Source organism: Podarcis cretensis, assembly GCF_951804945.1.
Source record: "Podarcis cretensis genome assembly, chromosome: 8".
Lineage (NCBI taxonomy): Eukaryota > Metazoa > Chordata > Lepidosauria > Squamata > Lacertidae > Podarcis > Podarcis cretensis.
This window is the reverse complement of record NC_137177.1, coordinates 26,673,302-26,744,938: the sequence shown is the minus strand read 5'-3', so window position 1 is coordinate 26,744,938 and position 71,637 is coordinate 26,673,302. Positions and strand designations below refer to the sequence as shown.

At 44.1% G+C, this 71,637-nt stretch overlaps 1 protein-coding gene across 2 annotated transcripts; it reads left to right on the top strand.

The window, feature by feature from the left end:
• Positions 1-21,262: 21,262 nt before the first annotated feature.
• WASF2 (WASP family member 2) lies at positions 21,263-68,917 on the top strand. Of its 2 annotated transcripts, none has more exons than XM_079986131.1 (9): positions 21,263-21,378; positions 47,286-47,439; positions 51,822-51,956; positions 52,823-52,976; positions 55,822-55,939; positions 57,220-57,350; positions 61,208-61,357; positions 62,599-63,104; positions 63,961-68,917. In XM_079986131.1, exons 2-9 carry the CDS (start codon positions 47,310-47,312, stop codon positions 64,116-64,118), a joined length of 1,482 nt encoding a protein of 493 aa, XP_079842257.1. In that variant the 5' UTR covers positions 21,263-21,378; positions 47,286-47,309; the 3' UTR covers positions 64,119-68,917. The 2 variants fall into 2 exon arrangements, with proteins under 2 accessions (XP_079842257.1, XP_079842258.1); XM_079986132.1 differs by lacking the exon at positions 21,263-21,378 and adding an exon at positions 22,207-22,325.
• The last annotated feature ends 2,720 nt before the right edge of the window (positions 68,918-71,637 follow it).

Below are 71,637 nucleotides of genomic sequence, written 5' to 3'. Positions count from 1 at the left end.
ATAAATCACTGACCAAGGTGTTGGTTTTTTTTAAAAAAATCAACTTGTCATTGTTCCTTTATTTTCTTGAAAGGACTGCTGCTCTTTTAACAGACACATGACAGGCAGCGTACCAACAGGTGAAGCTGCCCCTCATATCCTTGCGTCTCTATGCTGTGCATAGCTGCGTTTGTTGGAATGCTGCATCTCACGTAGACGTTAAATCATTCTCTTGTGGGATTCACCCGGCTGGGAGAGCCATCTGCAGTGTGAAGTGCAAGAGAGGAGAAATTAGGACAAGCGCACTGCGGCTTCACTTGGTTCCTCATTCTGCCAGAGGCGTTTGCTCTGGACCCTCGGCTCCCCAAAATGAGTTTTGCAAGTGAGGAGCAATTACACTCTCTGGTGGTGATACCAGACCAGATCCAAGCCGGGGATCTGATCCTCCTCCTCCTCATCCATTTTGTTTTGTTTTGGGACTAGGCCACCATGAAACTGGAAATGTGGTTTCCGCCTAGGCTAAGAGTGCCACTGGGGGCCATTTTGTTTGTTTGTGCTTACGACTTCCCTCTTGCTGTGATGAATGATCTGCCGTGCCAGAGAGCTTCCAAGGCTGCAGCAGCAGAAATGTTGCTCTGTGTCAGCTAGAGGACTGCTGATCATACCGATCAGGGCCAGCAACCTCTCTTTCAGGCCCTTGCATGCTGCAGGAGCAGCAGGCTTTCATGTCGCCTGAGGGAAATCCTCCGGCCTGTGCTAGCAAAGGTCCTTCAGTAAACTGCAAATGAGGCTGCCTGTCCCTGCTCTCATTAGTCGGGGCCCTTCCCACACTGTCATTTACAGACCTTCCAAGTGTCCCTGTTTTGCAGGGACAGTCCTGGATTTACAGAAGCCATCCCGGTTTCTGATCTCATCCTGGAACGTCCCACTTTTCCTTAAGGTGTCCCTATTTTCACTGGAGAACTGTTGGAGGGTATGGAGTTCTCTGACCCCCGAGCCATCTGAAGGCAGCCCTGTATAGAAAAGTTTTTAAATGTTTAATGTTTTGTTGTGTTTTTATATATATTGGAAGCCACCCAGAGTGTCTGGGGCAACCCGGTCAGACAGGTGGGGTATAAAAAGTAAAAAAAAAATTATTGTGGAATAGGACGTCCCTATTTTCATCGGAGAAATGCTGGAGGGTATGCAGTTAGTTTGGGCAAGAAAGCTAGGACGCAAGGAGAGCCGGACTTGCAAAACTGAATCAGAGTTGCCCTCCAGATGCTGTGGCCAGTGGTCAGAGATGATGGGAGTTGTAGTATAGCAACATTTGGAGGGCATCATGTTGGTTACCCAGTCTAGACCAGTGTTCTGTTTCCAGTAGGGGACAGCGACTGTCAAATGCTTCTGTGACGCTCGCAAGTGGGGCATGAAGGCAACAACCCTTTGCTCCTGTTGACTCCCGGCATCTCCTACTCGGGAGTAGGCTGCTTCTGAACATGGAGGGTCCGCATAGCTCACAGCCCCTTGATAACAGGACGGATGCCTGTTGTATTACTATAACTTCGCCATTAAAAAAAATAAGAACAAACTGCTTAAGAAAGACCAGACACCGCACAAATTTTGTGCAAGCAAACCAGGATGAGTGCTCAATAAAGTCTGGAGGAGTCCTGGGTTATTTTTGTTTTTCCTCGGTGACCTTAGAAAACCCCAGCAAGATGTGGTCCAGCAGCCCTGGGCTATTGACAGCCAGTCTCTCGAGCGCTTACATACATCTGCACCCTGTAGGTAGGACACAGCCTGCCTTGCCAGGCTTAGCAGCCAATCACCAGCCGGAGAGCCAGACCTGGAAGGCATGAGATTGCGGCGGGGTGGAGGGGGGGGGCGGCATCACGGAGAGAGGAAATGCTAAAACACCCACATGCAACCCAACAGAGAGAGGGAGAGAGGACGACTGAACGCAAAACAGCCGAGCCCCCCCCCCCCCCCGCGCGCCAACCCGGCTTCTGTTCCTTCAACTCCCTAGTTGCCTCTTTTTTTTCTCACCTGACTTTTCCTTCCACTTGTTTGGCCAGAGCAGAAAGCTGAAGGCTTGTCAACAATGCACACACGAAAGCACTCTGCTTTGTCCCTGTGCAGCCTGGGCTCGGGGCAAGAGAAAGGAGAAGCTACCAGAGACACAGAGGCAGTTTACTGAAATAGAAAGAGGTCCTTTTAAACACCAGATTTTAATTGCGAAGCTTCCCTTCCTTGGAGAAATGTTTTTGTTTTTGTTTTGCAATTGTACTGGTGACATCACTGAAAAAACAGGTAAAGGCAGGTGTGGATTTTTGAAACAAGGAAACAATGGGACTTTGCAGCCCCAAGCGGAGTGATTTTGTCTGCTGTTTGCTGAGGAAGCTGTCTTATATCCTTGGTCTATGTAGCTCCATATTGTTTACACAGACTGTCAGCAGCATTTCAGGCAGGAGATGTTCCCAGTCATACCTGAAGATGATGGTGACTGGACCCTCTTGCCTGGGAGTGAGTCATGTTTAGCTCCATGGGACATACATTGGCGTAGATATGTCTATAGGCTCACCCTGTTAACTGAGATATACCAATGTGTATTTATTTATTTTTCTTCTAGGCTGTTTGTTTAAATACTTTGCCTATCTCGGGGCTTTATTGGGTGGGGAAATAATAATCCACAACAAACATAGCTAATAATGCCATTTAAACAAAGGAAAAGCAGGTAACACCTGATAAAAATCTGTAAAAAAACAAACAAACCCTCCCTCAGTCAGTTTGACCTTGCTCTGAAAAAGGCTATTCTAAATAGCTCAAGTCTGACACCTGGCTTGTCCATACCAGAGCAAAATGCGGATTTGCACCTGCTTGTTTCCCAATTGATGTGAGGATGTCCACATGATGTCTTCCCCATGCCAGAATTATCCCAGACCAGTTCCCCCTTTAAATATAGGTTTTTTTTCAATGCTTGGAAAGTTTGAAATGGCCAGGATTGAAAAACTCTGCATTTAAAGGGGAAAATATCTGGGAAAATGCTGTGGCGGCAAGGACGTCACATGGACATACTTTAATGGTGAGACAGGCTGGTGCAAATCTGTTTTGCTCTAGGGAAAAGCCCAGTGTTTCTGAAAAAATGCTCCTGTCTGGGGTGTTGGGGCAAGAAGGAGGAAGTAATCTCGAGTTGTTGTATTGCAGTTTGAAAGCACGTCAAAGTGCAAGTAGATAAATAGGTACCGCTCCGGCGGGAAGGTAAACAGCGTTTCCGTGCGCTGCTCTGGTTCACCAGAAGTGGCTTAGTCATGCTGGCCACATGACCTGGAAGCTGTACGCCGGTTCCCTCGGCCAATAAAGCAACATGAGCGCCACAACCCCAGAGTCGTCCGCAACTGGACCTAATGGTCAGGGGTCCCTCTCCCTTTTTACATCCCCCCCATGTGCTTTTAACATGGAGCATGGGTGCTTTCTGCTCTTGAGTTGTGATATTAGGCTGGAAGGAAGTAAATAACTTGGGTAAGGCTGGCTCTGTCTTGAGACAGATTCCACTGCCACTCCAGTTGTTGAACCCTCTGTTTGGAAGTCTCTGCCCAGAGAAGTGTGTCAGAGTTGGTACAGTTGGCCATCTGTGATGGGTCCACACTCCAGCCCAACTAGTTATTATTATAACCTTGGGATCCAGCATTTAATCTTTTATTTGTGTTAGGTTGACAGAAAACCCTAGAACTATTTGGGAACTTAACTTCCAGCTAATTGTTTTTATTTTAATCAGCAGCGGTGGTGGCTGGTGCCCTTTAGGACTGGTAGGGCAGCCAACAGAACATTGAGCCAATTGCAGGCAGAGCCAACTAATTCTTCTTTGGTCCCTGTCCTCCTCCCTGGTGAGTTCTTCAAGGCCAGCACTGAGAGTAAGGAGGAGGAAGCTCACCACCAAGGCCACCTCCCTGGACTGGTTTGTAAGTAAGAAGGCTTGTACTTTTGTCATGCGTTCAACCTGTGCTTAATGCAGGATGATGGAATGCAAGAAGCCACAAGTGCCCTCGTGCAAGGATTTACGATCGTGCAACACAGTTTCTCCTGCTTCATGCCTCCCTCAAATTTATTTATTTCATGAAATTTAAATACTATTTGATTGTTTTCTTTTTTAAAAAAACAACCGCAAAGAGGTTTACAAAATAAGGGGAAATGAAATAATAATAGCATATATCAAGCATAGGCAAACTCTGGCCCTCCAGATGTTTGGGACTACAATTCCCATCATCCCTGACCACTGGTCCTGTTAGCTAAGGATGATGGGAATTGTAGTCCCAAACATGTGGAGGGCCAGAGTTTGCCTATGCCTGGCATATATACCACCCACGGACCTTTTAATTATCTTCTTTGACTATATGAAAGAACTGGTGTTGATACAGGATAAAAAAAAAAAATAGTCCGACATTTACCAACTTCTTCTAGAATAACCGTTTGTTACAACAGGGGTGTGTGTGTGTGCAGGGAATGGGAACGCCAGCTTTGGGAAAATGGATTATTGAAGTGCGGGAAATTGTATGCTTGATCAACTTAATGAATACAGTAAGCGTCAGAGGAGGAAGACTGCCTGAGAATTTATTCATGGAAAAAAGTAGCACTTTCACATTTTGGGGGGGTATAACAAGGTACTGGATAACATTGGCCCCGTAGACACTAATAGGAACATTTTGTGACTATATGTTGGAAATCTAGTGGTTGTGTATGCTGCTGGTTTTATGTATGTAGTACGGATTCTAAATATTGGTATTTAATAAATTAAGTGACAAACTCTTCTCTTTGGACACTTTCCCAAGTGCACCCAATAAACTCTTGTTCAATCAACAACCCACCTGCACCCACTTGGTGGTGGTTCTTATCACACACCCCATGGAGACTGAAAGGAGCTGCTGGTCTCCACTGTGGTCTCCCAGACCCAGGAGTTCCAGGGTCCAGCTAGGAGTTCCAGGGTCCAGCTGGAACAGGCAAGCACTATTTTAATACTCCTGCTACTGCATGGGATCCATCTCCTCGTTAGGAGGGGATGACAAATCCCGCAGAGAGCCCCTCCCCAACCCCCATGCGTGAGAGAGGTTCCCAGGGAGAGAATGCATTCACCCACTGAAAATGGATTTATCTTGCTCCTGTTTCCCTCTTCTTCTCACTCTGCAACGACCCCCCTCCTGCCCTTTTGCAAGCTGCAAAGTTTTCTGGGCTGTCGGCCGAATAAAGATTTTTTTTTTTTGTCAACTAAACATGCTGCATTTTCAGCAACAGTTAATCCATTCATTGACTGATTCAGACAGCTAGATGGGCTTGGACCCAACAGCCGTAGGAGGAAAGAGACCACTAGATACAATTCAGGATGGAGATCCTGTCTCTTTAATAGTTGTGTAGGAGAAGGAATTTTGACAGGGCGTAGTTTATCACATCGGTGCTGCAAAGGTAAGAAAAGCTCTGCCAGAATTCCATATTCTGCATAACTAGGTGAAGCACCCATGATATATTGGTGCTTGAAGGAGAAAATCTCCCCATTGTACTAAAAATATAACAATCAACAAAACGATTGGCAATTTCCTTTTGTGGTGCCCTAGGATCTGCCGCCTAGAAACACCAGAAGGCATCACTTTCAATTCCATCTTCTCTCTATTGCCTGCAACACTGCTTGTGTTCCACTGCAGTTCAGTTTCCAACAAAAGCTACGTTACTTGTCTCACTGTTGGCTATGGCGAAATTTTACGCAATTATGTTATCATTACATTATGATTGCCTCATTCCAGTCATTTGTATGCATCATTTGCGGACTGACGAAAACAGCAAACACTGACTGCTTGCTTTCCGTTCCGAACATGGGGCCAATAAGCCAACACTGACAAATTTTGCTCCCATTTCCATTAGAATCCTCAGGTATCCCAACAGCATTGGCCTGCACTGCGGTAGAACTTGCCTTGGAAAGGGAAGCCACTTCAGGCAGGTGAGGCAACAGGCAGACCAGAGTGGGAGAAAGGGAAAGAGAACTGCAGCCCCATAAATACCTACTTAAGAGAAAAATGGAGAAGATGGATACGAAATGAAGCTGGGGTGTTCATGTGCTTCACTTTACAGAGCACAGAATTTGAAGCCCTTCTGCACGACAGTCTTCTGTTTGAACAGCTGTCTGTTTCAATATAATAGTAATAATAATAATAATAATAATAATAATAATAATAATAATTTTATTTATACCCTGCCCTCCCCGGCCAAGACCAGGCTCAGGGCGGCTAACACTGAATGTAACTACAGTAAAAACATTTTTTAAAAAACAAAACAAAAAAACCAGTTGATTAAAATATAAGTTAGACTACAGTTCAAGGCTGGTTTAAAGATTAGGAACCCTGAGTAGGGAGAGTGAGGAAGGCTTGATGTCACCCAGCAGCAGAGAGCACCTGGGCATTAGACTGAGCGAGGCACACCGTGCTCCCGGTCACAGTCTTTCTCACTATGGGGAAGATGCATTGTGTTTCTGTTTGAATTGTGGTAACTGTCTAAATTCGCCTCTCTGCATGTAAGTTAACACAACCTATTTGCCTGTCCATCTCCTTTAAGCACAGCATAAGTTGCCACCCTTGGAAAGGGCTCTGTCATCTGTTTTTTCTTTGCTTGCCCATGGACAGTGTGGGGAGAGAAGGCTTGAAAATGGGACAGGTCATCACCAAATAAGTGCACAGCTTTGGCAGACTCCCCACAAACAGATGAAAACGCAGTGCCAGTGTCTGGCATGACAGAGAGGGACCTCCTGAACAGCTACATCCAGTTCTCTTAGGAGCTGGACCACCAGAAGGTAAATCTCCTGGTCTGGGGATTGCCAGCCATGTAGACCTCTAGGCAGTGGCGGAGCCCTAAATGGCCTTGGTCCGGTATACCTGAAAGAGCATCTCCACCCCCATCGTTCTGCCCAGACACTGAGGTCCAGCGCCAAGGGCCTTCTGGTGGTTCCCTCACTGTGAGAAGCCAAGTTACAGGGAACCAGGCAGAGGGCCTACTTGGTAGTGGCACCCGCCCTGTGGAACGCCCTCCCACCAGATGTCAAAGAGAAGAACAACTACCAGACTTGTAGAAGACATCTGAAGGCAGCCCTGCTTAGGGAAGCTTTTAATATTTAATAGATGATTGTATTTTAATATTCTGTTGAAAGCCGCCCAGAGTGGCTGGGGAAACCCAGCCAGATGGGCGGGGTATAAATAATAAATTATTTTTATTATTATTCACGCTCTGGCACCAGGGGGCAGATAGCAGGCGGGGGCACAGCTGGCACGTGTCCCGGGGGCATGGCGCGCCGCCTGCAGTGGCTTGGTGCCCAGCGTGGGCGGGGGGGCAGCCACAATGGCACCCCACCGGGATCGCGCTGCGGGGGTGGTGCGCTCCCCCTGCACTCCTTTTCCTCCGCCAGTGCCTCTGGGCCACTAAATATAAGACTGTGAATCTCCTGTTGCTCAGTCGGTAGTCCATGGACCAGGCTGGAATAGAGGAACATAGGAATCTGCCTTCTCTCAAGCCAGACTATTGGTGCATCTGATTCACAATTTTTGATGCTAGCAGCAGCTCTCTAGGATTTGGGGCAGGAGGCAGGGCTGTTCTTGTGTTCTTACAGATGCTGGTAGAGAATCTGCTTGAAGGCAGATGATCCCAGGTGTAATCCTTGGTATCTCCAGGTCTGGCTGGGAAAGCTAAAGTCTCCATCTTTGCCTGGGCTCCTCCAGGTGGTGGGCTTGCTTGAGTCTTCCCTAGTATAGAAGAGTGTGTATGCAGCTTCTGCAAGCTTAAGCCCAGCAGGAGCTGACTGCAAAATAGAGTAGAGTCACTTGGGAGATGGGGGTTGCCCTCTTTCTCTCCCCTTTCCCAATTAACTTCTATCTCTAGGGTCCCCCTCCATGACATGGAGGTACTGAGGATAATATCTTCACTGATGCACAGCTGTCAGGGTTGGAGTCTGCATCCAGCCGGTCCATGACAACAGGAAACTGAGGAGGTGCTACAGAAACCTGCTAAAGGTCAGAAAACTACAAGAAGAAAGCAGTCAGAGGGAATGATTCATGGTTTTATTTGTCTCTCAATACCTGATGGTAAATGCAACCTAATAGACACTACTGAAACTTGGTGGAATAAGACTCATGACTGGAACATAGGAACTTGTGAAGAGATCTGTGACCTGGAGCATGGAAGGCAGATTGAGAGTAAATGTGTAAAAATTAAAGGATAAGGAAACAGTGATCTTCCTGTGGGTGTCTACTGTGGGGGGCTCTCTTTTGATGGAGAGTGTGTTTAGCCCCATGCTTTGGATCTAGGGATCCAGCCATTCTTTTATTAATTACCACGCAGGTGTTCTATATCTATTATTACTACCCACCCCACAAAATGGTTCTCATTCAGATTTGGGATAAAAAGCAAGGTTGGCTTGTGTCTGTGTCTTTCTTTCAACCCAGATGCTCAAACGCAGAGCCCTGCTGCAGAAGATAATCAAAGCTCTTTCAGCTTGTGCCCTTTCCAGGCGGCCAGAGCTGTCTTCCAAAGTCTTTTATTTACACTTTTATGGCTCTTGTTTTTGCAGTGGCAGCCTCTGCTGGAGCCCTGAGCAAATCCTTCAGATCTTGGCTGGTGGCAGAGATCCACCTAATCATAGTCATTATCTGGTAGCAGGTAATGGGCATCTTTCCCCGTATTAATTTTGAGAGAGAAGACAAGGGAAAGCAAGGCACTTCTGGGAAAGGGAGGTGCTTTTAACCCTCCCTGGGATTGAAATTCTTTACCTTCTACTCCTTTATCTCCTCTTTTACCACCCCCCTGGAAGTTATGATAAGAAAACATTTCTACTTGATAAGACCAGAACCATTATGAATAAGATTTGGATTCTTTCCCTTCCCAACAGCATATTTGCTTGGAGTTCCTCAAATTTTATTTTGGCTCAGGCTCCTTAGGCTACGTACACAAAATACATTTAAAGCAAACTACATTCCCCTCTACCCTAGAATCCTAGGAACTGTAGTTTAAGTGCTGGAACTGAAGAGTAAACTGCAGTTCCCAGGATTGTTTGGGGGACAGCATGTGGTTTAAATGTGCTTTAAATATACAGTGTTAATATGAACAAAAGTCTCTTCATGCACACCATCTATTTAAAGCACACTATTTCACCCAAAGAATCCTGGGAACTCATGCTTGCTAAGCATTCTGGTCACTCTGTGAAGGGAAAACTACAGTTCCCAGGATTCTTTGGAGGAAACCATGTGCTTTATGGTGTGGATGTGAACAAAAACATCTTAGAGCTCATCCTACCCTTAGGCAGAGGGAGGGGGTTGCGCCAGTCAGGTGATTTTGGGTATCATGAAAGGGCAGCAGATCGTTATTTATCCAATGCATCATTACGGTGTTTTGTTTCATTTTTACTGCTAGGGAGAGGTGCCAAAATAACATGCATAGCCTTAGGTGCTGTGCATCTCCTCCTCATCCAGCAAAATGTAATGGTCTGGCCCTGCAGTCCTAGGCATTCAGTGGAATATATTTCCAAGTAAACTTGTGGAGGGTGAGTCTTTTTGGGAGGAGAGAAGGCACAGAATCCTTGTCAACCGCTGTGTTTGCATAACAGGGGTCTGTGGCTTAGGGCAGCTTTATAAAACCCACCAAGGTTACCTGACTGCAAAGATGACAAGCCTGCTAGGGGCTAGCAGAGGAAAGAGAACTCTGCCTCTCATCCAGCAGACTGCTAAATTTCTCCCATGGAGGGTGAGAAGGGGGCTTCCTTCCCCTGCGAGAACTAGATGGGCCACAGGCCTGAACCAGCAGCCTCATTTTATGGCTTGAGCTTTCAGTTACCGATTCAAGAAAAGGCTCCCATTTCTATGGCTCACCTGGCTTTATAAGCTAGCAAAAGCGTTGATTATTTTTTTTAATAGAGTGAACTGAGTCTAAATGAGTAGGAGATTTTGAACCAGCGTGATGTAGTTTAAGAACGCCTAGCTTCTTCCCTGTGCAATTCTGTTCCTTTAAGATAAAACAAACGTGCCAACAGTGACGCCTCTTTCCAGAAGAATAAAGGTTCATTTAAAGCCCAAAAGAAAACAAAGAATCATGGGAACTGTAGTTTACCTCCACAGTGCTACAATTTTCAATGCCTTGAACAAACTATACAGGGTTCTTTTTTACTGAAAGGGACTGTGCTTTAAAAGTATACTGCGTATGCAGCCAGAAGTGGTTCTTGTCCCCCGCTCCTTCTATTGGGCAAAGTGCCCCTGGTCCACCTGGCTCTAATGGGAAGGAAGGAGAGAGCAGGTTTTGTTTTTCGGTGGTGTTTTTTTGTGTGTGTGTGCTTTTGGAGGTACCATTAGCTTGTGAGCAAAGGTTGCTGTGTGTCTCCATGGAGACAAGACAGCAAGCCAGACAGTGCATGTGTAGATCTAAGGTTAAAGCTGATTAGCAAATGTCAGCAGGATCATGGCAGCAGCGGCGTTCCTAGAACTGCCCTCCATCAGCGTTGGCGTGGGTCCCTATCGGAAAGGGAAACGCAGCAGGGTAGAGCAGGCTGAAAGGCAAGGAGCAGGGGGGAGAACAGAGCGTGGGGGGGGGGCTTCTCCTCCTCCTTCCCAAGCTAAGCATTACAGAATTAAAACAGCACAAAGCCTTTCTGCAGTGGTGAGACGTGCCGCCCTCATTGCTCTTCCGTGACCACCAGCAGCATCAACGCCATATTATTTGGGGCTGTTGGCTGATGGTACCATCAAGTTGGTTGGTGTTTATTTTCAACTGACATATCAGTTCAACTCCGTAGCTTTGCATCTTGCCGTGCCCTCAAACTGAGCTTCCTCTTTGAAAAAAAGTAGGGGATAACTTAATATTTACTATACCAAGGATTGCTGTTCTTGTTGATTTCTATCCCACCTTTCCTAGAAGTCGAGCAGGGCAGTTTACAGGGTTCCCACCCACTGTATCCTCAACCAACCCTCGGTGGTAGGGCAGGTGTGGGGGACATTTGTCCATCCAGACATTGCTGAACTATGATTTCCATCATGCCTCACTATTGGCCGTGTTTTGTGGGGCTGCTGGGAGTTTAGTTCAGCAACAGCTGGAGAGCTAAAGGTTCCCCACACCTGAGGTAGGTTTAGGTTGAGTTGAGAGTGCCTGGCCCAAGGTTGCCACATGAGCTTTGTAGCAGAGTGGGGATTTGAACTGTCTCGACAGTGCTGACCATCTAACCAAGACTTCCTCAACTTGGTGCCTGCCGGGAGCAGGTCAGCAATAACTCACACGGTGTCAGTGAAGTTAACTCTTTATTCAAAGAAACAAAACAGTTCAGGATGCCACGCCTGGTGAGCACAGCAACTCTTCTCAGTAGATCTTGCTCCAATGAGGCAGTTGTAGGGACTAAGGGTTCCTGCCTCCCCACAGTTCCCTAAATCTCCTCTTCCCCCAGGTGCTTACCCCAGGCAAACTGAGACTTCATTGGCTCGTCTGTCATTGCTCCGCCCTCTTCATACCTCTTCTGGTTCTGGGAGACCAAGGAGGAGGGGAGCTACAGTGGTACCTTGGGTTAAGAACTTAATTCGTTCTGGAGGTCTGTTCTTAACCTGAAACTGTTCTTAACCTGAAGCACCACTTTAGCTAATGGGGCCTCCCGCTGCCGCCGCATGATTTCTGTTCTTATCCTGAAGCAAAGTTCTTAACCCGAGGTATTATTTCTGGGTTAGCGGAGTCTGTAACCTGAAACGTCTGTAACCCGAGGTACCACTGTAGTTGCAGCAGGAGGGGGAAACCCACTGGCTTCTTCAGCAGCCTGCCTCATCTCTGCCTCTTCGCCCCCCCCTCCTCTCCAGCCTCCGCTTCTGCCTCTGGTTGTGGACTGCTGTCTGCCACAGAGTCTTCCTGCTCACTAAACCCTGTTACCTTTTCAGCTTCTGACACTTTTCCCAGTCTGCTCCCTCTTCTCCCTCTGACCATTCATCATCACCCCATCACCAATTCCCTGGCTCAGAGCCTTCTTCCCTTGGGGGTTTCACAGCTGGTGCCTCCCTCTGCATCCAGACAGTCCATAACAGTGGCCGCCAGATGTTTTGGACTACAGCTCCCATCCGCCCCAGTCAGCATGATGGGAATTGTCATCCAGGATGTCTGGAGGGAACCAGGGTGAAGAAGGCTGAATCTAACCCATAATTCAGAACCCAGGTGTTGTTAAGACTCCAACTCCCATCAACCCCAGTCAACATGGTCAATGGTCAGGTATGACGGGAGCTATCTAGCAACATTTGGAGAGGCACAGGTTCTCCGCCCCAGCACTAAATAAACAAAACTTGATATTCATTATTAGGTAGAAGGGCCATCTTTAATTGTTTATGATACATTCCTGATTGTAGTAAGATCCTTTTGCTGAAAGACAGGCTAAAAACCTTTTAAATTAAATGTGCAGTAAATTAAATAAATCATTACAGGAATGTGTATTTTATAGTGTACATGGGTACCTAGATCAAAATTGCCCTACGGGTGTTCATTTAATTCAGAGCCCAATTAAAATGTGCCGATCCCAATTATCGCTGTGCAATGCGATCCTATGCATGTTTATTTGGAGGCAAATCCCATATAGTTCAATGGGACTTTGCTCCAGGTAAGTGGATATGATTGCCTTTTTTAGCTGATGGGTAATCTACCAATATAAACCAATCTAAGCTTGCTGTCCTGCTGATTTATTTAGATGTATGGCTCTGCTAAGGATCATGGGAGGCAAAGATCAGAGTCGCTACATAAACGCTGTTGTGTGTGTTGAAGCAGCAAAAGCTAAATCGTTATTTGGTGACCTTTCCATGACTTTAGTTTCTCCACCACTACTTCTGCTGTGAAATTAACGGGGGAAGCGGGGTGGGGGGTGGGGGGAGAATGCGCTTTAACAAAACAATTGCTGTTGGCATAATACCCAAGAGGTATTATATCGTCCCAAAAGGATGATAAAGGTGGAGCAAGATGGGGTGCAAAATGCTGGTTTTCTGCCAAAAATGGAAACCCATATCCAGTTACTCCGCTTCTCCCTAAGTATTTGGTTCTTGAATCTTTTAGGATGCCACACTGTCACATCACTGCGGAGGAACAGACAACTTAATGGTGTCCACATTATAGTGTTATAGGTTTGTGGGGGCCAGACCACTGTTGTTGTTGTTGTTTAGTCATTTAGTCGTGTCCGACTCTTCGTGACCCCGTGGACCAGACCACACCAGGCACTTCTGTCTTCCACTGCCTCCCGCAGTTTGCTCAGACTCATGCTGGTAGCTTCAAGAACACTGTCCAACCATCTCGTCCTCTGTCGTCCCCTTCTCCTTCTGCCCTCAATCTTTCCCAGCATCAGGGTCTTTTCCAGGGAGTCTTCTCTTCTCATGAGGTGGCCAAAGTACTGGAGCCTCAGTTTCAGGATCTGTCCTTCCAGTGAGCACTCAGGGCTGATTTCCTTAAGAATGGATAGATTTGATCTTCTACCATCCCCAAATTCAGAAATCCCTGACCTTAGTGGCTGGGGCTGATGGGAGCTGGGGGCCAATAACGTTTTGCCTTTTTAGTTTAGAGAAAAGGTGAGTAAGAGAGGACACAAGAGAGGTGTATAATACTAGACTTGGCCTGGAGAAAGTGCATAGAGATTTTTATTCTTATTCTTCTCCCCCCATAGCACGATAACTAGTGGACATTCAATGAAGCTGAATGTTGGAAGATTCGGGGCAGATAAAAGAAAGGACCTCTTCACACATAATTAAGCGATGGAAGTCGTTCCGCAGGATGCAGTAATGCCCACCAAATTGCATGGCTTTCAAAGAGGATTAGACAAATTCATGGAGGATAAGCCTATTGATGGCTACTAGCCTTGATGGCTATGCCCTGCCTGCCCAGTCGGAGGCAGTAATGCTTGTGAATACCAGTTGCTGAAAACCACAGGAGGGGAAAGAGGAGGTCTTGTGCTTGGCTCCTGCTTGCATCTGGTTGAACAGAATGGGGCACTGGGGCACTGAGAGAACTAGATGGTGCATTGGCCTGATCCCACTGGCTCTTCTTATGTCTCTCAACATCGGGAGAGGCACAGGTTTCCCAGCGCTGCTCTAAAAAGTAAACTGCAGGCCCAGGAGTGGAGGAGCCCAGCCTATCCTAGGCACCCGCAGCCAAGGAAGGTGCACGTCTGAAAGTTAATTCTTTATTGACAAAAGCATGCTCCTATGGTGCTCCAGATACACACACGTACACACTTCTAAAGGTAAAGGGACCCCTGACCGTTAAGTCCAGTCGCGAACGACTCTGGGGTTGCACGCTCATCTCACTCTATAGGCCGAGGGAGCCGGCGTTTGTCTGCAGACAGCTTCTGGGTCACGGGGCCAGCATGACTAAGCCACTTCTGGCGAACTTGAGCAGCGCATGGAAACGCTTTTTACCTTCCTGCCGGAGCAGTACCTATTTATCTACTGGCACTTTGACGTGCTTTTGAACTGCTAGGTTGGCAGGAGCAGGGACCGAGCAAAGGGAGCTCACCCCATCACAGGGATTTGAACCGCCAACCTTCTGATCGGCAAGTCCTAGGCTCTGTGGTTTAGGCCACACACTTCTAACCATGTGCTTTAAATGCATGGTGTCTACTAGCCTCTCACCCCCTTCAGGTAAATAAGAGGTAGTATCCCAGGTAGTATCACATTTGAATTTTTGACTCCCTGCTTGTGGAATGATTGCCTAGTAAGGTTTGCCTGCCACCATTGTTACGTATCTTTAGCTGCCTTTTTCATCTGGCCTTTGACTTTTACCTATCTGTGGTCTTCACATGTGTGGGATGTTTATATATATATATATATATATATATATATATATATATATATATATAGTGTGTGTGTGTGTGTATATATATGGATATATATATGGAATTGTCTTTTAGAATTTTTTTTAATGCTGGTTTAAATGTATGCCTGTGTGTGTTTGCTTTTGCTAAGAATATTTTAAGTTTGCTTTGAGCTGCTGTGACAAAAGCAATTTAATAAATAATGGTAATCCGTGCATAAGAGGGAGGAATTAACAGGCTTGGGGGAAGTCTCAAGGTTTGCAAACCTGCAAAGCAAAATTAGCACAAATGAACCCTAAAGAGAGCAGGGCAACCGTGAAGGAGCCATACATGGAATGAGCGTGGTCAGTGGCCGTGGGTGAAGGGCTGATGGTTGAGGCTGGGGGAGTGACTTCTTCAGTCCAAGGGCCACATTCTCTCAGGCAGCCTTTCAGGGCACTTGCCAGTGGTGGTGGGTAGATAGGGAAATGTGGGTGGAGCAAGGAATGTAAATGTTACCTTTGTAGAGAAGACTAGTTTCTCCAAACACCCCTCTCTATCCTCCCTGCAGTCAAGTACAATGAGTTGACAAAATCCAGCATGAGCTCTGCGAGTGTGGTTTTCTCTCGATAGAAGTGCAGAGTGTTTGAAGACCGGGACATTCACAGGGAAACCAAAATGCTTGTTTACAAAGCTATTGTACTACCAACCTTACTATATGTTTGTGAAACATGGACCACTTATAAACGCCATCTCAAACTCCTCAAAAGATTCCATCAACAGTGTCTCCGAAAAATTTTACACATCACTTGGGAAGACAGGCGAACTAATATCAGTGTACTGGAAGAGGCAAAGATACCAGTTTTGAAGCAATGATTCTTCAACATGAACTCTGTTGGACTGGTCATGTTGTGCGGTAGCCTGATGATCGTCTTCCAAAGCAACTACTCTATTCCAAACTTAAAAATGGAAAGCGTAATGCTGGTGGTCAACAAAAGAGGTTTAAAGACTGTCTCAAGGCAAATCTTAAAAAATGTAAATGTAGTATAAACACTGACAACTGGGAAACACTGGCCTGCAAGCACTCCAGTTGGAGAACAGTCTTTACCAAAGGTGCCATGGGCTTTGAAGACACTCAAACTCAGGACGAAAGGGAGAAATGTGCTAAGAGGAAGGCACGCTTGGCAAATCCACACCGTGATCAACTCCCACCTGGAAACCAATGTCCCCACTGTGGAAGGATGTGTGGATCCAGAATTGGCCTCCACAGTCACTTACGGACTCATTGTTGAAACCGTGTTTATGGAAGACAATCTTACTCGGCTATGAGTGATCGCCAAAGAAGAAAGAGAAGCAGCAGCAACGTCGACTATTGGCTACTAGGGGTGGGCAGATCTGTCCATTCTGATTTTCTCAAGTTTCTGACTTTTCCCATCTTAAATTCACTTCTGAAATACTTTGCTTTTTTTCTTTTTTTAAAAATACTCTCATGAAAATTCATCAGCATCTTAGTATGCCTTTCTCCTAATAAACACATTTTTTAAAATGCAGTTTTGACCACGGCACACATTTTTGCAAGCAATTGCCCCTAATATAAAGCATTTGTGTGTGCTATTTTCAATGTTGTTTGCATTTTTATGCATACTTTCATTTTCACCAAGGTCGTTTGCCTGAAGAACTGCTTTGCAAAATTCAGAGACGCTTACTATAAGTTTTGAAAATCACTGTGTTTCAGTTCTCACATTGTTTTGGAAAGCGCAAATTAGCCAGCTTCACCTTTAAATGAGGACCAGTTGAATTTCTTCCCTCATCTTTAGCTACAGTAGAATATTTATTTCAAGGCTACCGTTTGTGGTGTGTGTGTGTGGATGTGACAGGGGAGGGGATCCTGTGGGCTCTAGGGAGAGCCTCTGTGGGCTCCCTTAGTGGTCCTGCCTCTTTCAACTGCAACATGTATTACTCCATGTGCTTCAAAATATAGTGATGAAGCTGCTGTGTTTGGGGCCCTCCCATCCATTCTGCAGCCTGGGTTCCTGGGCTCTTGCCCCCAAGTCGTACCCTGGTGGCACCGAGTGGGGAGGCAACTTTGGAAAGGGAAGACTTGCTAAAAATCATTTAGGGATCTGAGTCTTTTATGCTGAAATTAGCAGCAATTGGTGCCCAAATCAGTGAGAAATGTACAAAAATAGAAATGATGTCATCAAAGTGTGCATATTTGTAGAGAGGGGGTCAATTGTGTGAGTAGCAGGTGATTGGAAACCTTCGAGATTGCTAAGGTGCAGAGTATTACATGTGGCTTTTTAATCTTTCCCAAAGTTGATTCAAGCATCTACACCTGCAGTTTGTCTCTTGAAAACACCTGTGTTCCAGCTCTTTAGCGACCCACGTCTCCTAATCTCAGATCAGATCCTTGGTGAGGCTGACATACTAAATGCAGCATAAAGACTCCTTCTCTCAGCTGCAGACTTGAGCAAACTTATTTGCTGAGGAAAACAACTGTGTGCTGGGGGAGAGGGCAGCCCTGATTACGTGAGGGCTGTTTGTTCCCCATGCTTTTGTGAATGTGGGATTGTGTGTGACACCTGCTCATGTGTCTCCAAGATGCTCTGGTTTTTTTTTTTTTTTTTGAAAAGTCAGCAAGCTTCTGGTCTTCATGAAGCTGAAGGTTTGTTTGAAAATATGCAGGGGTGTGTACACACACACACACACACACACACACACCTTTATTCCTAGGCATTGTCACCTCTATGGCCTGCAGAACTAGCACTCCTTTTTCCTTCCTGACCTCTACTACCACTTTCTTGTTTACTGTAAGAAATTCAAAACCCTTTGAAAATTCAGACCCAATTGACCCAACTAATTATGTTTGACAGATACAGGCGAGGACCATTTCTTGTTGGGGTACCCTTCCTGCCCCCCCCCCAGTGGAAGAACTTGCATAAACGCACCCCATCCTGTCATGCCCCACCCACAATGCCCACTTCCGGTTCCAAAAGGACCTGCATGCTGGCAATCACATGCCAATTGGACGCACACAAAATGGTTGCCAGCTGTACAACTTTATGGGTTTTAGCCATACTTGCAAGTTTTAACACATACAGATGAGACATATCAAAGCAAGTGATATAATAATGGTATGAGTTTGTGCAGGGGAGGGGGGAGGGAGGCTGCATGTCCAGACCCTTCTAACCCCTGGATCCAGAAAGTGTGAAATAGTAAGTCAGGCTAGATCCCTGGTGATGTGATCGCCTGGGCGATGGGCCATTAAAGCAACAAAGGAAAAGAGCTCTGTGTGAGACAGCAAACTTGTGGATGGCTAGAAGGACAAAGCCAGAACTGACATCAGAGTGATGTGAGTTAGAAGAAAGGCAGCAAATTGGAGAGTCCATTTGAATAAAAGGATGCAGCTATGGGGGAAGAAAGACCCTTTTGGGGTGCTGTGAACCCCTCCGTAGTAAATAAGCCATATATCATAAAGACACCCATAGTCTCCACTGTGCCTCATTCCAGAAGGAAACATGAATCCTGGGTAAGTGCCTGGAATCTCACACCACTCAGAGACTGGGGTGGTGTGCAACAATAATGATGTCACCTGTATCATGAGGCACTGGTGAGGCATATGTGCCATTTCCCCAGTTAATAACATTTGGAGGAATCCAAGGGGAATCTCAGGCTTGGGGAGACCAAATGCAATCCTCCAAGTCTCTTTAACTAGACCTCAAGGCTCTTCCAAGTCTGCACCCCCCTCAGGCCCTGCTTGGCATCTTCCTTGAGTGTTTTGGGCTGGCTGCAATGTGTCCTTGAATTCTGATAATGCCTCTTGCTTGCTGGGATGGAGAACGGAGAGTGGGGTGTGGGTGTGCACAGAAGCTAGCCTACTAGACAAAGGCAAAACTCGCATTCATTGCTGCACCTGCTTTGCTTCTGGCCCTGGCCATCACTGACATGTGGCCCCCAGAAAATTGCACAAAAGGGAATGTTGCCTCCTGGCAGAAAAGGCACTCTGGCTTAAATGTAGCGTGCACACACAAACACAGTTAAAACAATGCAATAATCATCCAACCAATAGAAAATAATAAAGTTGAGTAGAACATTAAGAAAGAAATGTAAATGAGAAAGGATGGGTTTTAATAATTTATTTAAGCAGGATAAAGAGGCCTGGTGAACCTGGAACTTTTTCATCCCTCTCTTTTACCATATTTTTTCATCTATAAGACGCCCCCATGTATAAGACGCCCCCTATTTTTGGGGACTCTGATTTGGGGACTCCCCAATCTGCACTATTTGTGTATAAGACGGGCCCAGATTTTGAATATAATTTTAGACTAAAAAAAAATAGTCTTATACATGGAAAAGTACGGTAATTTTTAAAAAACTATTCAGTTGTTATGCTTTTTAATTGGCTTGTTTTATTGTATCTTCCTATACTGTACAGTGTATGCATTAAAACACAGTGTTGCAATGCTCTGCAGTTTACACGGCCACCCACAGAGGTTTATCATGGTGGCCAGGGTGGGGGCAGAGAGGCCCTTCATGCAGTTTTAGCAAGCTGTGTGAAGTGTCTCGCCCCTCCTTTAAAGGGTTGTGGGGCTTGGGTTGAGCTTTGGGGGGATAGGTGAGGTGTAAAGGGAAGGAGGGGCTGGTCAAGTGTGGGGAAAGAGGAATGAGGTACGTGGAATTGATGCCTGGGCAGTAGCCACTAGTATTTTAAATATGTGTGTTTTAATGTTTTAATGGAATTGTTTGTGTTTTAATTCTGCATATATTTTTATTATTGATCTATATTGATCTATATATTTAGTAAAAGTTAAACACCGCTTGATTGTAGAAACCTCAGAGGTTTACAAAAAGACAAAATAGTAAAAATCAAGAAAAATGCACAGCCCTATTTTAAAAGATAAGGTAAAGGTAAAGGTACCCCTGCCCGTACGGGCCAGTCTTGACAGACTCTGGGGTTGTGCGCCCATCTCACTTAAGAGGCCAGGGGCCAGCGCTGTCCGGAGACACTTCCGGGTCACGTGGCCAGCGTGACATCGCTGCTCTGGCGAGCCAGAGCCGCACACGGAAACGCCGTTTACCTTCCCGCTGGTAAGCGGTCCCTATTTATCTACTTGCACCCGGAGGTGCTTTCGAACTGTTAGGTTGGCAGGCGCTGGGACCGAGCAGTGGGAGCGCACCCCGCCGCAGGGATTCGAACCGCCGACCTTTCAATCGGCAAGTCCTAGGCGCTGAGGCTTTAACCCACAGCGCCACCTGCGTCCCATTTTAAAAGATACAAAATACTAAAAAAAGAAAAAAGAAAAAAAAATTGAAATTAACTCGACTTTCTAAGCATCTGGGTAGGCTTGCCCAAACAGGAACGTCTTTAACAGGCGCTGAAGAGAGTACAGGGTAGTCACCTCCTGCTTGATCTCCAAAGGCAGGGAGTTCCAAAGTGCAGGCTCTGCCACGCTAGACGATGGAGTCCTTACAAAGGCAGCGGACTGATTTTTATGCTTGGAAACAAAACCAATCAATCAACATCTGGAGACAGGTATTTCAGCACAAGGAGCCATCAGAGAGAGAGACAGACCACAACTGGGTCTGAAGAGGAGGGTGGAGAGAGAAAGAGCAAAAGGAAGCAGGGTTTTTTTTAAAGAAAAAAAATATGTGGTTAGTGTTGAGAGTAGCCAGATGCAAACCAGGGTTGGGCTCCTGTACCACCTCAAACAGCTCTTTGGCATTCTACACAACTTTTAAAGCTCCAGGAGCCTTGCCCCCCTTTTGCACCTGGCCACCCTACTTTGTGCTTCGTGAATGGAGACGCCGCCGGCAGAGACGTCTGAAAGTACGTGGGTCATATGCAGGTAAGATCCTCCCTCAGAAGGACTGCATTGACCGCAGGTTCCACTGAAAGAGAAGTCCCGAGAGAGCGCCACCCCGGCTCTCGCCGCTCCCTTCCGTCTCCGGAGTCTCAAAAAGCAACCCCGCCCCTTTCCCCTTCTTGCAGTAATACCCCTAACGCGCTAGGGGGCGCCCTCCTTTTAAGTCCGAAGAGCAGAGCACTGATCGGCCCCGCCCGGACGAACGAACGAGAGGCCGGGCGAAACCACGAGGAGGTCCGTTCCCTGCTGAAAACTCTGACGCGAATTTATCAACAAAGAAATAACTTCTATTTAAAAGCAAAACAGCAACCGATAACAACCTGTAACTTTCCCTTCTCAATCCATTGGCATTCGCTCCTAAATGTGCTTCACCTCCCCGACCTACCACTTTAACGCTCCCCCTACCCACCTCGGCATTATGGTACGCCCCGCGTTGTTCCCTTATAAAAAAAAATCAAAGAGGAGGCTCGGTTTGGGTGTGGTCATTTAAGAAATCTGGGTGGGTACGCAAATCGCGGAAGGTTATCAAGTGACTGACAGCACGGCCCGGCCAATGGCGCTGGGCCGGGAAGACACCGGCCGGCCAATGGGAGCGCGGACCGGCGGCGGAGCAGGCGGGGCCACCTTCAGTCAGCGCAGGCTGGGGCGGGGCGGGGGAGAGGAAAAGCTGTGGAATGGCGGCCGGCTGGGACAGGCCGCTTCGGTGCTGAGGAGTTCGGAGGGAGGCGCGGAGAAGGCGGCCGTGGGCGGGTAAGTCTCGCTCCGTGGCGGCGGGAGGGCGAGGCGCTGCCCTTTTCCGGGTGTCCGCTGGAGGGCATGGGCAGGAGCGCTTATTATGGGATGGGGCAGTTTTTTTGCCTTCGCCGTGTGGGGAGGCTGACACGGGAGAGACCGAGGAGCGGCGGAGGGTCGTGGCGCGGGCGGGGCCTTCGGGCTTTCTGAACAGGAAGGTGTTGGGCAAAGGTGGGTGGGGGATCCGCGGCCCTCCAGGTGCTGCCGGTCTACAACTCCCAGCATCCCTTAGCCTCGGCTGCGCTTGCTGGGGCTGATGGGAGTTGTAGTTCAACTTCATAGAGGGCCGCAGGGTCCTCAGCACCTGGTGCAGGAAGCGGGCTGGGATGGCTACCTCCTCCTCCCTTGGGTGTGTGTCTCGTCCCCTCTGCCTTCTTCGTCAACGCCCTTCCTAGGCAGACCCATCTTTTCGCAGGAGAAGTTGTTTCCCCCTTCACTACGAGCCACTGGTGTAACTTCTACTGGTCGAAGTGGTTTTTATTCATCCCTTAGGCCAAAAGAAAGAAGGAGAGTTAAGGGTTCCCAGAGTGGGTGACGAATCACAGAATTAAGAGGGAGGAGGAAATAAGGAAATGTTTGAAAGTTTAGTTGGGTTCTGCTTTTAATAAGGGTGGGGTGAGAGGGTTCCTTTCGAAAATGAGAAACGTTGGTCTTGATTGTGTTGGTTTAAGATGGTTTTTGTACTACGGAGCGTACAAGATAGTATACACACATGCACACACACTTCCAAACTGCAATAGCTTGCTCTCTTGATAAATTCTGAAGCAAAGCACTTTCTACCATGTAGTCTCACACTGCTTTCTAGGTGGAGGAGTTGGAGTACAGATAGTATCAAGCAGAGTACTTAGCTGCTGAAGCAAGAAATCGTTTTTTGAGAGGGCAATCCTGTATGTCCTTAAGCAAAAGTAAGTTCCATTGTAAGAACCAATGTGATGTAGTAGAGCAGCCTTTTTCAACCATGGGTCTCCAGATGTTGTTGGACTATAACTCCCATCATTCCTGACCACTGGGCCTCCTAGCTAGGAATGATAGGAGTTGTAGTCCAATGACATTTGGGTACCCAAGGTTGAGAAAGTCTGGATTAGAGTGTCAAACTGCAACTGAGGTCCAAATCCTCATTCAGTCAGGATGCTCACTGAGTAATCCTGTTCCTGTCGCTGCCTCTTAGCTTAACCTACCTGATACTAGGAATGTTGCCTAAGTAAAAAGGGAGAGAGAAATCATATATCCTGAGCTTCTTGAAGGAAGGGTGGGATAAAAATGAAATAAATCACAATATAACAATAATAGTTGTGCCCAGTACATTCCTGATCAATGTTTTTTGGATTGCAGCCTGAATTTATTGTCACCTGCCCAATGTAACATAGTAAAGCATTTTGCTTCTGTAATGTACATCAACGGCCTTGGCCCAGTATACATGAAGGAGCGTCTCTACCCCCATCGTTCAGCCCGGACACTGAGATCCAGCACCGAGGGCCTTCTGGAGGTTCCCTCACTGCAGTGAGGTTACAGGGAACCAGGCACAGGGCCTTCTCAGTAGTGGCACCCACCCTGTGGAGTGCCCTCCCATCAGATGTCAAATAAATAAACAACTATCCGACTTTTAGAAGACATCTGAAGGCAGCCCTGTTTAGGGAAGTTTTTAATGTTTGAAGTTTTATTCTGTTTTTAATGTTCTGTTGAAAGCCGTCCAGAGTGGCTGGGGAAACCCAGCCAGATGGGCGGGGTAGGGATAATAATAATAATAATTAATAATAATAATAATAATAATTACACTACCACCCATACAGGGCAGATGCAGGAAACTTTTGTCCTGCCAAAGGTTGCTGAACTACAGCTCCCCATCATCCTTGGCCATTGTTCATGTTTCCTGGGTATGATGGGAGTTACAGTTCAACATCTGCAGGGCTGAAGGATGCCTACACACCTAGTATAGGAAATGCTGTTATATTAAAATGTAAAGTTGCTTTTTAACTGCACTTGGGGCATACTGAGTTGGCAGTGCAAACAATACAAAAGGGGAAAGTTCTGCAGCTGCAGAAAATTATTGCTCTCTTGAGAGCATAGGTATGAATGTACCCATTTGTGTGCTCCGCAACATAGCCCTTTTAGCTTATGGCAGGTTCTTGGGTTTGCCCTAAAGCAATGCATGTCCTTCTCCATCTCTTTCCACTTATCTGGTAAGCTTGTTTGTGGATTGGATTTCCTATCATTTCTTCCTTAGGGGTTCATCAGTTGCAAGTGATGGGGGAAACTGTTTATGAGTGAGGTGTTACAGTTAAATGTGTTGTGTGATAGGAAGGATGTGTGTACTCGGACTGGAAGAAGGGCAGTGTGTTTTTGTGTTTATGATGGTGGAAGGTAGGACAACTGATACACTGTAGGTGGCACAGCTAGGTAAAGACAATAAGAACAGGAAAGGGAATCCAGGAGGAATAAAGAGGACTTTGAATGCAGGTGGGACAGGCTTCTGACCATATTGAATGTGAGGGTGTTGGTGCAGGAGACAAGCAAGTCTGCAAAGAGATGGAGACTGTCTTAGTCACTAAAAGCAAAGATAGCTGTGTTGGTCTGTAAGGTGGGGGGGGGGGGCGGGACCAAATACAAAAGCTCAAGTTGGGCAAATCCTTTTTTAAAGACCAATACTTTTGGTTAGTTCCAATCAAGGTATTGCCCAGCTGTGGATTTTGTCATTTCAATTGTAGGACTCTTGGTAAGAGCATGGTAGATTAGAGAGTCTTTGTGGTTTATGTGGGAGAGGAGCCTAAATTGGGCCCTAGGATTAAGAAGTCCTGGTTTTTAAATCTATAAAGTGTATGACAAATGCCGTAGGCATGGCTGGAGGTCTTGGGGTAGTGATCTATGTATTTGTGACCTTAAAGTGTCAGTGTGACATAGACAATGATACCTTTGAGAAAGGTGGTCATCCTGTAATAAGAATGGTATCCATGCTCCTTAGTTTAATTTCAGATTTATGCTCTATTATAAAGGCAGTGGCTGGGCAGAGATAGAGGAATATTTGCTTTGGGAGGCTTTTGGATTGTGAAATCCAGGGATACACTGAAAAGTGCACCTGCACTCGGTTGGAGTTGTCCAGGTACAAGACTGGATTTTGTAACGTTGCCACCAGCATTGGGGCAATTGTGGTACTCAGTAGCAAGTAATGAGACTCTATGCATCTGCATCTACAAGTTTAGACTTTGGAAAGGGAAGGAAGTTGTGTGCCTGCGGTCTCTCTTGTTGTCCTCAACTTTCGCCAAGGAGGTCAGAGCAGTACACATACAGTTTCCTGCATTTCATTCATACAGCAACCCTCTGATGTAGGATAGGCTGAGGAATTTGTGACAGGCCCAAGGTTGTACAGTGAGCAGTGTGACTGAGTGAGGATTTGAACCTGTTTCTCCTGATCCGAGTTCCATGCTTTGGCCATTACGCTGGCAATGGCATCCTACAGTAGGGGTGCCAGTTCTGGAATGCAGGAATGTTTCCTTTATATGATGAAAGAATTTGTTCCTTTAAGGCCACCTGAAGATCTCTTTAAGAAACAAAACAGGCATTATTTCTCAAGGAAACCTGGTGGATATTATGATCAGCTTGCTCCTGAACAAACCAACAATGTTTATTAGCATTTTTGTTTATGTGGTATCATTTTCTGTATGAACGTTGATGGAATTTGTCTCCATGAAACTTGCTTTGCTTGTGAAAATCTCACCCTTTTTGTTGGCACATTCAGCCAGTTGCCCTTACTTGTAAAATCTATTATGGGTGGAATTGTTCTGGAATATACTTGCATAGTAACCTTTTAAAATGCGTATCAGTTTTCACTGGTGTGCAGTATTGGCTGTGAAACAATTGTCTGCTACTTATTAATTGCCCTTCACAGGGAGCTGCATTTTGGGTGCTTTTCTATATAAAAATATGGAGATATATTGAATGCTCAGCTAATGTTTGCCTATGTATGTACCGTATTTTTCGCCCTATAGGACGCACTTTTCCCCCTCCAAAAATGAAGGGGAAATGTGTGTGCGTCCTATGGGGTGAATGCAGGCTTTCGCTGAAGCCTGGAGAGCGAGAGGGGTCGGTGCGCACTGATCCCTCTCGCTCTCCAGGCTTCAGGAGAGCCGCAGCGCCAGCCCCACAAGGTCGGAGTACAGCGGGGAGGCGGAATGCCGCCATCCCGCTGTCTCCCGGTGTGGTTTGGAGGCTGACAGTGGGGAGACGTGTGCTTCTCCCCGCCGCCAGCCCCGCAAGCTCCGGGGACAGCGGGGAGGCGCAGTGCGTCTTCCCGCTGTCCCCGGACCTGGTCTGCAGGCGGGCGGCGGGGAGAAGAGCGCTTCTCCCTGCTGCCGGCCCCACAAGCGCCTGGGGGGGAAATAATTTTTTTTTCTTTATTTCCCCCCAAAAAAACTTGGTGCGTCCTATGGGGCAAAAAATACGGTAAGTAGAACAGTGCATAGCATAAGATTGCTTCCTTTTGCCATCAATACTAATATTAGAAATGTCTGAACTCCTTAATTGCCCTAGTAAAGGTAAAGGTAAAGGTACCCCTGCCCGTACGGGCCAGTCGTGTCCGACTCTAGGGTTGTGCGCCCATCTCACTTAAGAGGCCGGGGGCCAGCGCTGTCCGGAGACACTTCCGGGTCACGTGGCCAGCGTGACGAAGCTGCTCTGGCGAGCCAGTACCAGCGCAGCACACGGAAACACCGTTTACCTTCCCGCTAGAAAGCGGTACCTATTTATCTACTTGCACTAGCTTTCGAACTGCTAGGTGGGCAGGAGCTGGGACCGAAAGACGGGAGCTCACCCCGCAGCGGGGATTCGAACCGCCGACCATACGATCGGCAAGCCCTAGGCACTGAGGTTTTACCCACAGCGCCACCCGCGTCCCATAATTGCCCTAGTACTTTACTGTAATTATCACTGGCAGCATTGCACCAGAACTGTCCTTGTTTTTAAGTTACCCCAAGATTCTTTGTTTACATAGCATTAATATCCTTTGCCTTTTTTCTATTTGTGTTATTTTATTTCTTAACGAGAGCCTTTTATAGAATCGTTCAATATAAATTTCCCAAGGACTGTGCAACATAAAACCACAACCATCCAATAACAAAAATACAGTGGTACCTTGGGTTACAGACGCTTCAGGTTATGTGTTTGCGGGTTGTGCACCGTGCAGAACCCGGAAGTACCGGAACGGGTTACTTCCGGGTTTCGGCGCATGCGCAGAATTGCTAAATCATGCTTTGCACATGCGCAGAAGCGCCGAATCACAACCCGCGTGTGCGCAGACGCGGTGCTGCGGGTTGCTAATGTGCCTCCCGCACTGATCACGTTCGCAAGCTGAGGTTCCACTGTACAGTTTAAACACACACACACACAAATCAAAGCTAATAAATAAAATAGAAGTTTATGCGTTGCTACCCATTTGGAATACATGACTGAGCCATTCAAAAATAAATCCCATTTGCCCACAAACATACCTTCCACAAACAGAAAAATAGGATTTGTCATGGTTCCCTCTTAAAGAAGGAAAAGAACTGGGGAACAGCTGGCCAGTGTCTGCATAGCATATCTGTGGAAATGAGTCATCTACAGACCAAATGGTCTCATACTAGTTTTATTAGAAATTTTATTTCAAGCCATATATAAAGTGTTTGTTATATATAAGTTCTGATTGTTTCTGCAATTATTAGTCTGCCAGAAGGTCTTGGTGCAAAGTAGATTCATCGCTTGAATTCGTGGTATACTTCTTGTGCAACTTTTCAAAACTGAGGTTGCAGTCTTATGCACACATACCTTTAAGTTCTGTTGAACTCAGTGAGTCTTAACTTCTGAGAGGACATATATTAGAGTGTCATGCCACTTTTAGGTTAATGTCATGTTGCATTGTATTCTGATAGGCATATGTTATACACTACCCTGAAATCCTTTCAATAAAGGATGGCATACAAGTGTTTTTAAATAGGTGGAACAACTGATTTATTCATCACACTTGACTAATCTCAATCTACTATGGTGTCACTCACATTGTTTATCTTGGAATCCCCAGTAGAAAGGAGTAGGGAGGAACACTGCTCGGGTTATTGGGTGTGGCCATGATTACTTAAGTGTAAAGGAGTGGAGAAGCTTTCCAAATCTAGAGTTGGATGTCTTTATTGTTCTGTAATGAGAAATTCCAATTTACCTTTTAGCACAGCCTTTTAGATTTAGTTTAAAATTAAATACCTTTGAAATAAGCCTTCCTAAGAGGATGCGGGTGGCACTGTGGTCTAAACCACTGAGTCTAGGACTTGCTGATCGGAAGGTTGGCGGTTCGAATCCCCGTGACGGGGCGAGTTCCCATTGCTCGGTCCCAGCTCCTGCCAACCTAGCAGTTCGAAAGCATGTCAAAGTGCAAGTAGATAAATGAAGTGAGCCAACTAACATTAAGAAAACTGAACCTGCCTATCCTTGGAATAAATACTTGTACCTCTTCAGGAAATCATTCTGCAACATGAAAAGAAGCTGTAAGCGCAGTTTAAGAGGGGACTGACTATGGCTCTTAAAGGTAAAGGTAAAGGACCTCTGGCAGTTAAGTCCAGTTGCAGAAAACTCTGGGGTTGCAGTGCTCATCTCTCTTTAGTGGCTGAGGGAGCCGACGTTTGTCTGCAGAGAGTTTTCCCGGGTCATGGGGCCAGCATGACTAAGCCGCTTCTGGCTAAACCAGAGCAGCGCACAGAAATGCCATTTACCTTCCCACCGGAGCGATATATATTTCTCACAATAAGTCATGTTTGATAACTTATTTTAAATGAGCAGTGTACCAATGCCTGCTGCTCCATCACACCCCCTGTGTTTCATCTCTAGTGCAAACAAGAGCAACAAGCCAAGACTTTTGGCTTGTCATTAATGTCCAAACACCAGCATTGTGTTTTATGCCTGTGTAACAAACCATGATCATGGTTTGTTCTTGGCTGGTGTGTTGTTACGTCCTGGTTTGGATGTCAGACTTCATGGCTTGTTACTTCTGCTTGCCCCAGGGGAAGAGCGAAGCAGAAGCAACTAGGCAAGCATGTACTATTACTCTGTTCATGCAAGGTAACCTGTTTAACCATAACTTATGGTGGTGTGTGAACTAAGTTACCCCATCAGGAGGCAGACACTGGCTGTTAGTGCATTGCTTTATTTGTATTTGTATTTATATATCAGATTTGCGAATCCCCACTAGATGTTTTCTCTTTCTCGTGTTTTCAAGGCTTCTTATATTTTGTTTTTGCTTGTATGCAAAGTATACGCTGCTAAATCTCATGGTGCCTACTCAGTGCTTAACCAAACAAGAAAAGTTGAGTAGTGCCTAATGGATTGGTATTCCAGTTAATACAGCATTTGTCATACACATTATAGCTTTAAAAAGCAGTTTAAAAATGTAAAACTGTGATGTGGCATGAATATCAAGTCTCCTGCATTGCTACAGTCTTGGAAAAGCACACAACATGCTTACGTTACAATTGCATAGAGGTTTTTATACCTGCTTAACTGTTGTGGTTCCCCCAAATCTTAGAAATTATAGTTTGCTGATAGTGCTGCAGCCTTCTTCTCAATTTGGAAGTGGGGGTAGGAGGTATGAATCTTGCAGTTGAAGCATAGTGGTTGGGGATTATTCCCTCCTTGGCTCCAACCTGGAGATGAGGTTAGGTCCCCTCTCACATTTGCCAAAGGGTAATGGGACACTTGTCCATGGTGACTGAAATTGTGGACTCCTGCTCTTACATTTCTCTTCCCCACCTCCACATTTAAAATGCTGAACTGGCACTTACATGGTTTGATACATTTTAAAGAATGCTCCCCCCCCCCTCATTTTTTTTTAGCACAGTGCTATTGGGTTAAAAGAGTCCATTAGAGCAGTGTTTCCCAGCCTTGGGCCTCCAGCTGTTTTTGAACTACAATTCCCATCACCCCTGACCACTGGTCTTGCTAGCTAGGGATGATGGGAGTTGTAGGCCAAAAACATCTGGAGGCCCAAGGCTGGGAAACACTGCATTAGAGGGATAACTGCACTTCCAGTAGTAGGTCTGAAAAAATGATAGTAGGAATTTGCCATTGGAGGTTGTCTGCTTTTTTGTATGTCCTAGTCACCAGGATAGGTTTTCACTTACTTATTCCCTAGACACTGCAGCTTTCACAGATGATAAGGCTATTAAGGAGAAGCAGGGGTACAGCTGTACAAGGATCCAGTTTTTCTCCTGGCATTCAATGTTCCTACTCAGGTTTTGTTTTTATGTTCTTAATTCTCCCTACATTACTGAACTTTTGGATTCTGATCATCTGTTTATCTCGTTTTTCCCCATGGGCCTGAATAAAGTCTGTGTGCAGTTTATTTTAGCCTTGTATCTACTATGATAGAAATAAATGTCTCCAAACAGATGACTCATAGAAGACAGAGTTGAGTTTTCTCTTGAGACATAGGCAAAAGGGGAGATGGGACTATTGTTCATTTAGCCTCACTTTGCAGCAAAGTTCCACATTCCCTGTAATAAGTATAGGATGTCAGGTATACAAGAAAATGCTGAACTAGTATTAAATATCTATCCAGGATTAATAGACACTCTCATACTTGTTTTTCAGCTTGGTAGTAACCATTAGGTGTATTTTATTTTTTAGTTTCAGACTTGCTCAAAGTGAAGCTACTTAAAATGGAATTTAACTTAAGGATAGTAAGTGCAGTTAAGATGGTTTTGCTTCTGAGGCTGTTGTTCCCACTTGCTTTCTTGCATTCATTGTCTTTGATTCTCTGCATATAGTTTTGCAGGGGAAAACTTGATACTGTCCTTTGGCCTTCAAGCAGCTTTACAGTGAGATACTCCAAAATGCATCCATGGGCGAAAAACATTCCATGTGGGGCATGTTGCTATGGCTGCAACATGCACAGAATGCAAGCAGTAGAGCCTAATTGGGAATGAGTGCTGGTGTAATTGCGGTACTCTCAAGGTTCAACCAAAAAGACCTCTTAAAGTGGTGTAAGAGCAGAAGTGATAGTTCCCCTTTTGCACACATCTGCTTGTATATGCAACAGCTGGTTGCATATATAGCCACACACCTATGATATACTAGTTCGCTGGTGGGATTAGTCCCACAGCCCATTTAGTTTAGCACTGTAACTCAAATAAAGGCCTGTTTTAAGCCATGTGAAACTCACAAGTAGGGGTATGGTGAAGGTAGCTATTTCTTATTTTTCTCTTGCCTTTGATAGTAAGAGGTACACTGTCTCTTGTCACACAATTTCCATTCTTAGGCCATAGTGAAAACCATAATTAGACCTAGCCTTCATGAATTTGTGTAATCCCTTTTAAATAACATAAATGCTAGAGGCCATCCTAACATTTTGTGCCAGTGAATTAAAGGTGGTTATGAGTTGAAACTGTCTGATTCTTTTCAGATATATCTTCTCCCCAATCATGAGGACTAGAATCATTCTTTGAGAAAAGTCTTGAGAGACTGAATATCTCAGAATGTCAAATCCTCTGCTACATTCTGTGAGGAGCATTTAAAGGTAAAAAGAATAAAGGTGACTCACAGCCCCGAGGATTTGACCCATTCTCTCTGACTAACCCAGCCAGTGACTTCCAGCAGTAAAACATCTGAATCCTGTTCTGCTAATTCTAGCAGCTTCTGGGTCTGGTTCATTGGAGAAATCTTCTGAAGGCAACTTGCACAAAGGCTTAACTGTGCCTCTGAGAGTGCAAAAGCTGTCTGTTTCCCCAGAGAAATGCCCTTGACCTACCTATTTTACAAAGCAGCATTTTAAAAAAAAACCTCTGAGAAACCAGAACAGCATCAAGGGCATTTCTGTGAAACTTTGCTTTACGTAAGAGGCTTCAGTTAGCCCTCATTCCTGAGCAAGGCAGATATTATAAAGCCTTCACGATAAAAGGACATAGAATCTCAGGTTTACATTGATGATGACCCTAGTGGTGGTGTGTGTGTGTGTGTGTGTGTGTGTGTGTGTGTGTTTAAAACCACCTCTATTTTAAATTATTTCTGAAACAAATAAAATAAAGCAACTAATTATAGCACTGGGGACAAGGAATGTGTATTTCCAGACTAAGAGCTTAAATTAGTGGGTTACATAAGCTGTTTTTGAATATATTGACATATAGGTCATTTGCGGCAATCTGCCTTCAATAGATGACAGAAAATATAACTATCAAGAAAGTGATCTACAGGCCTCTTGTAATCTCCTGGGTCTGTGATGCTATATTGCTGCTATATTGCTTATCAACAAATAGTCCCAGATATTCGCAAAGCAGCATTGGGCAGATGGATACTTATTTTCACTGAGCAGCAAGTTGAGATTTGCGGTTGCTAAGGGTATATAACTTATAACCTTTAGGAAAGTAACTTCTGGTCTCATTGATTAAATCCAGTGATTTTCTATCTATGGGTGTGGTATGGTACCTTGTTCTCATAGTTCAGGCCTATGGCAAGTTCACCAGATATACTTAAACTACTTTTCCTTTTCAAACCTTCGTCAACACTGGCCAAATCTTACCACTGTGCATCACTTAAGTTCATCAGATTTATGATGCCATCAGTTTAAAAAGTGCTTTGTCTATCTTTGAGGCATGGAGATGTTTTCCAGGCCAGAGCTTCAAGTTTCTTTCTCTGGTTTCCACCACCCCCACTCCCTGTTCCCATAACTTAATGTCTCTTGTTTCTATTTTTTTCCCAGTAGTAAGAACCTAAGTGGCATAAAAATGTCGTAGCACTTTTAAAATATGCAGTATATCTTAGAATCATAGAGTTGGAAGAGACCACAAGGGCCATTGAGTCCAACCCCCTGCCAAGCAGGAAGCACCATCAGAGCACTCCTGACATATGGTTGTCAAGCCTCTGCTTAAAGACCTCCAAAGAAGGAGACTCCACCACACTCCTTGGCAGCAAATTCCACTGTCGAACAGCTCTTACTGTCAGGAAGTTCTTCCTAATGCTTCGGTGGAATCTTCTTTCTTGTAGTTTGGATCCATTGCTCCGTAGCCGCTTCTCTGGAGCAGCAGAAAACAACCTTTCTCCCTCCTCTATGTGACATCCTTTTATATATTTGAACATGGCTATCATATCACCCCTTAACCTCCTCTTCTCCAGGCTAAACATACCCAGCTCCCTTAGCCGTTCCTCATAAGGCATCGTTTCCAGGCCCTTGACCATTTTGGTTGCCCTCCTCTGGACACGTTCCAGTTTGTCAGTGTCCTTCTTGAACTGTGGTGCCCAGAACTGGACACAGTACTCCAGGTGAGGTCTGACCAGAGCAGAATACAGTGGCACTATTACTTCCCTTGATCTAGATGCTATACTCCTATTGATGCAGCCCAGAATTGCATTGGCTTTTTTAGCCGCCGCGTTACACTGTTGGCTCATGTCAAGTTTGTGGTCAACCAAGACTCCTAGATCCTTTTCACATGTACTGCTCTCAAGCCAGGTGTCACCCATCTTGTATTTGTGCCTCTCATTTTTTTTGCACAAGTGCAATACTTTACATTTTTCCCTGTTAAAATTCATCTTGTTTGTTTTGGCCCAGTTCTCTAATCTGTCAAGGTCGTTTTGAAGTGTGATCCTGTCCTCTGGGGTGTTAGCCACCCCTCCAAGTTTGGTATCATCTGCAAATTTGATCAGGATGCCCTTGAGTCCATCATCCAAGTCGTTGATAAAGATGTTGAATAAGATGTTGAATAAGATGTTGAATCTGATTGATTTCTCAAAAAGTTAAATCTCTCAAGTATTTTTAAGATGTGGAAATTGCAAGAACTGAGACCTGGAAATACTGGTACCTAGGGAAATTTACTTATTAGCTAACACTTTATCATCCTGGAGGGTTTAAGTGAATCCAAAATATTTGCATTGGCTCTTGAAGTTGCTGTTCTATTGTATTTGATTTTTTTTGTACATTGCTTTTGTGATTTTTAAAAAAATACAAAATAAATAAATTTACTAAATCAATTCATGGCTATATTCCATGAATTTGTCAAATCCCCTTTTAATGACCTATTGGCTACTGTCCATCTCTACCCATCTTGCCCGTGAATTCCATAAACTAATGGATGTGAGGGTACTTGTAGTTGCTTATTACAGCAATACTTTGAACTACCTCTCTTTTGTAGTTGTATTTGGACTTTATGGCCTCTCTGACATAAAGAACACCATCATTTCCAGTACATGGAATGCAGCTTTTAGCTAGGAGTAAATCTTCCACTGACTTTCTCCATTCCATCAGGCTTCTGATATTTTTACTTTATTGGTGGTCTCTTTTAGCATCAAGTGCTCTACCTCCTCAATCTTGGTGGTTTCTAGTTGACTAACAGAATGCTTTAAGAACTGGTGGTAGTCAGTATATTTTAGCTCTTGCCTTTCTGTTACTCCTGGGTTTAGTGAACTATCCAGTTGCTTGGTTACACCAGAAATAACATCTGGACTGCCAAGAAGCTGCTTAGGTTCTTGAATTCCTAGTTTTTTGTTTGCATTTGTTTGTTTGTTTTAAATAATCTTTTCCTCAGATGCAACTACTAGTAAGCATGTCTGTATTTGTGCAACTAAACGTCTCACAAGCAAAAACTGAAGAAGAAGCCTAAGATGTTAACAAGGACGGGAGCTCAGATTGCAAACCCACTTCAGCGTAGCATGGTCATTGATGAGACCGGAAGGCGCCCCAATATTTTTAACCGGGGTATTTTGTGAAGTTTTATCCTGATTCCTGTAACTTCTGTTCCTTAAACTGAATTTTATCTTGAGGAAGTAAAACATGAGTTTGAAGTATAGATTGCTAACAAAAAAATATAATGTGTTCAGAGCTCAACTCCTTTTCTGTCTTGGTACCATTTGTATACAGGCATTCCTGGAACCCACATATGTGCATTAGTCTGCCCCACCCAGTTATGCCTTCCCCCAGTTTCATCCCCTTTCTACCTTCTTCAGGGTTACACGTCAGTTGGACACGTGCAAAATCTTTGCCGCCTGTATTCTTATTTGAAATGCTTGAGACAGTTTTGTTTTTTTAAAAAAGTTGATTTCGTTTCCAAAAAATTATCTGTAAAAACATTTTAAGAAGATAAAATTGACTGCCATAAATTTTGTAATGTCAAAGGTTGACTTAATAATATGAATGCAGCCATGATTAATTTAAGATATTAAATCTATTCAGGCAAGAATGCATGTACATATTGTAATGACTTCCTTTTCGTACAATTAAAGTAATTGGATTATATTTAATGAGCTATTTACATTTAATAATTAAGAAAAGACTTATCTTTCCAGTATTCCCTAAGTGCAACAAACGGAAGGGTGGGGGCATTCAGTACTGGGATATAATTAACAAGCCATAAGTTGAAACTGAAAGAGCTGCTGAGCTGCTGTGGAAAAGACTGCTTTATTCCTGTAATTTAGAATTGCTATTGAAAGAGCAGTGCATAATTTAGAATCTGCATTAAGGGAAAGCATTAAGGGAAAGAGAGCTGACTGCTTCTAGGGACTTTCTTGTATGATACAATTTTGGGCACACATCCTGGAGAATGCCAACAGATAACCATTCCTAGCTAGATACAATGTGAGAGGAAGGAAATGTCTGTAAAGGGAAGATAAATTTTCTGCTTTTTCTGTAGGGAAGCAACCCTCTCTTTTGTAGTCTGGCTCTAGCACATGTAAATTTTAAGAGAGGAGAAGAAGCAGGGTATTTCCCAGGTGAAGAATGCAGTATGCCAGCCATGAGCAAGTGAGAGTGAACTATCCTTAGATGTACTTTGATACTGGAGTACAGTGGTTCCCTGCAAGACGAATGCCTCGCAAGACGAAAAACCCGCTAGACGAAAGGGTTTTCCGTTTTTCGAGGCGCTTCGCAAGACGAATTTCCCTATGGGCTTGCTTCACAAGATGAAAACATCTTGCGAGTCTTGCGAGTTTTTTCCCCTTTCCCCCCCTTTTTCTAAGCCGCTAATAGCCGCTAAGCCGCTAATAGTGCTAATCCGCTAATAGGGATGCTTCGCAAGACGAAAAAACCGCTAGACGAAGAGACTCGAGGAACGGATTATTTTCGTCTTGCGAGGCACCACTGTAACCCCTTTTGTAAATAGGTGCATAAAGGTTCTGTCTACACTAGAGCTGGGCGATATATTGATATATTGTCCCAAACGAGTTTGAAGGCCGTATCGTGATACTGGTTTCATAATTTTTGACCTGGTAATATATTGTGAATCGTGATGTGTACTTGTGTGTGCTACGCAAAAATCACAGTGTAGGAAAAACCATGACGCCAACCAATGCCTCTACATAGCTCCATCCTTATTTCAGACATCATGATATAATGGTATATCACAATGTTTAACTGGTGATGAAAAAACAGGTAACGCCCAGCCTACTGTTCACCTCTACATAGTTCCACCCATATTTCAGACATTGTAATATATCAATAAATTATGATGTTTAACTAGTATACGTATCACCCAGCCCTAGTCTACGCACACACAAACACACATAGAGAGACGCGTGTATGCTAATAATTTGTGGAATGTCTTTGGGCATGGAAGAAGAAACTAAGCAGTTTACAAATGCTTTCTTGTCTGGTCACCTCAAGGTGTTTATTTGCCACAGGCAAGTGATGATTTACAAGTTTTCTTAATCTCTTTGCAACTGATGCTAGGACACTGAAAAGCATAGGAGGGTTTTAAGGATGTGCCACCTATGGTACACCAGTTGTTTGTAGCTGCCCTCACCCATGTCATCGGAGTAGAGATCATCCATTGTTGAGGAGGCTTGAAGTGTGTGGTTTTTTTAAAAAAAATATTTATTAAAATTTTACAAAGTCAGAAATGCATAGCAAAACAAGAAACAGAAGAAAACTCTCAAACAAAAATACAAGATACAAAAAACAAGAAAAACAGAGAGAAAGAATATAGAAAGTTAAAACAAATCCATTTTTTATAACTTTGAACTCATTAACTTATTTCTTTGACTTCCTCTCACCTCCCCTTTTTGTATTCCCATTAAAATATTCAAATCAGCAAATCCTTACCCTCTTTCATTTATCTTAGCTCTAAATCTTCACATATTGTAACCCTAAAGTTTCACCAAATTTCTAATTCATTTTTGCATACTCTTTTTAACTTTTGTCGCTAATGCCACTTATTTTCAGTCCAACATCATTTTAACATTCATTAATTTTACAGTGTTTCTGCAAATAATCTTTAAATTTCTTCCAATCTTCTTCCACCAACGCTTCTCCCAGGTCTCGGATTCTGCCGGTCATTTCCGCTAATTCCATATAGTCCATCACCTTCATCTGCCACTCTTCCAGGGTGGATAGATCTTGTGTCTTCCAATACTTTGCAATAAGTATTCTTGCTGCCATTGTTGCATACATAAAGAAAGTTCTATCCTTCTTTAGCACCAATTGGCTGACCATGCCCAGGAGAAAGGCCTCTGGTTTCTTCAAGAAGGTATACTTAAATACCTTTTTCATTTCATTATAGATCATCTTCCAGAAAGCCTTAATCTTTGGGCACGTCCACCAAAGGTGAAAGAATGTACCTTCAGTCTCTTTACATTTCCAACATTTATTATTGGGCAAATGGTATATTTTTGCAAGCTTCACTGGTGTCATGTACCACTTATAGATCATTTTCATAATATTCTCTCTTAAGGCATTACATGCCGTGAATTTCATACCGGTGGTCCACAACTGTTCCCAGTCAGCAAACATGATATTATGACCAATATCTTGTGCCCATTTAATCATAGCTCATTTAACCGTTTCATCCTGAGTATTCCATTTTGACAGCAAGTTATACATTCTTGAAAGTATCTTAGTTTTGGGGTCTAACAGTTCTGTTTCCAATTTTGATTTTTCCACCTGGAAGCCCATTTTGAGGAGGCTTGAAGTGTTCCCCCACCCCATCACCTGGGAAAGTTCATGCCTTAGTTTATTGCTGACCAGTCTAGAATCCTTTGCACGTCTTCTCAGCAATAAGCCATGTTGGTAAGTAGCCATGGAATAATTGTTGCATCAATAACAGTTTGAATTCCCTGCTTGTATTTTTGGTGGTGTGGAATATGCTAGTGATGCAGTTTTCACAAATTAGGTGGGCAACTGAAACACACTGTAGAACAAGGAGTGTGGAACCCTTTTCAGCCCAAGGGCCACATTTCCTAATATGGATCTTCCGAAGGCTGCATGTTGTTGGTGGGCAGGACTAGAGGTGAAAGTGTGTGGAGCAGTGGATGTGGCTCCTGCCTTTGTACCATAGGCTACATTCCAGCCAAAAAAAAGTCAGAGGTTTCTGTACACACCACACCTCACCATCATCCATCCAAACAGTCAAGTAACATCACATGGATCAATTTTATCCAGCCAAAACCTATTAAGAAGGACATGGAGCAGGCCCAGTGAGGGGTGTAGTGTGCCATTGCCTAGGACACCTTCCAAGGACCAGATGGAGAGGCCTGGAGGTTTGCATTCAGTCCCTGGGCCTGAGCTTTCTTTCCCTTCTATAATATATTTGCCAACTAGTCGGACTAGCATTAGGCCATACAAAGTGGCTTCAGTCTGTAGAATTGAATCAAAATCTCTCACTAATAACCTAGGGGGTAAACTAGGTTTCCTTTTTGAGGTTGCACCTCAAAATCCGGTCGCAGTCACTGCACAACCAAAGGAGTCATAGATCACGCACGTAAACAGCCCCCAACTGCATTGTTTCACCTATTTGCAGAAAGTGTATGTGCCTGTGTGACCCACAAGAGCAAGACTAATCTGCTACTCACACAGTATTGTTACTAGCTTTGGGCAAGTGATTTACAGGCTTAGAGGTGGTGTAGGGTTAAGAAGAATCCCACAGTTTATATTGCCAAATCACCAACTTCTCTGTTTGGTTGTCTCCCTCCCCTGGCTATAATGAACTCACTGGCTGGTGATAGTGGTGATCTTTATTGGTCTTTATTATTGCAAATTAGAAATAAGTGAATTGGTATAGTTTGATTTTCTCATTAGTAAGACATTTGCTTCAGTTAGACTGGGGCATGCCGTATTTGCGAAACATGACCAGAAAACAGATAAACTCATTTTTAAAAAGCTGGTTAAAGAACATAAATAGCACTTTTGAAATGCAGAAGGTGCTGAAGGCATGTTCTCCTCACTGCCTGTTTATTAGTGACAGTTGAAACATGCTGCACATGTGCACACTGCACCTTTTTATGTCCGAAAGATACCTGCTCTTAGAGCAGCTCTGTTGATTTATGGGCTTGAGTTAATATTTACCATCCACAGAAATGTGTGTGCTAAAATGTCAGAATGGTGGGATGAGTGAACCTTCCCAGAGCACTTTCCTAGAGTCAAACTGGCATTGTGGCTTTGCAAAACATGAATCTGAGAATGAATAACCATTCTGTCATTCTTCATTTAAATGTGCATGCTTTTTTGAAAGTTGCTGATATCCAAACATAACACATAAAGTAACAGTTAATCAACCCTTGACCAAGTCAGTCATTAGCTTGTTGACTTAAATTCCAACTTACCGTGATAGGATTTTTTCCATTGGAAGGAAATATTAGTTTTAATCTATTCCACGCTACTCACTCACTATAAATTATATAACCATTTATACAGTGTGGGAAAGCTTTTGCCCCTTATCATTTCTCTTATCTATCATTTATTGCATACAGTTCTAATATTGAAGGTGCATAATGCCTTGGATGCTTGCATAGCTGTAACCAGCTTCCATGGTTGTAGCTCTCTGTAGCAGGGGTTGTACTGTTTATTGTAGAAAAACAAGCTGCAAGAATGAACATTGTGGAGTCATGCCATATTAAAGGGGCATGGGAGTGTGCCTTGAGTACATTCTAAGCCTCAAAATTATACAACTTATAAAAATGGAAGCTGTTGAACTAATAACTTGAAAGTTGGGTTATAGGAGCTACCTGATGGAGTCTACCAATGTGCCAAATGTTGACCTGATCCATGTTTCCTAGCACTGTTGTGATTGATGGTGCCAAAAAATAATTGTTAAAGCAGGTTTAAAGAGGCTACAACAAAAAGTGCAACTTTGCATAGTGAAGATGATTTGCATGCAGAAATGGGTTGCTTAATCATTTATATTTCAATGCATTTGTTGGCCAGTTACTCTCCTCACTCCCAAAGGCTCCCTCAGAATTTACATAAAGTATAAAGTTAGACAGTTGAGCTCACTGATCTTAGCCCCACACATATTTTTTTTCTTGTTGCAAGACGATGTTGGAAACAGACAGTTTAAATAAAGAAGAGCTGTTCTGGATGAAGATCTTCAGCTCCTCGAGAGAGGGAGGGACATCCAGCTCTTCCAAGACAAGCAGAGTCTGGATGCTGCCAATTGCTGTGTCAAAGGCCATGTTTTCCCATGAGTACAGTTATCGGTAGTGCTCTGCCCATCACTTCATCTGCTTACTGCAGAATGTGATAGTCTCTCCAGACAAAGTTTTCAGCGGTGAAGTTTTTCCAACTGTTGTTCCAAAGGCTTTCTTCATGCCTTTGGACATTTTACCCTACAGGTACTAGAAATCTTGTCAGTTGGATGAACATTGGTTACTGCAGTTACCCAATTTTAATTGGTAACCTAGTATTTGAGGAATTAAACCTTTGTCTAGATATTTTCATTTGTGTATTACCGTATTTTTCGCCCCATAGGGTGCACCGGCCCATAGGGCGCACCTAGTTTTTTGGGGGGGAAATAAATAATTTTTTTATATCCCCCCCCCGCCTCCAGAACAGGCTGCTATCTGCAAGCCTAGGGAGCCCAGGCTTCAGGATGCAGGCAGCTCTCCGCAAGCCTTGGGAGAGCTGCGCGACTTTGTGCAGGGCTCCCACGGCTTGTGGATAGCTTCCTGAAGCCTGGAGAGTGAGAGGGGTCGGTGCGCACCGACCCCTCTCGCTCTCCAGGCTTCAGCGAAAGCCTGCATTCGCCCCATAGGACGCACACACATTTCCCCTTCATTTTTGGAGGGGAAAAAGTGTGTCCTATAAGGCGAAAAATACGGTAGTTTGCAGTGATTAGCACACACACACACACACGTAAACTGACCAATTTTTGTTCCGGCAAGCATTTTTGTGAATCTCTTAAACAGATTAATATTTTCAATTTGTGGGTACCATTATGAGGAATAGCCTAGGATTTTCTTAGTGCTGCATTTAAGCCGACTGAGCTGTGGGACTTATTCTGCTCTGGGTTCCTCATGAGGAAAGAAATAATACCTGTTATGAGGGTATAGTGAGGACCACATATGAACTAACTTCCTTATGATTAGGAAATGTGAGAGGTCGGAGTTTTTGTTTTTTTATTTGTGGTGAATATCCAGGCCTCTTAGGGTTGTTGGGAGAAGAGGATCCTGTTCAAATCACTATAGCTGCCCTTTCCTACCAATTATTATTTGGCTGCTGGCTATAGCAGGGCAGCTATAGCCAGCAATGACAGATGAACCCATGATATTTGCGAAAGAATAAGTGCTCATTACAGGGAGATAATAAGCGCTCATTACAGGCGGAAAGCAATAGCATGTGGCATCACGTGGTAGTTGCTTCATAATTATCACTCTAGTGCCGATTGCTGAGGCACCTCCCTTAGGTTGCCCTCTAATTCTAGTGCCCTGGATTTAGAGCATCCTTTTCTGTGAATATTGCTCTGGGCCATCAGCAGAACTTTTTGTTGAACATCCTTTTTATTTTTTGGTCTCTGCATGTATTTCCAGTGTTGTTTTTATTACCTTTTCCCTGGCCTTTTGGAGTTTCGCAAGGCCAGACTTTCTGGCTTTTTCAAGGAGGAACTGCTACTGCTGAGAGACGCTTAAAGCTAGTTGTCTTTTTAGATGTTGGAAGGAAGAGTTCTAGCTCTGTGGCCTGATGAGAATTTCAGATTTGATGATCCTCTTTCTCCCTTGCTTCCAAACCTTCTGGTGTGACTAATCCACCAGTGGGTATTCTCAAAAGCTATCCCTGAGGTTCTGCTTGGTTTTGCTGTCTGGGTTTGTAGGGTGTGTGTGTGTGTGTGTGTGTGTGTTTTGGGGGGGGATAATTTGCAACTACAGGCATCCCATTTACACGTGATTGACTTGAGTGTGACCGCGTATATGTGTGGAGCCAGGAAACAATGAAAGAATTCAATTCAAATCAGGAAATGGCATGAGAGAGCTGGAGAGTCCTTGTGGCTCATGAGGAGACTCTCATCGAAGCCAGAAGAGGACATCAGTGAGGGTGGAGGAAGCCCTGAAGAAACCAGAGGAGCAGTGAGGCTTTGTTTACACTGTTCAACCTCCCTGTCTAACAGCTGGTATACGAGGTAGCGCAGCAGCAGCTGCTCTCTGATGTGTTCTCTAGCCTCCTGCCGGCCCCAGAGCTGCAATTCTAGTTGTGGATATTTTTGGATACAGGATTTATGGTACGGCAAAAAAAAAGAAAAAAGAAAAGTGGCAGAGAGGGCATTTAAAAGGTGTTTAGGAGGTACTCCCCGCTTTACACGATCTTCACTCTTGTGCGTAGCACCCTGGAATGTAACCCCCATGTAAGTGGGGGGGGGGGGTCTCGTCTGTAGAAATGCTCCAGAAACGCTTGCCTTTGGTTCAGGGTCAGGTATCTGAGTTATTGCAAAAGTGCTCAGTTCCTAAAGATGCCAGACCTTTGGGGGGATGGTGTGCTGCTAACAGACAGTCATTGTGGCTGTGCTAGCTTAAAGATGTTTCACACAGATGGTGTTTAGTAAAAGGTAATCTCTCACAGTAAAGAAGAAGTGAAATTGGTAAAGTCCATGTGTGGTTCCTCCCCACCCTTTTTTGTCTTCACTCTCACCTTTAAGTATCAGTGCTAAAGCAGGCTCCCAATTTCCTCTGGCTTACTTGAAGTGGTTCTTACGGTTGTGTTGGAGAGGGTGGGGCATATGTTGGCTTCCTTCCTTTCTGTGTTCACAGCTTTTTTAAAAAAAATAACACCCCCCCCAACAGTTTGGTGCCAAAAGATTGCTGCCATGCGGTATCTTTTCTGGAAGGGCATTTGTGATCTTTGGCACTGCGACTGTGTTGGTCTGCTTTGTTTAGGGCAGTTCTCTAACTTTTTTCTCTGGGTCGCACTTTCAGAACAATTTTTTAAATTCATAGAAATGAAATGGAAAACAAAAAGAAGCACCTAGCAGTGCTTCTTTTGTAACAGAACACAACTGCAGCTCCATGTTGGAGTAGATGACCGTTAAGAGTCCCTTCCAACTCTGCAATTCTGTGATTCTGTAAAACTTTATAACAAGCATAGGCAAACTCGGCCCTCCAGATGTTTTGGGACTACAGTTCCCATCATTCTTGACCACTGGTTCTGTTAGCTAGGGATGATGGGAGTTGTAGTCCCAAAACATCTGGAGGGCCGAGTTTGCCTATGCCTCCTTTATAATATGGTCATGGGATAGTCAGAAAGTAAAACAAAAACAAAAACAATGCAGCTACGTAAGAACATGAATCATTCTCAAAATACAATATTGATTGTCCTTGAATCTTCCCACCACAATTGCTATTTTCTCCTGCCACACCCTTTGAGAACCACTGGTTTTGGGACACATTACCTGGGTACATGCTTATGTGTTTGGTGTTATGCAAGAGTAGCTTCTTCAGCTCATGTGGTAAGTTTGTCTGTATCATGTTTCGAGAGTGCTATATGGGGTTTAATGTTTTTTATATTCTAGGTTGCTTTGGGGCACTGTCCTGTGTATGAAAAAAGGTTAATAAATATAAATAGATAAATAAGCAATATATTTAGCTGTGCTTAGCATGTGGTTGCTAGTGCACTCTATGCAAGTGGGAGACTTCTGTCTCTGACATAGCTGCTGTTCAGTGCTAGAAATAGCCAGTAAGCTTTGTATGTGGACCATTTGGACCACAGCTCAGCCATTTCTGTTTTCTGAAGCTTAAAATAACCACAACCCCACAGGATTACGTTAGCATTATGATTGCCACAGGTCAGGAAGGCTGCTATTGTCGGATCTCTGGTCAAGATACATAACGCAGGCAGAGTTCCTCCACCCTCATATTTTGAGGTTACAAAGTCATATGTTGGCAGGGTGCCCACAGACACTCAGCAGTCCAGGTGGCTCTTTTCTTTACTATTGCCATGGAAGTCAGGCCTTTTCAGTGTGCCTCCTAGGTATGGAAGCAAGTGACTAATCTTGGAGTGCTTTTACATTGCCTTCTACAATTTCCACAGAACAAACCTGAGGTAAACTTTCAGAGAGCAAAACTTGTGAAACAAAGATTTCTTCTCTTTAGTACTGTTTCTATATGACTGGTGGATGATCCGTCTCCCTGCCCCCCTTTTTTGTTCTGTTGCTTGTGCTTGCACTTTTATTTCCTCTTCCTTTCTTTTATTTTTTATTTTTAAATCCATTACAATCCACTCCTTCCCTTTTTTCCTTTTTACATTTGTCTTCCTTCTCACATTCTTGCTTATGTATTTCTGATATGCCAAACTTGATTCTTAGGCTGATTCTTGAGCGTTCCATTTCTACCTCCTGTGATGGTGCAGCGTGTATTTCAGTTCTGTGAAAGGGACTGCGAAGGTCAAAGAGTCTAGCCCCCTGTTTTGCCCAATGTGGGGCTCCAATGCATGACCCTGAGATTAAGAGTCTCATGCTCTACCAACTGTGTTGCAGGAGTGACTAGATATCCCAGTGTGAGTGTTTTTTCCTTAGTCTGGCACAGATTCTGGGGGAAGGGGTGTTCTGAAAGTTATCCTACTCCATATCCCCTCCCCACCTCATCTGCTGTTAAATTTGATAAGATACATGGGCGTGTACCATGCCCATATTTTTCCCCAGTGGGGCAATTTAGGATGGCAAATGGGCAGGAAGGAAAGCACCCCTTCCTCTAGAACTGCTATTCTGACCTAATTTACAGGCCTAACAGCTGTGTATTAAAAAATTACAAAAGGGTGGGGGCTTTATGGGGACATGAGTCCTTCCAGAAGATGGGTTTTGGGGTTTTTTTTGAGGCTTTGTGTTATGATTATGAGCAGAGTACTATTGGAAAACTCATGGACTTTAGAATATGTGGTTTTAATGCTTTAATAATCTTCCAGGTGGTGCATTTGCATGTGGTGTTTATGAATTGCATCACCATTAAACTGCTTAAATCAGTATATGAGATTTTAAAACCTTAATAAACATCAGTCGAACAATAATCAAATGTTATCACAGTAGAATCCAAATCACAATAAAAATGTTGAGCAAAAAAGGCATCCCTTAAGGTGGAATAGGTATTTTTTAATTAGTCCTGTCACTTGATTAAATTTTAGTTGATGATGCATCCACCTTCTTACCAACTGATTAAATATATATGATAACAACAGCAATTGAGGTGACCTTTTCAGATCCTAAGTATGGTGTGAATTTTCATTTCTAGTAGGAAAGGCTCTCTTTAGCAGCACAGAACATTAAATACCGCGTGTAGAAGTCTGTTTCCACCTGTGTGTGTTCATTTCTAATGTTTGTTATGTGGAAGTTGGCATGTTGTATCTTTGCTTCTCCACTGCAGTCCTGAATTCAGTGATAATTTGGTGTGGGTGAATTTTCCTTGTTTTTGGAACATTAACATTAACATGGGATACAGCTTGGGATGATGTCATCTATCCACCTAAACAATCACCAGTGCATCTGAGTGACTTTAAACTGTTAGTATACAGTATTCTGTAGTTGTCCTTGGCAGAACTGACATGAAGAAATCTGTTGCTCTGGGAGTGCCTTTGTACTTTACATAGCTAATCACATGTGGTCTTCCAGACTTTTCCTTTGGACCTCTGCAAGTTATGCTGTCTACTGCAGTGTTTGGAATCACTCCATTGTATGACATTGTGTATTGTCCTCCCACCCCGCCACCCCCAATACTGCAGCCAATGATGTGAGGGAAAACTCACAACATGAAGATTGGCAAGTGATTCTCTAGGGATGCTATTTGCAGCATTTTGTGTAGTTCCGCCTTTCAACAGAAATAGAAAGCTATTCTAATTGTAGTAATAAAAAGTTTGATGCTGCCTTTATGAAGAGTTAGAGTCAGATTCAGGTTTAGCCAAGACTTTGAGCAAATTTTCTTTAGCCTCAGTTTTCCACCTCCGAAATAGATTAAAGAGCTATGCCGCACACAAAAATGGATGAAAGACTTCAGTCATATACAAAGCATACCAACCTTTCTGGCTATGAAAAATAGAAGTCTGCCCTTTTTATCATTTGTTGTGATTATGCATACAGCAAGCTGGCTGACCTCTGCAGTATCCAAGCACAGAAAGACCCATTAAAAGGTGAATGTATTCCTGTCAAGTTTTGCCAGCGCTTCTTGGCTCACACTGTTAATTTCTTGAGATTTTTGTAACCTCATGTTACATATAAAACCTTGGATGCTGTTCTGTGCCCTCCAGATCTTGAACTCCTCTGCAGTGGCAGGTCAGATTTGGAAATTCAGATTTTTGACTTGGGAGGTAATTAGCTAAAGCTAATATCGGCTTCAGTCCCTTAACGCACTGATAGAAAAGCATCCAGGAATGACTCCTGGACCTCAGAGATAAGCTGCCAGCTGCCACAGAGACTATAAAAGGGTGGTTCAAAGTCAAGCACAAACAGCTGACTTTTAAAAATGATTCTTGGTTTGTTGCTGTTGGTGACAGGAAGTCATGTTCCCCAAGCTGTCAGCTTCCTGCTTTTATTTTTTCCATTCCATCCACAGCAGATCAGAGTCTTTGTCATAAGACAGCTGTCTCCTCCGGCGGAGCTGTTCACCATCTGACCTAGGAAGGGGTCCACCCTTTTCCTTCAAAGAAATGAGCAAATGAATTTCAGTGTATTCTATTTTCACTAGTTGGGTATCTTTTTAATGCTTGTTTTTGTTCTCCACTAGAGCTTAAATTTCTCAGAGAAATACTCTCTTGAGGATGAATGACTTAGGCATATAGGCACTACAAATGGACTTTATATTTGCTAGAAACAGGATTGTGTTTTTTTGTAATTAAGTGGAAAGGAGATCGTGATGATCAGAATATTCTTATTGGGATGTGTGTATTTGATATTTTTATACTGGAATGCTGTAAAATGGGGGGGGGTGCTTTATTCAAGTCTCAGGTTAGCATAACTGCAGATTCTTTGATAGTTTAACTTTTGGGAGAGCAGATCAGCACGATTCCCTGTCAAACCCTTTCAAAGCTTGTACTTTAATTCCTAGAGCTGCAGTCTTCGTTTGTCAAGCTATCAGCTGCTGTATGCCTTTGTAAAACTACTAGTGTGCATGTATCTCTAAAACCATAGCTGCTTTAGTGGGAGAACCTTCCAACACAAGGGACTTGGTGTGTTTGTGTGATGCAGACCTCAGACTGAGAAGCATTTGTTAGCAAGCTTCATGGTCAGTTAAAAGTGCTTCTTGTTTTGTCCTGAGAGCCCAACTTGTCTGGTGTGATGGAAAATGTTTAACCCTTTCCCAACTGGACTTCGGTTGGTGTTTGTTCTCCACACCCCTCCTGTTAGCCTTTAATAGTTTTAGCAGTATTTGAAAGAAGTCGGCTAGATAGGAGCACATGGTTTGTGGGACAGATCACAGCAGCCCAGAGTGGGAAGCATCATACAGTGGCTGGCCCCAGCTTCTCTGTAGCAAGCCTTAAAACTGCAGGGTTTTTTATTTTAAAAGCCTAGTTCTGACAGGTGTGTGTGTGTGTGTGTGTGTGTGTGTGTGTGTGTAGGAGGGGAGATGAAAGCCGTGATTTAGATAAAGCTGATTTCTGAGCAGGGAAACGAATGTTGTGCTGCTGGTGATGCCAGCATCTGTGTGGCTGAGTAATCCTTTTCCTGTTTGCGGGATTTTTTTTCTCTTTTCAGAACGCCGCCTGAAGCTGGTCCACCATGCCATTAGTAACAAGGAACATCGAGCCAAGGCACCTGTGCCGTCAGACATTGCCTAGTGTTCGGAATGAGCTGGAATGCGTGACCAACATCACCCTGGCAAATGTCATTCGACAGCTGGGCAGCCTGAGTGAGTACCATGGCCAGCCTGCCTGCTGCCCTCAGGAGCTGCTAGGCTCTTGATTCAGCTGCCTTCTCTCTCTTCTTGTGTCCCTATTTCTCCCCCAACTGTCTTCCATGGGTAGTGCTAAAAGATCTTCCTCTGAAACCTTGAACCTTCTCTCTCCTCCTTGAATTTCTCCCTCCTCTACTCAGCCAGTCTGTGTTGGAGAGGGATGAGCAAGGGATGACTGCAGCTGAAGCACAGCTGGAAGGAATACAAGACAGGCAGCCTCCATACAGAAGCGCTGGGCTAAGAACCTTCAATATGTTGAGCACATTATCAAGTGTCCCCCCCCCCTCATTTGTTTTCAGCATTTAGCGTGCTAGTATTCCTTTTTATCAGATTCCTGTCATGATGCAGATGCAGCTACTTACTGATTTGAAGATTATGCATGTACCACATTGTATACTGAAATTCCCTGATGGAGACTGTGAACTGCCACTCTATTTGGTTTCTTCATGCTGTTTATTTCCGCAGATGATGAATACGTTTTGGCTTTTATTTAGCTGGCTTTGTAAAAGGGCAGGATTACTACATGGGCAGAGGTTTAAAAAGAGAGAAATTGGCCACTTGGGTCTTTGTTACTCTTTAAAAATCATGATGGGATTGGAGTTGCATTAACTCTATTTCTCAAGACTTTTTACTTTCTAAAATGCTTGCAAAGGGGTCCTCATATACTCTGTGAGGTAGATACTCATTAGAGAGTGCCTGTATAAAGTTATGTAGGGTTAAGGTTGAATAGCTGTGTGAATTTAAATAAAGTTTTTTTTAAAAAATGCACATATTTCCTGAACAAGCATACCTGGTTGCAATTAAACAATTAAAACAACTGATTTGCAACTTTTAGAGCTTTTTACAATCAAAGAGCAATATCAAAAGCCTTTTGGTCATGAAGATCTGGGTCTTTTGTTTGGTTTTCTCCATGTACATGCAAGGATACTAAGCAAGATCACTTACTTGATTACTTAATTGAACAAAATGGATCACATATGAGTAAACATCCATAAAATCAGCCTTTAAGTATCCATATCTTTGTAGAAGCAAGAGCTAATACAATATGTATGCGGATGAGCTAGAATCCTCCTCTTGTTAGGTGTCATCTGAGCCTGCCTCTATCTGGGCTGCTGCCTTTTTCCTTTCCAGCATAAGAGAGACTGTTCAAGGAGGTAGGTTTGTGGACTGCGTACCACTTTCTTTTATGTGGTTCCTTGTGGAGTTGCAAAACGTAGTGCATCTGTTTCAACTGGGCCAGCATACCATGGCTGGAAAGCAATACAGCAAGCCCTCAATGTACGCAGGGGTTACATTCCAGGGCTTGTGTCCAAAGCCAAAATCATGTATAGACAAAACACATTAGGTGCAATGGCAGGTGGGATTAATAAGAAGGATGCTGGAATGTGTGAGGAGGAGGGTGACCAAGGTGCTAAATGGTCTGGAAGCCAAAGCCTTATGAGGAACAGTTTAGCTTGGAAAAGAGGAGACTAAGAGGAGATAGCCATCTTAAAATATCTATAGTGCTGTCACATGGAAGGTGGAGCAAGCTTGTTTTCTCCTTCTCTAGAGGGTAGGACTCAAGCCAATGGATTCAAGTTACAAAAAAGGAGATTGTGACTAAGCACCAGGAAGAACCTTCTGACAGTAAGAGCTGTTTCACAGTGGAACGGACTCCCTCGGGAGGTTGTGGGCTCTTCTTCACTGGAGGTTTTTAAGCTGAGGGTGGATGGCCATCTGTCATGGATGCTTTAGCTGAGATTCCTGTATTGCAGGTGGTTGGACTAGATGACCTTTGGGTCACTTCCAACTGTACTATTCTGTGATTGCCGAAGTCTTTTATCCTGGATGCCTGCCCCTCCTTCCCCTTTTAATTGTTTTGCCAAGCATGTGAAGCTGAATGCACACAAGTTAAATGTGAGTAAGTTGCAGGCTGCATCCATAAAAGGGATGGCCTAGGAAGTCGGCAGACTCAGAAATCCCATCTCTGCCTCCCCAGGGATAGGCCAGTTCCCTTGGGTGCACAAGCACCATGAGAAAATAAAATGTGTGTCAAATTCATTAGCAGATGTTGCCATTTATCAAGGGTATGTGTGCTAAAATCAATGGAATGGCCAGGACTGCACCAGAATAAAGCACAGTTCCCACAGTACAGGGTTTCAAAAGAGCCATCCGATAATACTATTTGATAAAGAGTATATATCAGTGCAGCTTTACTTGTGTTTTTTTTTTTAGATGCACATGCATAGACTCAGACTGTATATGAGTTGCACTGATAACTTAATGTGCAAATGCATAATACAGTATCAATGCACTCTTCTCTCTTTTCATGGTGAAACAGCTTGAAATGTGAGTGTGGCTATCCAACACTATAAATGGACTGGTTCAGTTCCATGAGAGTGGGAATAAATGTCCCTTCAAGCAGGTATGGGCAGAACATAGCTCTGTGGTTGAACACATGGCATTTAGAAAGTCCCAGGTTCAGTCACTGGCATCTCAATGTCAAGTGATCAGGTGTTGGGTGGTGGGAGATATTTGCCTGAAGCATTAAATTGCTGCTGCTAATCAAAGTACATAGCACAGGGCTAGAATTTATTTTGACTTTATGTAAGGCAGCTGTATCTTCATATATACACAGAAACTTATTCCCTTGACAGAAGTCTAGTTGCAGTGCAGGCACCCCTTTTTGTGTGAGGGAATATACCATAAAAGCAAGTATTCCACAAAGCTGTTTAGGGGAACTCCTGCTCTTCATCCAGGTCTAACTAACAGTGAATATTGTTTAAACATCTTATGTGGTCTTGCTGACAATGAGAACCCACTGCTAGCAATACTAAAGAAAACAAATATTCTAAGTTATTTTGTTGTGCCCACAGCTTTTATGGGTGGGCTTTGAGGCTGGTATATCTCCGAAGTCTGGCATCTGTATACATTTTGTAGCTATTAGTAGCTGAGGCTTGATTGGTGGCGATGCTGAAACTGAATTGCTTTCCCAGAGTTTCTAGCAGCTGACTTGTCAGATTCCACTAGCTGGCTTCTGCTTTCAAGGCAGCATCACCTGTCTTGCTACCTTTGCTTCCACCTAAACGTATTGAAGTGTCTTTCATTTAAGACTATTTACAGTGGTACGTCTGGTTGTATAAACCTTGGGATCCGACCCGGAGCTCCGGAATGGATCCCAAGGTTTCAGCAACCGGAGGTGCCTGTTCTGCGCATGTACGTGGTAGAGTGCTTCTGCGCATGCTTTCACAACCTGAAGTTTACATTACCCGAGGGTACCATAAGCAGAGGTTCTGCTGTACTCACAAAAATGGTGAATTTTTGTACTTGTAGCCTGCCTTTCAGCCCTCTGGGACCTTCAGGGCTACTCACTAGATTTGACACTGCTTGGGGATGAGGATCTCTCTTCTTTAAATCCTTCCCTGATTTCCTTTGTGTTATACTTTAAGATTTACGTAATCCACTGTACTTGCATGAGAAGTTGACCTGCAGAGCTAAACTGAATACTGAATGGTTTACTTTGCTTTGTTGGCTTCTTAAATACACCAAACACTGGTTTAGGCTACTTGGGTACTAGTGGGAACTTCAAGTGTTCTGTAGTTTTGAATTTCATCTTTAAATTTTAAATTGCTTAACTTCAGGTTTCTTCCTTCAGAATACTTGTTGTAAGTGTCTAGTCTGGCAGGAACATTAACATCTCCCAACTCAAATTCGGAGGCATTGTTTTCAACCTTGAAAGCCCCTTGCTTTTTTTGTGCTGCCACCTGCAAGTAATAAATGACTCTGTGCCTACTGTAAAAGAGAGCCGAGAGATGGGGAGTTTCTTTTGGCAGCATTTAATGAAGTGAGCTTTTAGAGGACAATGATGTTGCTGTCATTGTGTGTCTATCCAGTAGACCATCCTAGAAGCTAAAGAGATCACAGACCCACAAGATGAAGGCTAAATGCAACAATATTATCTGATTCATGGCTGCCCTCCTTCTTTATTATTTTATGGAAGGCTTTAAGTTTTTTGTTTCGCTTCCTTCCTTGTTTAATGATGCTGTGGAAGGGTCATGTTTAGCTAGATTGGTTTGTAGACTTTTCCCCTACATGATTTGCTTGTTACAAATGTCCTGATTAGGAGAGCAAAACGTGACTGTTTCCAGTCATTCCCTCCTGAGATAAGAGGACTAAAATATTTATGTATAAATGCTTAGCACACCTATGCATGCACATACAATTTCTGGCACCCCTCTACCAATTGACATGTGGGGTACATAACAAAACTATAATGAAAAAGGAGCCTTTGCTTTATGACACACAAAGAGCAAGAAACTGTGCATTTAGAATTATAACATTCTGCTATTCTTTTTCAGGTAAATTTGCTGAAGACATATTTGGAGAGCTTTTTACTCAGGCAAACACCTTTGCCTTTCGTGTAAGCTCTCTAGTCGAGAGAGTTGACCGCCTTCAGATCAAAGTTACTCAGCTGGATCCCAAAGAGGAGGAAGGTAATGGTGCAAAATTGATACACTTTTAGGCCAACTAAGCTAAATTGCCATAGCAGCAGCTGCAAAATGCTTGTGGACTTGGAATGAACTTGACACCTGCAGACTGTCAGAGTGTGGTCACCTAACTTGCTTATCACCCCATGGATGTGTGTGTCACTTGGTAGTAATGGCAAAAGTGAGGACTTCTTGCTCCTCTGCTCTGCAGGTTTAGGGACACACATGCATAAGCCTGAGACAGCAGCAGGCACCTTTTTTTTTCTTGCAGCTCCCTCCAAAGAGCTTCTGTCCTCTCCTCTTAAGTTACACTGTTTAGTTATTCCTGCAGGCCATGAAAGTTAGCTGCAGGGATTTTGGAGAAAGCTGAAATTGGAGTTCATGAAGGCTTAATGAAGCAAAAATACAATATGTAAGGATTCTGAGCTTCATTGGCCTCCAGAGATTTTTAGAAGGTGGTAGTTTTTGTCAATAACCATAATTCTCAGTTGTAATAAATATGTTCCAATACTTGGCTATTATTTGACTGGTCATTAGACGAAAGAGGGGTTTGGGTTTTTTATGGGGGTGGGTGGAGGTGAACTGTTCAAAGGCCAATTCTACTTGGAAGTTTTTCTGAATGCATATAGATCTTCTCTTTGATTAAAGGGGGTTTGTCTCCCCCCCCCATGTTCTGTTTTTGTGTGTATGTTTCTTTTCTTTTTTAATGGCGTAATTTCAGGGGATAGTGTCTTGAAAGCTCTATTGATGTGGCAGAAGTATCCCATGTTGTGACAGCAGAGAGTATTGAGAACTATAACTGGGCAAACATTGGCTTAGGTTGTGTTTGAAGTGGCTTTATTTTCCTTATTCTTTCATTTCTCTCCTCTTAGTGTCTCTGCAAGGTATTAACACCAGGAAAGCCTTCAAAAGCTCCACAACTCAGGACCAAAAGCTCTTTGACAGAGACTCTCTCCCTGTGCCTGTCCTTGAAACTTATGGCGTTTGTAATATGCCTCCACCTCTTAATATCCTCTCATCCTACAGGTAATGCACCTTATGCTTCTAGTTAAGTGGGGAGGCTGCCCATTCAGTTGAGAAGGTAATGGACCTGCTCTTAAAGGGCTTTCTTCTGTAAAGACTGTGGCGTGGTCCAGCTAGCCCATAAGAAAACCTGCTGACTCACCAAGGGGCCAGTGGACCTTCCTTACAACGGCTAAAATGTCTTGGCCTTTTTAGTTGAGAGAAAAGTTGATGAGAGTGGTGGGCAAAGACTACACAATACAGATTTGTAACATTAAGGAGATGGGTAAACTTTTTCTGCTACAGTACAGTGGTGCCTCGCAAGACGAAATTAATCCGTTCCATGAGGCTCTTCGTATGGCGGTTTTTTCGTCTTGCGAAGCAAGCCCATTGACAGCTTAGCGGATTAGCGCTATTAGCGGTTTAGCGGCTTTTAGCGATCAGCTGTTAAGCGGCTTATCAGCAGATCAGCTGATAAGCGGCTTAGCGCCTTAGGAAAAGGGGGGGAAACTCGCAGGAACTCGCAAGACATTTTCGTCTTGCGAAGCAAGCCCCTAGGGAAATTCGTTTTGCGAAGCGCCTCCAAAATGGAAAACCCTTTCGTCTAGCAGGTTTTCCGTCTTGCGAGGCGTTCGTCTTGCAGGGCACCACTGTACTAGAACACTCAGTTGAAATTAGGAACTGGTTTTGAAAAAAGAAGAAGCACTACTTCACACAGCATGCAGTTGACTTCTGCATCACTCCCACAGTAACTGGTGATGCCTTCTAGTCTTAGAAAACTGTTAAAAAGCAGTAAACAAATCTGTGTAATATAGGGCCCATCTGTGGTGGGTAGCCATGATACGTAAATGCAACTCCCATGTTCAGAGCCTGCCTAGCCTGAGTATGCTGGAGATGTGCTGTGCATATGAGGCTCTAGAGCCAGCTAGCCAGTCACTGCTCAACTAAGTGAGTCTTTGCTGCAATTCAGCAAGATGGTTCTTAACATTGCTTGCTCTGCAGTGGAGGGATGTCTAATGCCATGAGCCTGCAGACTGGATTTCCTTTAGCCAAACGGCTCAAGGGCCATATTTCTCCACCTGCAGCAGTAGCATAATTTCATGCTCCTTCTGCACACCCTTGCCAGATCAAGCATTTGACGGAACAGCATGTGCTAGGTGGAGAGTCAGAACAGGAGGGTTGCATGGTACATCCCTACCTTGCAAGTGCTCCTTCCAGTGGGAAATAAGCTGCCCCTGCCAATGGAGGCCTTTTGCTTTCAAACGGAGGATATGTCTGTCCATGAGGTCTACACTGGGCGTGGGCAAGTGCTTACCTAGCAGCTCCCTATATTATTTCCTGATGTGTTTCCCAATGTGTTATGGGGAGAGGCTGCTATTTAGTGGTAGTGCTCACACTTTCCATGCAGAAGGATCCAGGTTCAATCCCTGGCATCACTAGGTAGAGCTGGACTCTGGCCTGAAACCACGGAGAACCACTGCCAGTCAGTGTAGACATTATGGAGCTAGATGGCAGGGCTCTTATGTGGCCTGGAGGCCTCCATTAAGCTCTCCCTGCTACTGAGGTTATTTGTAACTTCCCTTTTGGGAATTTTGAGAATTGATGTGCTTTGAAAAACGGTTCGGTGCTTTGTGGTATAGATTTGTAGTCATAGCAGTAAATAAATTTCTGTGGTGGCAAGCCTAGCATATAACTTTGGTGTTTGTTCATACAAACTCTTTTGTGTAATCTTGCTGTTCCTTTCTTACTCCCTTTGTGCAATTTGCAGTGCATACATTTGCACGTATTATTGCCTGAAGTGAGTGCAGACAGTTCTTCTGAAAAGTGTGATTGTCTGTTGGTCCTTTTGCATCTCCAGAGACTGATACATCCTAGAGGAGAATGTGCCAGTGATACCAGACAGCTTTTATTTGCTTTCCATCTAATTATGTCATGTCATCTTGTGAAGATAGTACACATGGTGCAATCGGAATGGGATCAGGGTTAAGAATACACATATTTACTCAGTCCCCATCAACAAATATCTTTTGAGTAGGTAAAAAGTAATTACTGATAGCTGGAGGCAGCTGTCTTTGAGATGCGACTGCACTGCAGTGGAGGTGTGTGGCTGTGAGCTAGTGACCGAGAACCTGTTTCCTCTCCATGATCAGGGACTATGGGGTGTCCCATCCCCAGACTCTACAGTTTAAACAGGTGTCTTGCTTCTTTCAGGAGCAGCCAGATGGACGGAGTATAAATAATAAATTATTATTATTATTCCTTTTTAGCCTATTTATTAGAGCAGAGAATCTCTGCTCATCATAGGGTGGGTGGGAAGAGAAGAGAAAGAAACCCACCTAATACTTAACACCAGTTTTAATATACTTCTTCCAGGTGTGGCCTCTTCCACTTCCCCCTCCTCTTAGAAACTTAGAAGCTGTCAGCCCAAGTTTGGAGGACTTGCAGCCTCTTATCAGCCCCACACTTACTGAGCTGCAGCCCATTGTGTCTGATTGGACTACTTGTGAGAAAGCAACCAGTTTAGACTCTTTCCCACATGGCAGTCATAGTCCAACAACATCTGAGAGGGCAACAGGTTCTCTAACCCTGATGAATACTGTGAAAAATTGCCTTCTGCACCTGGAAGGAACAGCAAATGCCCTGGCTAGTGCAGGATGGGATGGAAAGATTCAATCCTCTTCCACCTGCCCCAGACGGTTTTTAAAAAAGAGGTGGGGGATGTTTTCATTCTTGGACCACAGCGTTTGCATCTGAAATTTGGTGCATCTTAGTTGGGCTTTAGGTAAACATTTGATTATCTTGTGGTGAGTCAGTCTCTCTCTCTCTCTCTCTCTCTCTCTCTCTCTCTCTCTCCCCCACCCCCTCCTAGGGATGACGGCAAAGAAGCACTTAAATTCTATACAGATCCGTCATATTTCTTTGATCTTTGGAAGGAGAAAATGCTGCAGGACACGAAGGATATCATGAAAGAGAAGCGGAAGCATAGGGTAAGATGAAGGGTATATTTTGCTCTTTGTGGGTTTTTTATCCCTAAAACAGGGAAAGGCAAGATATAAGATATTGCCACTGTCTGAATCCAGGCAGCCCTTTTTTGAAGTGGACATGAACACACAACAGGGTTGGTTCTTTTTATTTCAGTTTAAGTAGATAAAGTGGAATCAAATCTGCATCATTGGGTGTTTGTGCTGCGACAAGTCATGCCTTTTATTTACATGTGGAGATAATATTTAGACGCTCTTCACAAATTCCAGTGTGTTGTTAACATCTCTTCCTTGAAGATAGTGAGGTTTGCATCAGAGTAAACACAAATACATAGGATTGGACTGCAAGCTTTTTACTCTGAAGAAAAATCTGGCTTTTGTACTTATTTGTTGTAACTCATCAAGGCTGTCTTTAACATTCTGGAAAATTTTCCTCCCTTTCCTCTGCAGTGTGTCAATTGTGTTGGGATTGTGCTCAGATGAAGCTTTTCCAAAACTAACCCCTTTTCCCCTGATCTGAGGCCTGCAATCCCGGGGGGGGGGGGGACAGAATAAAAGGGAAGGACTGAAGCCCCACTTATTTTCCAGAATTTCCATGGCAGAGTGGCAGGGCGGGGAGAGAAGGCAAATGGGATCCAACACAATATGCTAAAAGGTGTTTTCTCTGAACCAAATTTTGACACTCCCTCTCCTTGATCTCTTCTGAGGCAAAGGGAGCCATGCTTCTCTTTTGCTTTGAAAGGGATTGTGGCTGTACAGATTGTAGTTTTATGGCATGTGCATGAAGGTAAAGGTGAAGGGACCCCTGACCATTAGGTCCAGTCGCGGACAACTCTGGGGTTGCAGCGCTCATCTCACTTTATTGGCCGAGGGAGCCGACGTACAGCTTCCAGGTCATGTGGCTAGCATGACTAAGCCGCTTCTGGCAAACCAGAGCAGCACACAAAAACGCTGTTTACCTTCCCGCCGGAGCGGTACCTATTTATCTACTTGCACTCTGACGTGCTTTTGAACTGCTAGGTTGGCAGGAGCAAGTGCATAGTTGCAGACAATACAGTATAGAAGGAGTTTTTTGAAGGTAAGAAGTGAACGCTATTGGTCTCTTCCACCTGGGTTGAAGGTAGAGTCTTTTGGGAGCTGGGACACAAGGTTTGGCATATTAGTAGCTTCTCCTATGTCCTATGAAGTCTAGGGTGAGGGACAGCACTTGGTCATCTTTGTTTCTTTTGTTCAACATCATTGCAGGTTATTGTGGTAACTCATAATCCTTTTTATATATTTTCTAGAAAGAAAAGAAGGATAATCCAAATAGAGGAAATGTGAACCCTCGGAAAATCAAAAGCCGGAAGGAAGAATGGGAGAAAATGAAAATGGGACAGGAGTTTGTTGAGTCGAGGGAAAAACTTGGACCAGGAGGGTAAGAGCTTATTCAGCAAATGGTCTGCTTGGTTGATCTGAATATGATCCACATAGCTCTGCTGTTCCTCTGGTTTAACATTTCAATGCTACTCTTACTGTGGCTTTTGTTGTTGTTGTTGTTTAGTCGTTTAGTCATGTTCGACTCTTCGTGACCCCATGGACCAGAGCACGCCAGGTACTCCTGTCTTCCACTGCCTCCCGCAGTTTGGTCAGACTCATGTTGGTAGCTTCGAGAACACTGTCCAACCATCTCGTCCTCTGTCGTCCCCTTCTCCTTGTGCCTTCCATCTTTCCCAACATCAGGGTCTTTTCCAGGGAGTCTTTTCTTCTCATGAGGTGGCCAAAGTATTGGAGCCCCAGCTTCATGATCTGTCCTTCCAGTGAGCACTCAGAGCTGATTTCCTTAAGAATGGAGAGGTTTGATCTTCTTGCAGTCCATGGGACTCTCAAGAGTCTCCTCCAGCACCATAATTCAAATCATCAATTCTTCGGCGATCAGCCTTCTTTATGGTCCAGCTCTCACTTATTGTGGGTTTTACATTCTACCAATAATCCATTTGGTGATAAGGTTTTATAACAAGTCCAGGAGTGAAACGTTTGTCATAAGTTTGCAACTTGCATGTATGTGGTGCTTAGGGGAGGTTACTTAAAATTGGCTGAGAGTCTTTAACGAAGTGTTTTCAGAATTTTATTATCCTTGGGCTGGCTTCAGTGCAAGCACAGCAGAAGTGCAAAACACGAAAAACAAAAATGCAAGGAGCTTGAGGTTTCCATTTCTTGAATAGCAGCCCTGTGTCACATGGCAGCCCACGTGGAAACTGGAGGGCCTCTCTGGCTGCTTGTGATCTGGCACAGAGGTGGTCTGTTGCTCAAAGCAAAGTCAAGATTCATATTGAGCATGACCCACCCATAGGCATGCCTGAAGCAGCTTTTCAGATCCTAGCCCAAGTCAGTTTTCTGTATCTCTGGTGCAGAAGTTCAAGGGCTTGAAAGCTGATTTCCCCACTTCTCAGATCTTCTTGATTTTGATAGCTGTCTGCAGGAGTCCTGTCTCATTCTGCTTTCACAAAACCCTCTCCCACTCCCAAATACTGCATGTTTATTGATTTGCATAATTCTGAAATGGGATAAAACGAAGAGGAAAATGAGCAGCTTAGATAGATAGATGTTAAGTACGTGATAGTGGGTGCATGTAACTGCATGCTATACAGCCTGATGGATCGTCTTAAAGTAATAGCTGCTGAACTTGCATACTGGTGCTTGGAGCCATTGCAAGTGGTAATAGGGACTGAGGTAGCTGCTCCTGGTATGACTTACTGGAATTAAGGTCAGAGCATGCTCTCCAAGCTGGCCATTCTTCATGAGGAACACAGCCATTTATAAGAAGAGAATTCTCTCTGCAGAATCCAAATTGAGGGTACTTTCTTCACCCAAACTTGGCCACAAGCTGCGTGTTCCTGTTTGGCCCCAGCTCATGACTGTAGAGGTGGCACTTCGGACATGGCGTTCTGGCAATCAGAACAATTCCCAGCTGGTTAGCTTGGCAGCATTCTAGGCGGTAGCTTTCTACCCGGAGAGATAAGCACACAATATGATTCTGACTCTTTCTGATACTCTTAACAGAAGGGAGGGATCAGAAATGGAACCGTTTAGTAGCCTTTCTCCTTTCAGTTGAATCAGAGATTTAATGGAACTGTCCATTTCAAGGCTGAATGCCACAGCAGGTGGGGAGAAGATGGCAAGGACCAGGTTTAATGGCCACTTCCCCTATAAAAGAATGTGGCCTTCTGTTTTAGACCCATGTAGTATGAAGCTTCCACCCATTTTGCATTTTCCAAGCCTTCCTTTTAGGAAAAGAAACCCTCATTTTTCTTCCATACCACTTTCTTGTTTGTGGATTTTGCTTTTAGTTCTTGCCTTAGCTTCCACAGAATTGCATAATCGTAGTCTGAAGAACACTATTCCTGCCCTTTAAGTGAGTGGACTGGAAAGCTGTGTACACTCAGGTTGTGGATACTTGTTTGTTCCTACTTGCTGTCCCTTTAAAAACATAGCTTGTCTAAAGCTGCTCCTAAAACTGCAAGCATTTCTGTTGCAAAAGAGAAGCCTTTGGCTGTGCTGGAATGGAAGGATGATTGGCAAAGGTGTGCCCTTGCCTTGCCTCTTTTCCAGTGTGCCTTCTGCTGGGCCCTGATCTGAAGGTTATTAGAAGGGAGCTGCCCACACTATCACACTTTTCAGAGTCCCTCAACATGTGCCTGCTAGCGCCTGTTTTCCACACTGATGTGGTCTAGCAGTGAATTGTAAATGTCAATTAGATAACTTTAAAGGGTTTTCTTAATTGTCAGGCAAGCAGGTGAAGCTTCAGTAACTGTGTATTTATGTCCATCACTTACAGCCGGTGCCTGTCGGCTTGGAGACATATAGCAAATTTGTAAAAACAAATGGAGCCTATATCTGAATTGGGTGCAGCACTACAGGCATAATGCTGGCCACACAAATGAGTGTTTGTGATTTGCCTGAGTTGGTGTGATCATGAGCAGGCTCCCAGGACTGCACTTCCCACCTTTGGCAGGAGAAGGTTGTTTGTGTAAATTATTCACCAATGCTTTATCTTAAAGCAGTTCCTGTACTGGATACTTCACTATTTCTAACTGAATCCAATCTATATATGGCTAGATCACTTTCAAATGTGCAGGTAGGGACAGTTGGAGCTCCTAAAAATTGGTGGTCCTTTGGAGAGGACTTACCAAATGTTCAGAACATACATCGCAAATACATGTATGCACATATATTCCTTTCTAGCTCCTCCTGCCAGGAAAAAGTATGGAATATGCAGCCCCACCTCACTCTATAAAGGTCTGATGCAATGAGAGCAATCTGGGGAGCTGGAGAGTCCCCTCTATACCAGTGTTAGAAACTGAGATAAATGGCACCTTTAAGATAGGTTATGGGTGCAACAACAGAATGTCTGTTGTTGTTGTTTAGTTGTGTCCGACTCTTCATGACCCCATGGACCAGAGCACGCCAGGCACTCCTGTCTTCCACTGCCTCCCGCCGTTTGGTCAAACTCATGCTGGTAGCTTCGAGAAGACTGTCCAACTGTCTTGTCCTCTGTCGTCCCCTTCTCCTAGTGCCCTCAATTTTCCCAGCATCAGGGTCTTTTCCAGGGAGTCTTCTCTTCTCATGAGGTGGCCAAATTATTGGAGGCTCGGCTTCAGGATCTGTCTACCCCCTCTCTTCCAAATAAAAGCTTTATTTCAGTATTATATGCAAATCTCGTTCTAATGAGTCAAATTTATATGTGGTGGTTTCCTTTTTTAAAGCCATAATCTTTATTGAAATTTTAACAATACATAATGAAAACAAAATAGGCGAATATAAAATGTTGACTAAGCAAAAGAACCTAACAGTGGGAATGTGCATAAACACAGTTCATAGAACATGCAGTTGTAACAGTAGGGGACACAACTTGTATTTTAATTTTGTTTAATTAATAAACCCTTGCTGCTTCATGTGTGATCTCATAAAGTTCCCCAGCTGCCCTGCCTTGCACACATTAGCAGGAGTGTCATTGGGATTGAAAGTCTTTTGACAGGGGCTGCTCTCTGACTCTTCATGGGCACACAGCACCACTCTGCTACTGAAAATGGTAGCCTCTTACTAGACTTTCAATCCAAATGATCCGGCAAGATGGTACAGTTTTCAGTACCAGAGTGGTTCTGATCTTGATGGCATTGTTTGTATTTCTTCCTGACTTGAATGTTCTGGAAGTATTATTTACTTGGGGTCCATTGAAGCCTTGGAAGGGTTTTTATCTGCTGTAATCCGTCTTGTCCTTTTGCTGATTTTTAGATACCCGTCTAATATGGTCTATCAGAATGGTAGCATTGGTTCCAATGAGAGTGTTGATGCCAACTACTACCCCCCGCCTCCGCAGCCAGATTCACCATTGCCTCCTTTGTTCACAGAGGACAGTCTTCCACCACCACCAATGGAATTTAGGTAAGCACCACTGAAGGACCACAATCAATGGAATGAAAGAAGCAAGCTGTTTTGTTTTTCCATAAAACAAGTGCTTCCAGTAAGACCACAGTGAGCCTGTCATATAAACCCCATCCATGAAGCTTGTAGTGGTAGCTTGGGAGGAGAAGTGCCCATTATTGTTTTTTAAGCAATCCTCAAAACACCTCACAAACAAGGGTGCTGCCCCGTGGTTTCTTGCCACATCCTGCTTAGGGTTGTGTTGCACAGCACATTTAACCTTCATGGAGAGATTAGATTTCCTCCATGTTAGGCTGCTATGTGCAACCCAAGTGTCTTGCCATGATTGCGCATGACTGTCAGCCACGGTGAATCCAATCGGTGAGGAACAGCTGTAGTTACTCTCCAGACTGGGGAAGCGTTTTACTAAGAGGGAGAGTATACTACTCCTTAGGGGAGGTATGTGGAGGAGGGGGGGAGTTTAGGTGAGAATTCACATACAGTGGTACCTCGTCTAGCCTCCGCCTCGTCAAGCATCCGTGGCAAACCCAGAAGTACCGGAACGGGTTACTTCTGGGTTCGCCGCTCATGCATACGTAGAAGTGCAAACCTCTCTGTGCGCATGCACAGACACGGCACCTTGTCCAGCGTCCTTTTCAGCCAGCGACCAGGGCTCTGGAATGGATCCCGGTTGCAAAACGAGGTACCGCTGTATTTCTTTTCGTTACCATGAAATCGATGTCTCACTCATCCTGACATCCTGACATTCCTATGCAATTTTGTGTTAATGTGCCATATTCCTAAATCAAGTTCCGATGGGTTTCCTTCCCTCTTCAGGGTTGCTTTAAGAATGGTTCCTGTAGCTATCTTAGCTGGAAAATGCTATTGTGGAATGATGGGATTCCAAGGTACCAGCATTTCCTGGAGCTGGATTTAAAACAAACAAACAAACAAACAAACACACACACACACACCCTGGCAACAAGAATTTTTAATCTTTTGAGCAAGCTGTGCTCAAATACTTTCACATGTGTGCATGTGTTGGAATACTTTCCAAAGTCAGCCGTTGGATGCTAAACAGAATATTGGAACATAACTCCCAAACTCCTGGATCTCTTAGCCAAGAGTGATCTAATAAATGAAGCAAGTTACTATCTGGGAAACCTGAGAAATAGTGCTTACCCTTTTCCAGTTTATAATATTTGCAAAACTCATGGGACATTATTTCCCCTGTCTCCTTCCCAAATCTCTGCTTTCAACAGCTATCCAGCACAAAATCAGAGTGGTTCCGGAGGGGTGAGAAAACCCAGCCTAGTCAGCCCAAGCCACCCTCCACCAGCTCCACCTATTGGCTCGCCACAGGGTGCCAGGCCAGGATTTGCACCACCTCCTGCACCGCCGCCGCCGCCACCGATGATCGGTGTTCCTCCACCGCCTCCACTGTCAGGCTTTCCGACTGCAGGCATCCCACCTCCACCATCTCCACCCTCATTCCCACCTCACCCTGATTTTGCCGCCCCTCCTCCTCCACCACCTCCAGCAGCAGAATACGCTGCTGTGCCTCCACCCCTGGTACCCCCACCAACAGGAGGTGCACCGCCCCCTCCTCCGCCCCCGCCCCCTCCTGGTCCACCTCCATCATCTTTTGGCGGCATGGATGGGCCAGAAACCCATCTTCCACAACCAGATTCGGGGTCATCCAAGGCCAAGTCCTCATTGCCTGCTGTTAGTGAGGCTAGGAGCGACTTGCTTTCTGCTATCCGTCAAGGTAAGTCTCTTCTCATTTCGCAGTTTTAATGCCTGAAACGAGACCAATGGATTGGGAACTTGGAGTCCTCCAGGTGTTTTAGAGCACCCATCAGCCTCAGCCAGCATGCCTAGTGGTCAGGGATTATGAGAGTTGTGGTCCTGCAATGTCTGGACTAGACATTTCATGTGTGTGTGTGTATTTTGGCGGGGCTTACTGGAGCTGCTAGATCCCTAGTCATTTAGCAAATGTGTACTGGGAATACTTGCAACAAACCTTCCTTTTTCACTCCAGTTAGGGCATCCTCTTTGAACCTTTGCAATTTAGCCTGTTTGTAACTGCCTATCACGTGTCCTAACCTGAGAAAGCAGTGAAAGAGCCACACTTTTTTACTCTCGTTTCCTTATTACTCATTTGAATTCTTCACTGCCAGTGAACTAAATTGGTTCAGACTATAGCTGTAGTGGAATATTAGGACCAGTTGAAACTTTAAAAACTGCACGTCTAAATAACTGCTGGTTTTTGTCTTTTCAAAGACTGCTTGTTGCTGCTTTATCCCAGTATGCTTTACTTCAACCTGAGATCCTTTGCTCTTAACATAATTAGTCTTCAATAAGCTTTCTGTGCCACAGTCTTCAGATGATCATGTATTAGGCCCCTGCTAAGTCCTGCACCAGCAACATTTTTTAAAAAAATCATCTCTCCTGAGATCTAGCTTGTTTGTTTTCAGCTGGCCCTAATAAAGGTATTTCATATTACTCCCATGTCTGCCCCGCCCCCAACACTGAGCAGCCTTATGGGGCAGTCCCACAACATTACCAAAGACCACTGTTCCCTGGAAGGACCACCTCTAACCTTTTCTTTCCTCCCTTGATAGGATTCCAGCTCCGTAAAGTAGAAGAGGAGCGTGAACAAGAGAAGCGAGAAGTTGTGGGCAATGATGTGGCAACCATCCTCGCCCGCCGCATCGCAGTGGAATACAGCGATTCCGAGGATGATTCTTCAGAGTTTGATGAGGACGACTGGTCCGATTAAACACCAGCCCACCATTTGGGAGTGGGGGGAGTGGGTTTGAGAGAAAACTTCTATAACTTCTGAGATTGCCAAAACCATTTCCCCCTTATTTTTCTCTCTCGTCCAGTAACCAAAGATCAATGTGCCCAACTTCCAAGTAACCACCAGCCTCTTTCCATTGGTGGGATTTGTGCCTCCTTCCAGCAAGAAGGAAACTGAAACTAACCCCAGATCTCCATATTCTCAGGGTCCTAATCAAAAAAATCTGCTCTCTTGGGGTTGGGAGATAATTTCGTAAAAACAAAACAAAATAACATTGCCTGTCCTGTTGCAGTCAGTATGTGTTGGTTAAAATGATGGGCATCTTGAAGGGCAATAAAACTTCCAGGCGATGCTCTTCCGCTTTACAGCTTTACAGTGTGCATTGGAAATACTCTGCAAGCAGCCGGTGATTTGCCTTATCCAGTCAAATCGGCAAATGGATTTGAATTTCTATTCCCAACCCATCCCATCAACAATCTCCAGAATGCTCAATTCAAAATGTAAAGCCCAATGTTCATGAGAGTTGCACTATATACAGAACAGTTACTTCCCTCCCCCAATTCTGTTTTGACAGTCTGAGGTGTGACCCAGAGGTCATAGATCCTTTTTGCCCAGTTCCATATAGCCAAGCTGGTTTCACTAATGATAGAATTAGTGCCTGCTGCATGGGCAATAACTTTCTGCCATGTTCCCCAAATAGAAAGCAATAAGCACTGGGCATGATTTTGTATTGCAGACAATATAGCTGCATCATCTTGGTCTGTTGGGGGCCAAAAGTGGATCAGATTGGTTGCACATCCGTTTCAAAATTATGAGACTGTAACATCTTATATTAGAGGCTGAGCAGCAGCAATTTCAAGCCATTGGCCCAAGCTCTCTGTCTCTTCAGGCATCACATGTGGACTTTGAGGATTAAAAAGTTGGTCATCTCTCTATGCCTAGTCTGCTTCACTAGCTTGCTTTAATCCTTCAGCAATTAGTTCCAAGGTCTATAGCAGCAGCTTTAGATCCCCTTACCTCTTTTTAGACAGGTGCCTTTTTACATTAGCTTTTCTGGGTCAAGAGCTCTGGATACATTAGCTTCTCTGGGTCAGTTAGCTCCCTTGGCCAAGAGCTGGTGTGCAGAAGGTCCTTAAATTTATCTGGGGATCCTGGTTACTGGAATAATGACAGCCACTCCCATAATGAGGGTGCTTCTTCTGGGTGCTAATTGGGAGCTCTCCTTTTTTTTAACCTGTTTGAAATTCTTTACCTTTCCACATGCCTCTCCTCCTTTTTCACACTGTGACATGCCTTGTAACAGCTTTCGTACACCAAAGGAAAGGTGTCATCTTGTTTCTTTCTGTCTCATGCTTCCAACCCTTTATTACATGTCCTTTTTTTTTTTTTTTAAGGGTGTCTGATGCCAGAGCTTAGTGTTGTGTTTTAGCCAAGGGACCAAAGTATTAAAAGCAGGCACAAATTTGTTTCGGACTGAACTCAGAGTCCCAGCGAGGGAGCGGGGAGAATTTGTATCTAAACTACACTATGAGGTTCCTTCAGACATTCCCTGATGGAAGGCTAGTGCTTTTTGCTTTTGGTGCAGAGCTGCTTTAAGCATATGTTTCCATTGTCTTGAGAAAAAGGAGGCAATAGGCTCTTCACTGGTGGATTAGCACTCAATGTTAGAACACAGGATATTTGTATCATAAAAAGGCAGGGGGGAGACAGGGTGCTGCTTTCACATAGACCATGCATCCTGGAAGGTGCTGTGTCTGCTGTGATTTGGAACACTGAGTTTCTTGTTCAGGCACCAAGATCAGCAGCTGGCTTGTAATGTCTGTTGTATAATGTGCCTTGCAGTTCTTCCCAGTCTTTGCTCTCAAAATCTATGCAACAGAACCTGCAGCTTTGCAGTAGGAAACTATTTAGAGATGGCATTTGTGTGTGTGGTGTTCTGTCTAAGGCAGTGTTAGCCAAACTTGGCCCTCCAGCTGTTTTGGGACTACAACTCCCATCATCCCTGACCACTGGTCCTGTTAGCTAAAGAACAAGTAATACTCTCTGCAAAGCCTAGTGTACACATTAAGGATCACTAAAAATGGACTGGTTATTCATGGACTTGCTACTCCCATTATTTTGTAATCAGGTCAGTGGTAGTTAGCGTGGCAGTTCACCCCACCCCATCCCACCCAGTGGATGGTTGCACACTGGCTAGCAGCTTGAACCTAAGTTTGTAATCGAGTGAACAGAAATAGGAGTAGTGGCCATCCTTAATTGTGCAGAATAAACATGTGAACTTCTCAGCATGTGCTTGGACTTCTAATGGTTTTATAGTGGTGATGATAACTTTCTGCAGTCTTCAGGTGTGGATATAACATATGTACAGAGCAATTCATTTTAAGAGTTGAAAAATAAGTTACCTGTAACCAGTGCTATTTTTCTAGAAAAAGAGGTGCCGGAACTCACCATGAACACCTCCCTTGTTCTCTTATAATGCCAGTGGCGCCCACCTGAGAGGTGTTGGAACTGAGTTCCAGTGAGTTCCAACTGGAAAAAGGGTCATGCCTTTAACTCAGGTGCTCCCTGCTAAATCTGTGTCTGCTGTTGCCCTTTGAAATGGGCAGCATGATGCATTGGAGAATGACATGCAGCCCATGGGAGTTTAAGATGAATGGTTTAAAATAAGAGATTGTTTGCCCAGATTGTATCATTGAGGCTTGTGAACCTCTGGCTGCAGCCGTGTAATGGGTGCTGTCAAAATACTGAACAGCCTGCCCCATTTTTGCAGTTTAGTTTTGCTGTAGAAACAGGTATCAAGCTTTCTAAAACAAATCACACTGTCTTCTCTTGAAACGTCTGCTAGTGTGTGCTGGTAACCAAAATGGAAACAAGATGTGTGTCCGGGATGGTTTCCATCAGTCAGTTGGCTTTTTTAAAAGCTATTTTGACTGTAGAATCACTTGTCTATCATGGGTGTTGTGTGGTTTCTGTTGATTGGTTTTTAACCCCTCCTTGAGGGTTCTTAAATTTTACTTAGCAGTCTTCTAAAGTAGAGTGATAGGGAACAGCCATTGTTCAGTTAAGTGAAGGGGGGGAGCAGATTTCTTGAAAACCCTTATGCTTGAGCCTTTTTAGGCCCCAGGACTCTTAAGCACATCCGCTAGAACTGTGGTACCCCCCCCCCCACTGCATTCTGCAGAAAGCTTGCCAGTTACTCTGCCCCCTTCTCTTTTACTTCACAGCACATTTGTGAGTCAGTCCTTTTTTCAAGCTCTTTTAGCCTTTGCTTTTAAAGTGCTCTTACTCTTCTTCCTTGGCTCCAATTTTCGACCACAGCCACCTGGGATGCAGAGTGTTTGGTCTTAACCCTCTCCTACAGCCAATGAATTTCCCCTTCTTTCCTTGCTTCTCCATCACCGCTGACCAAATCCAAGGAGAAAGACCCTTGAATGTCCCAGAGGCCACAAGCAGCCTTTCAGCTCTCTAAAATGTGCCTCCTTTTGAACTACATGCTTGGGGAAAGGAGAGAGTGTCCTTTTTGACAAGCTGTTCATGCCTTCAGAGACTCTCAAGCTGTTCTGTGTTTGATTTTCCTTTGTATGTACCTTAAAAAAATCTTTATAAAGTGTGGGGTGGGATAAGGGTCTGATTATATATATATTTTTTTGTATTGCCGCTTTTAACACACTTCATTTTAAATGATTTTTAAAAAAACTAACCAATTTCTTTTTGTTTCCTGTCTAGGATGATAGATGACTTTGATAAGTGCCTTATTTCGTATGACACAAATATATTTATAAGAGTAATTATTTCATGTGTATTGTTAAGGGCTCACCTAAACAAAAGATGGAATGCTGAAAGAAACCACCTTTAATTCTCCCCCAGTTCACCTGGTGGATTTTACGGTAAAGAAACATCATTAGATGTGAATTGGTATCTGGGGGGGAAGCAGTTACGACTGGAGTTGCTTGATTCTTACTGGGGGCAAAATATTCCTATCAGGCCAAGGGTTGGTTCACATGCTTCTGAGTGGTAGGCACAATGGCTGCTGCCATGTTTTCCCAGATTGATCATCATGTATATTTTCACATGCTTATTGAATAATGAGGCATGTGGTCAGACAACCATTTTTGTTGCTGTACATGCAAAGCTTACTAGATGCCCAGAAACTGGCTGTTGCCATAGATCCAGTGGTTGTGTGAACTTGCCCTTGGGTGGCTCTAAGAAAATATTGTCTGATCTTACCAGAAAATGCTATTATGAGCCCACCCTTGTTCAACACTGAGGCCAGTAACGGCTTGATGGTGAGGTGCCAAATTTTAGTTTGTCCACCTTAGGTGAGGAGGGAAGTAACATTGTTTTCCTTCATTACCTTCAAACAGAATTTGGCCCTCCTTGTTCATCTGATTATTATTTCTGGCTACAGTTCTTAATCCAGACTTTTTAAATAATTGCTTTTATAAACTCTTCCAGTCTTCTCTCTCTCTCTCTTTTCTTGAGGGACTTTTTGTAATGTACATGTGATTTTAAAAAAATACTTTTTACCATGTAAACTTTACAGAAATGATAAATTCTTTTTCGCCAATCAAAAGTTGTGTTCATATTACTTGGAAGTGGAGGGGGGATGATACGTTTGAGGTAGCAGAAGTGTAAGATGCTTTCTCCTTCATGCTCAGTCTGAGGATTGAAAAGGCTCTTAAACTGCTGTTGTGTCTATGCAAACTAAACTTAAAAAGGAGGTCACCTTCCTCAGCCTCCCTGTGCTCATAATGCCCCAAATAAATAGCTAACCTTGTCATTTGTTTCCAGGAAATTCTATCTGTCAAAGCAAAAATGGTCTTGCCAGATCAGATCAAGACTGTCTCATCCAGCAGTTCATCTCCCAACAGTGGCCAGCCAGATACCTTGAAGTTCACGGGTAATAGCTGTGCCCTGTTTGCAATATGAATGCACTGCCTTCAGTCACGAAAGCTCTGTTTTTGGCTTTATCATGGCTATCTATTTTCTGCACATTTGTCTACTCCGCAACAAAAAACAACCAACCCACATCAACCATATGTGTAGCAGAAATTCCACTTAGCCTGGTCGGTGTCTGTAAGATTGAGGGTGGTCCAAAGCTTATTTTAGGTGGAGATACATAAAACTTCAGCTCATATTCAGGTTGTTTGTGCAACTCTGTTGAATCGGACTGGCACCTGGAGACAGACTTCAGTTGTGCATGTTACCCTTAACACACACATCTCCCTAAAAGATTTTTAAGAAGTCTGGATTGACTCGTGAAAGAGCCCTGGACTTTGCAAGGCAAACAGAGAATTCTGCATTTACAGAAGAATGTCTGTAGTGGTTTCCCAAATCCAAAATACAACTTTTCATATTCCTTCCTTGCCCTTGTCACTGTTCCTAATAAATCCTCACTTGCTTTTCTCCCCACCAGTTGCCCCAAAGTTTCAAATTCATTAGTTCAAGAAAAAATAGTGGCACAGAAGGATGCTATAGATGTGTTTTTGTTCTGTTGGTGGGTTTTGCCAGTCAGTTTGGTGTCCTTGGCCTTCTGCAGTAAGTATTTTGTCATGATTAGGCACTGGCCTCGCTTAATTTTATTGTATCTTCCCCACCCCACAAAATAGTGTATTAAAAACAGTGACACAAAAATGGCAAAACTATTAAATCTATATAGCCATTGGCCATTTCAAATATCTAGAAGTTTAGAGAATGTCTGCAAGGATAATAAGAGGTGGATGGAGACCAGGGTTTCAGTAGTGGGTAAAACTCTCACTTAAAAGGGAGTATAATTAGCTAGGCAAAATCTCCTTTCTCATTCTCAACTGCTGGAGGGAGTCATCCCAGCAGCTTCTGATTTTCTCAGCCTGCACCAACTAAAGGCCACATAGCTCAAACATCTTTCTGTAATCTGAAGCAGGCATTGCTCAGCATGCCAAATTTCCTGTTGGATTGTGCATTTGTGTGGAAAAGCACAGGGGGAAAATAATCATACTAAACAGCAAGCTCGTTCCCAGAAGACATCTGTTTGTAGAAGAAATACCAAAAATCCTTAGGAGAAGAAACCCCTAATACAGGAAAAACCACCCAAACAGTTCATGTGGACTGAGTGTGCTGAGTAGCCATGGAATGCAGACCGGGAGAATGGAAAACAGAATGGGGAAGGGAGTGAGAAGAAGGGGGAAATGGTTTATCCAGCAAAAGGCCAGGTCTGGAATCTTGAACAAGAGCACCCCACCATTTGTATCAAATATTTTTTAGAATATTCAGCGTTCATGCTCACAGAAAGAAATTGGCCATTCAATTCAGGTTGCTGTAACACCATCTTCTATTTCCTTTTGCTGGAATTCTTCATCAGTATACTGCTAGGACCACCGGGGAAGTGACCCAGGCTGTATAGAGTACATGGTTGCACATGGCTTCCCCTAAAGAATGCTGGGAATTGTAGTTAAGTGTGGTGGAAGCTGCAGCTCTGCAAAGAGTAAAGCCCAGCTCCCAATGTTCTTTGGGGGTGCCATGGCCTTTGTGCAGAGCCTGCTCACCCATGAGGCACGGTGAAGTATCTGCCTTAGGCAGCGAAAGTGCAAGAGGCGGCTCCCTGCCACTTCCACCCCTGGCAGAATGCCCCCTCTCACCAGGAACATTCCAGCACACAGTGTTGCCACTTGTGTTCTCAGCCCCTGAAGCAGAGAAGACAAGCGTCAAGGCCTTATGGAACGCTCTCCCTTTTGCCGAGGGAGGGGTTCCAGCCTCCCACTTTGCCTCGCATCTTCCCCGCCCCTGGGGTGGCAAGGATGAGCATTAAAGCATCGCAGAACGCTCCTCCTCTCGCCAAGTGCATCTGCCTATGTGATCTGTGGGTCATTAGTTAACAACTTAGGTTTAGTTAGGGCTGGTAGAACCAGCAATAATTACAAGACTCACAGTGGTTTCAAGATCTAGAGAGAGTTTGGGCAGGCATCCACTTGAATAATTCTGCCTCCATGCTTGTTTTCCTCACTGGAAGTGGATTCGACACTGCAATGTTGTTGTTTTCTGTCAACACAAATTTGGGGAGAGAAATAAGAGGGAGGTTGATTTCTAAATGTGCAAGCTGCTTCTGGTGATATCAGCTCGCAGGGAGATGCCCTATGGTGCTCACATTTCAAACCCTAAGACTTTGGGCAGGACCCATGAATAGGTGTACCAAAATATCTCAGTCCCTGGCCTGCCCCTTGATTCTAAAATGCACACAGTTGATTCATTCCAAGCTTTATAAAATAGTTTTTAAGCTTCTCCTTGGCTTGCTGCTTAATTAAGGGGCTTAAGACATTTTGAGAACATTTGGGGAAAGATGCAAGCTATCATGGTTTGAAAATGAGTTGAGGAAAGAGTCTCAGTACAAGAAGCCAGGATGGTGTAGTGCAGAGGGCCAGACCCAGTAGGGAGGTCAGTGCTCCTAAGGGCCACTTTTGGGCCCCTGCCAATCATGACAGGTGATTGTAACATGAGACATGCCCATGTGAGATTTCTTATG

What these genes read in the sequence shown, in the direction of transcription:
- WASF2 (XM_079986131.1), top strand. Translation starts at nt 47,310, where the DNA reads ATGCCATTAGTAACAAGGAACATCGAGCCAAGGCACCTGTGCCGTCAG. An exon ending in AATATCCTCTCATCCTACAG is followed by an intron (nt 52,977 to 55,821) that starts GTAATGCACCTT and finishes ACCCCCTCCTAG; the next exon opens with GGATGACGGCAAAGAAGCAC. An exon ending in GCTTTCTGCTATCCGTCAAG is followed by an intron (nt 63,105 to 63,960) that starts GTAAGTCTCTTC and finishes CTCCCTTGATAG; the next exon opens with GATTCCAGCTCCGTAAAGTA.